General features: G+C 46.6%; 2 protein-coding genes across 2 annotated transcripts; both read left to right on the top strand.

Moving 5' to 3' along the window:
• Positions 1-39,280: 39,280 nt before the first annotated feature.
• Positions 39,281-59,706, top strand: LOC116970234 (probable G-protein coupled receptor 83). Its single transcript, XM_033016920.1, has 2 exons — positions 39,281-39,428; positions 59,181-59,706. Exons 1-2 carry the CDS (start codon positions 39,322-39,324, stop codon positions 59,704-59,706), a joined length of 633 nt encoding a protein of 210 aa, XP_032872811.1. The 5' UTR covers positions 39,281-39,321.
• Positions 59,707-71,029: 11,323 nt separating this feature from the next.
• On the top strand, positions 71,030-71,560 carry LOC116970235 (probable G-protein coupled receptor 83; the record flags this gene model as incomplete). The annotated part of the gene is made up of 1 exon (XM_033016921.1): positions 71,030-71,560. A coding segment is annotated over exon 1 (531 nt), but the record flags the coding sequence as incomplete, so codon positions are not given.
• Positions 71,561-71,589: the final 29 nt, after the last annotated feature.

Here is a 71,589-nt window from a genome sequence, read left to right as displayed (position 1 = left end):
AAATGAGATTTAAAAATCATGTTTTATTGTGAATTATTATGAATATTATTTGCACACTTAGGCTATTTAAAAATGTTAATCATTTATTAAGAATAGATAGATGTTTAGATCTAGTAATTGAAGTTTGGAATTAGCTACAATTGGGTAACTAACTAATTATATGCTTTAATTTCAGGTCATCCAAGTAAGATTATTTTATATTTGTTTCAAAATGGTTCAATCTATGATAACTGAAAATTTCATTCAGTTCCCTTAATTTTTAAGAAGGTTATGGGCTTTTGATTGCACACGATCACAGCTTTTTGTTATCTCCATAGAAAATCAATAGGGAACAAGATGCTCATTTCCGAGTATGAAAATGGCCATAACTTTTTAAATACTTGAGATATGAAAGTGAATTAGGTGTCAAATTAAACTTATTTTTATGCTTTATCTGATGGGATAAATTGCAGACTTGATTTTTTAAATCTCAAAATTTTGTAACATTGCTACAACATGAGCCGCCTTTCCGAGATGCCCACGTGCCGTTGTGTGACGTGGAGAGGCGCGTGTTGTACAGGCCGCTCCTGCACACTCTCCACTTCCTCGCCCTCGTCTTCCGTCCAGACACACCCTGGCGGTCCGTGTTACCACCTGACGAGGGGAACGGTCCCCAGTGGAGGTCTCTCTACAAGAAAGTCCTCCCCCTTTACATTGGGGGCCTGGGGTGGAGAGTGTAGCACAAAGCCGTGGCCTGCAACAGGTACTTGAGCCGGTTCACGGACTCGTCCACCATGTGTCATTTCTGCGGTGAGGAAGAGACCGTGTTCCACGTCTACATGGAGTGTGAGAGGTTGCAGCCCCTGTTCCAGTATCTGAAGGGGCTGCTCCTCATGTTTTGGCTCCACTTTAGTCCAACGGTATTAATTTATGGTGACCCGGTACAGAGGGGGGAGGGTCGGGAGGGAGGAGGGTGTCTCCCTGTCGGTCTGCTCCTGGGCCTGGCCAAGATGGTCCAGGCAGCGGGCAGTCAATGGCCGCATAGCGGGCGGCTACCTGCCCCTTTTCCGGGGTTACGTCCGTGCCCGCGTGTCCCTGGAGAGGGAACACGCGGTGCCAATGGGACTGTGGAGGCCTTCTGTGAACGCTGGTCACCGCAGGAGGTTGAATATATTATAGATAAGGATGGCGGGATTTTAATTTGAACTTTTGTCTTGTTTTGTAAACTGCCGATACAGGCAGCTTTTGATATGTACGATATACTACTTTGTATGTTGATTTTGTTGTTTGGAATAAAAGTATTGTATTTAAAAAAGGACAGGGACAGGCGGGTTAGACACAGAGTGAAGCTCGTAAGCTCAGATGCAGAGTGGCACTTTCAAGTCGTGTCCCTCAACCGCAGACCCTGGGGACGTCTCCTGGTTTTTCTGTCCCAAACCCAGTTGTAGTGGACAGTGAGAGAGTGCAGGAGACTGGCCATTCACTGGCCAGCTCACTGCTGGCAGAGACAATAGACAATAGACAATAGGAGCAGGAGTAGGCCATTCGGCCCTTCGAGCCAGCACCGCCATTCAATGTGATCATGGTTGATCATCCACAATCAGTACCCCTGTTTCGTGCCATATCCCCTGACTCCACTATCTTTAAGAGCCCTATCTAGCTCTCTCTTGAAAGTATCCAGAGAACCGGCCTCCACCTCTAAGGCAGAGAATTCCACAGACTCACAACTCTCTGTGTGAAAAGGAGTTTCCTCATCTCTGTTCCAAATGTCTTACCCCTTATTCTTAAACTGTGGCTCCTGGTTTTGGACTTCTCTAACATCGGGAACATGTTTCCTGCCTCTAGCGTGTCCAATCCCTTAATAATCTTATACGTTTCAATAAGAAACCCTCTCATCCTTCTAAATACCAGAATGTACAAGCCCAGCCATTCCCTTCTTCAGCATATGACAATCCCGCCATCCCGGCAATTAACCTTGTGAACCTACGCTGCACTCCCTCAATATCAAGAATGTCGTTCCACAAATTTTGAGACCAAAACTGCACACAATACTCCAGGTGTGGTCTCACTAGGGCCTTGTACAACTGCAGAAGGACCTATTTGCTCCTATACTCAACTCCTCTGCAGTCAAAATGCACCCCTGTTCTCTACACCCTCAATTCAAGAAACTTCTAAACCGCTTTCCTCCGCTTGTCCCTTCCTTCCAGAGAGAACATCATCAGGCGTCAATGTGTCCCCACCTTTCTGAAGCCTTCAGAAGTCTTCAGGAAGAACTTGGACCTGTCAGCCTTCGTGCTGCTCTACTTCCCGCTGTTGGTGGTGATCACCGTAGCAACCGCCGCGGTGAGCAAGAAGCTCTGGTTGAGGAAAACCATCGGTGCCGTCACAGTGACCCAGGCCGCCACTTAATGCCGCCGGAAAAAGAGGTCCATCAAGATGATCGTGTTGCTGGTGGTGACCTTTGCCCTCTGTTGGTTCCCCCTCAACGTCTACACTGTCCTGCTCACCGGCCAATGTGTCCAATTCAACAACACCCTCTACTTTGCCTTCCACTGGGTGGCCGTGAGCAGCACCTGTTGTAACCCCTTCATCTACTGTTGGATGGACAATAGGTTCCGTTCGGACCTCATGACCCTTCTGGCCAAGTGTGGGTGGAGAAGGAGGAGAGGAGGCAAGTCCAGTGGAGACGGGAGGCAGTCAGGGTGAGATGGGCGGACAAGCCTGGCCCGTCCACGGAGAATAGGTGTTTCTACCTTGGTGGGCGCAGGGGTAACAATGGGGAGGTGAGTACATTTTAGACTTTACAGATTCCCCGTTGAAACTTGGTGTCATGTTCAGCCCAAGTATTATGGGCCAAGGCATCTGTACATGTGCTGTATTGTTCTATGTTTAGTTTAGTTTAGTTCAGTACAGTTTAATAGAAAGATTAAACGCGAACTTACCCGTTGAAGTTTGATCTTTATTTTATGAGAAGTTGAAGTGAGGGATTACGTGAAGAGCCCGCCAGCCGCATGCTCGTCAATCTTCAGAGCAGCTGTATGAAACCATAAACTAGTTGCCGAACCTAAGCTATAGAAAGATTAACGACCTTAGAACTACCGATGATCTTTATGAGAAGTAGGGTTGGGAGTGAAGGGCACGTATTCCCTCACCGAGTGGGAGGAATTCAATTTAGGTCAATTTAGTTCAGTTATACCAGTTCCATGTTAGCCTACCTTTCCACCCACTCCCTGCGCTCTAGGGGGCAATTTACAAACCCGAACGTCTTTGATATGTGGGAGGAAACCGGAGCAGCCGGAGGAAACCCACGTGGTCACAGGGAAAACTCCACACGCACACGCACACACACACACACATAGGCACGAGCGCACATACATACACTCACATTCGCACACACAGACACACACACACACACACGCACACACGCACACACACACACACACACACATAGGCACGAGCGCACATACATACACTCACATTCGCACACACAGACACACACACACACGCACACACACACGCACACACGCACACACACACACACACACACACATAGGCACGAGCACACATACATACACTCACATTCGCGCACACAGACACACACACATTCAAACACACACACACACTCACGGCAAACGAGGTCAGAATCGAACCCGGATCGCTGGCGCGGTGAAGCAGCAGTTCCACCAATTGCATCGCAGAGCCACCACATAATGTGGCAACATATACTTCTTGGAGTAGAGAGATACAGCATGCAACAGGCCCTTCAGCCCATCTCGGCATTTTTCTCATCTCTCCACATTCCCATCAACTCTGAATTCTACCACTCAACACACATTGGGGGGAAATTTGCCTTTGATAAGGTCCCACATAGGAGATTAGTGGGCAAAATTAGAGCGCATGGTATTGAGGGTAGGGTGCTGACGGATAGAAAATTGGTTGGCAGATAGGAAACAAAGGGCAGAAATGAACGGGTCCCTTTCACAATGCCAGGCAGTGACTAGTGGGGTACCGCAAGGCTCGGTGCTGAGATCGCAGCTATTTACAATATATAAGGCAGGAACGGGGTACTGATTGTGGATGATCAGCCATGATCACATTGAATGGCGGTGCTGGTTCAAAGGGCCGAATGGCCTAATCCTGCACCTATTGTCTATAATTTACAGAGGGCTAATTAACATACAAACTCGCACATCTTTGGGATATTAGTTTAGTTTAGAAATAGGCTGTGGAAGCAGGCTCTTCACCCCACCGAGTCCGCACCAACCAGTGATCTCTGCACATTAACACTACTTTATACACACACACACTAGGGACAATTTTACATTTATTACTGAGGCAATTAACCTACAAACTTGTATGTCTTTGGTGTGAGGGTAGAATCTGCAACACCCAGTAGAATCCACGCGGTCACAGAGAGAACGTGCAAGTTACCATTGGACACGTGTCTCCGCCATGATGAGGCAGCAGCTCTACCCGCTGTGCCACAGTGTTGCCTTGAATCGTTCCATTCTGTTAGCCCTGATATATGTTTATAAAGCCCTGACCAATATTTTAATTATTCCCTCTCCTCTGGTTTATGCCATGCACAGCTGAGTACCCCTGGAACATTGACAACATCTTACATTCAATATGTTCCTGAATGTTGATATACTCTGATGTACACAAAGTTCATGTTATTGAAGCAGAATTAGGCTATTCGACCCCATCGTCTACTCAAGGCTGATCGATCTTTCCCTCTCAACCCCATTCTTCTGCCTTTCCCCGTAATCCCAGACAACCGTACTAATCATGAATCCATCTATCTCTGCCTTCAAAATATCCATTGGCCTTCACATCCTTCTGTGGCAAAGAACACCACCATCTGACCTTTGTCTCTTGCATCTCTGGTCAAAATCCTTCCCTCAATTGAGGGAATTGAGGAGAACCCTCAATTCATGAAACCTCTAACCTACTTTCTCCATATGTCCCTTCCTTCCAGAGAGAAGATCATCAGAAGTCTTTCCTTCCCCGCTTTTCCGAAGCCTTCCGAAGTCTTCAGGAGGAAATTGCACCTGTAAACCTTCGTGCTGCTCTACCTCCTGCTGTTGGTGGTGATCATTGTAGCCTCCGCCGCGGTGAGCAAGGAGCAATGGCGGTGAGCAAAAACCATTGGTGCCATCACAGTGGCCCAGGCTGCAGTTCAACGCCGCTGGAAGTAGAGGTCCATCAAGATGATCGTGCTGCTGCTGGTGGTGACCTTTGCCCTCTGTTGGTTCCCCCTCAACGTCTACACCATCCTGCTCTCGGGCCAACGTGTCCAATTCAACAACACCCTCTACTTTGCCTTCCACTGGGTGGCCGTGAGCAGCACCTGTTGGAACCCCTTCATCTACCTCATGACCCTTCTGGCCAAGTGTGGGGGGAGAAGGAGGAGAGGAGGCAAGATCCTGCCGCTCACCGTGGCCAGCGGAGACGGGAGGCAGTTGGGGTGAGATTGGAGGACAAGCCTGGCCCGTCCACGGAGAATAGGAGTGTCTACCTTGGTGGGCGCAGGGGTAACAATGGGGAGGTGAATGCACTTTAGACTTAACAGATACAGCGTGGAAACTTGGTATCATGTTCAGCCCAGGTATTATGGGCCAAGACATCTGTATCTGTGCTGTATTGTTCTATGTTTAGTTTAGTTCACTTCAGTTTAGTTTAATTCAGTTCAGTTTAGTACAGTTTAGTTCAGTTTTGTTTAGTTTAGAGATATCAACGATCACAAGCGACCTCCTAAAATTCTTAAAGGATTGGACAGGCTAGATGTAGGAAAAATGTTCCCCATGTTGAGGGAGCACAGAACCAGGGGTCACTGTTTAAGAATATGGGGTAGGCCATTTAGGACTGAGATGAGGTAAAACATTTTCACCCAGAGAGTTGTGAATCTGTGAAATTCTCTGCCACAGAAGACAGTGAATGCCAATTCACTGGATGTTTTTGAAGAGTGAGTTAGATTTAGCTGTTAGGGCTTAAAGAATCAAGGGATATTGAGAAAAGCAGGAGGGTGGGACTGATTTAAATGATCAGGCATGATCATATTGAATGGCGGTGTTGGCTCGAAGGGCTGAATGGCCTATTCCTGCACCTATTATCTATTTCTATGTTTCTACCCCATACAAACTGGTTCTACGTTATCCTACTTTCTCACCCACTCCCTGCGCTCTATGGGGCAATTTACACAGGGCCCATTAACCTGCAAACCCGCACGTCTTTGGGATGTGGGAGGAAACCGGAGCACCCGGACAGAACCCACGTGGTCACAGGGAAAACTACACACGCACACACACACACATAAACACACACACACACACACACACACATGCACACACGCGCACGCACACATATACAAACACACTCACACATACACGCACGCACACACACACGCACACACACATGCTCGCACACACGCACACACTCACACACACGCACACGCACACACGCAGCACTTGAGGTTAGGATCGAACCCGGAACTCGATATGGCAGTATATACTTCTCTGAGTAGAGAGATACAGAATGCAAACAGACCCTTCAGCCCATCTTGTCATTCTTTTTAATCTCCCCACATTCCTATCACCTCCCCGCCAAATTCTAAAACTCACCACACACTAGGGTGCAATTTACAGAGGGCCCATTAACCTGCAAACCCGCACGTCTTTGGGATGTGGGAGGAAACCGGAGCACCCGGACAGAACCCACGTGGTCACAGGGAAAACTACACACGCACACACACACACATAAACACACACACACACACATGCACACACGCGCACGCACACATATACAAACACACTCACACATACCAGTCTGAAGAAGGGTTTCGGCCCGAAACGTCGCCTATTTCCTTCGCTCCATAGATGCTGCTGCACCCGCTGAGTTTCCCCAGCAATTTTGTGTACCTGCAATTTACAGAGGGCTGATTAACATACAAACCCGCACTTCTGGGATATTAGTTTAGTTTAGCCGCACAAATGAAGTCTAGCCGCACCGATCAGCGATCCCCACACACACACACTGTTAATTCTGGCTAAATTGGAGAGGCCAAGACACTAAAATTGAGTAAAGGCTTCCGGGCTGCTAGGCCATTTGGTCAATTTAAATGTGCCTTCTGCAGAAATAGGACAAGCTGCAGAATGGTGCCAGTTTGTCTAGAGCCTAGATAAGAGCTGCAGGAAGAGAATGGAAACATCTGCAGATCCTGACAATTAGGTGCAAATTGCATGGAATGGATTGGATGAATGCAAACGAGACATACACATTGTATATAATGTTGCAAAGCTTTACATTGCTAGTTGTTGATTGGATTAAGTATTGAGCCTTGTCTGGGTTTCTTGAATATCAAGGCACATGTTGCGATGTTTGTTTCCTCAATGGAAGCACCGTTTGAATACATTGTATTAGTCACTATTATTGGGTTAGTGAAATGTCTATCATATACTGTGTTAATTGATATCTGTTATTGGACTGTATAGAGACCACCCCTATGTGGTTCGGCCCCTCAAGGTTCGGGGACCTACAAGAGACCGCTCACACGAGGTCCTGTTTCAATCTTCTGGGAGAACGCTTAGGACTGAGTGACCTTCTGGAGTGTCTCTGCTTGAGCGAGGCTAAAGAGGGCTTGATCAGGCAGATACGAGGATCGAACCGGCATTGGTTAGGTATATTAGTGCAACTGTAATTGTGTTTTGTCAAAATAAAGTTTAGATGCACAAGTGCTGGACTCAGTGATTTTTGACTGAAACTAGACTGGGGGGAAGCTTAGAACGACCTATTTACATTGAGGGCTCGTCCGGGTTCTCAACAGACCCCCAAACACAAGTTTGCGATCAAGGCTGTTGAGCTGTTTCGATCGCGAGTGCAGAAATCGGGCCCACTGTGCAGTTCTCGCATTGATTTTCGGCACTTCACTAGTTGGGGCGGATCGATCATTCGCGGGCTTGGGAAAGGGTCCAATTGAGATCATAGGAACAGAGTCTAGCAAGCATGGGGTGTGGTTAGCACACCTTTGGGTTAGGGGCCCATAAAACAAGGTGAGGCATGGCCCAAAACTTGGTCTTAGTTGGCAGACTGCAGCTGCTTTAACGAGATCCTGACGCGCTTCGAGGGTGAGGGGTGGCCCATTGTCCAGATTTGGTATCCAATTGGTGGGCAACATAAGTTGTGTTCTGAAAATCGGCATCGACTGCCAGCACGGAGAGGCTAGGCGCTGAATTCCTGGTTCTAAGCAGAGAGGGGTGTCTGCGTGAAGGTATCTGAGTCCCTCCCTGGAGTGATGGACGAGGAACCTCGTAAAGGCAGTGGGCTCGGTGCCTGGAGTATAGATTGGCTGGGAATACTCTAGTCCATTCGAGATTTCATTGGGCAAATTAGTTTGAATTCGAGAGCCCGCGTATGTGGAGGGATACACACCAAAACTAGTTGGTCCGAGAACGACTCTAGATTTGCAGAATCAAATTTCCAAATACAGAATTTCACATTGAAGTTCTGCCCGTACGGCAGAATTCGAATTCTGTTTAAATAGAACTTCAGACTTTGTGCATGTTTGAGATCGATTCCGAATAGCGGCTGATAACAGTGAATAGTAACTATTCACTGGTCGATTGTTGATTAGTACCTGATAGCGAAGAGTAACCAAGAGACGGGAACCTGGTTTACTTGGTGAAAAGTACCCGGATGCGAAAGGTTCTGTAGAACTTAGAGAGGAGGGATAGGGGTCCCCCTATAGAAGTCCAGTCTTATCAGGAGGAAAGTAACATTTAGGAAAAGTAGTCATTTAAGAAGTAGTACCCCTCAGCAAAGAGTAGTCTAGGAAGGGGAATATCTGCGGTATCTGAGGGAGAGGTTTACTGATTGATAACAGCATGATGCGGCATTGAGTTTGAATGTTTGTAAACTGTGTGCTAGCATGTTAAATTATTATTGTAAATTGTAACAATCCAGCATCGTCTATTTTAGCATCTTTATCAGATCAGAATTGTATAAATACTTTGTGTATGTAAAAAGATTTAGAGTGTATTAAGATTTAGAAAGTTAAGATTTAGAGTGTGTTAAGTTTGCGGACTGTTATTGTATTGTTTGTGTGAGTGCTTAAGGATTTTTGGGTGTTAGATAATTTTAAGTAAAAGTGTGTTTGAATTAAATATTTGTAATTGTTTAGATTGTATGGTATGGCAACTGCTCTGTCTCCGACCGGAAAGCACTGCAGAGGGTGGTGAAAACTGTCCAACGCATCACCGGTTCCTCTCTCCCCTCCATTGAGTCTGTCCAAAGCAAGCGATGTCTGCAAAGGGCGCTCAGCATCGCCAAGGACTGCTCTCACCCCAGCCACAGTCTGTTTACCCTCCTCCCATCTGGGAGGCGCTACAGGTCTCTCCGTTGCCGGACCAGCAGGTTCAGGAACAGCTTCTTCCCTGCGGCTGTTACACTACTTAACTCTGTTTGTAAAGATATATATTTTACTGCTCATTATTCTATGTTCGCTGTTCTGGGTGAGATGCTAACTGCATTTCGTTGTCTCTGTACTGTACACTGCACAATGACAATAAAGATTGAATTTGAATCTGAATCTGATTGAGCCATTTTTCGAAGCAGAGGGGTGTGGATGATTTCCAGTCTGTTAGGATCATTTTCTTGGCTGCCACCATACCAAGCATCGGTGCTTGTTGTTCTTCAGAAGTGAAATACAAAGCAGTCTCTGAGCGTCCAAAAAGTGCCAGGTCTGGATCAGGTGGGAATATCTTTTCCATAGACCCCAGAGAACCACTTAAATATTTCAGACCAGTATCTTTGTATATGAGGACAGAGCCAGAAAATGTGTGTTAAAGAAGCATCTGCACCTTTGCATCTGTCACATAATGGAGAAATAGCTGGGTAGATTCAATGTAATTTGGTCTTTGAGTAATGGAGTCTATGGATGACTTTAAACTGGATCAGTTTATACCTGACATTGATCGAACAAGTTTGGATTCTGGTCAAACCTTCATTCCAAATGTCGTCAGACACCTGGAAATTCAGCTCAGTAGACCAGGCTTCTTTCAGATGGGTAGTGGATACAGAGGTGGTGAATAGACGCACAAAGTGAGATATTAGATGTTTGGAGTCCGGAGGAAGCTGCAGGAGCTCATAGAGTGGGCAACTGTGAGGCATGGTTTGAAAATTTGGAATTTGTACGTTGTGCCTAATTTGGAGATAGCGAAAAAAATGAGTTAAAATTTGATTTCAGCTGATTAAACGAAGCAAACTATATATAAATCTCTGAGGGTCGCAAGGCCCTTGTCCCTCCAGACAGCAAACACCCCATCTGTCTGTGATGGCAAAAAGGAGTGGTTGTGACATATGGGGGTGTAAATAGAGACATTTGACAATGTACTGAAACTTCTTATCTGATTTAAAATTCAAATAGAATTTTTTTAAATAAAATTCTCACCAACCAACTTGTGTGGGGGTTCTGTTTTGGAAAAAAGCAAAGTACAGAGGGAGGAATGTTTAACTACTGTGCTTTCAATGTTTAGCCATGAGGGGGCATTATTATTATTATTCAAAGTTTCATCTGGGAATCCCCATTGCCAGTAAATCAGAGCTCTAGCATTGGCTGCCCAACAGTAGTGCCTAAATGTAGGAAGGCCCATGCCTCCATCATTGTTTGGCTTTTGAAGATGTGCCTTTGATATACGGTGGGCTTTATAGCCCCAAATGAATGAACGGATAATGGAGTCCACTTTTTTAAAGAATGATGAAGTAAGAAAAATTGGAAGATTTTGGAATAAATATAAAAATCTAGGAAGACACCATTTTGATAGCATTAATACGCCCCACTATAGACAAGGGTAAAATCCTCCACTTCTCTATGTTCAGTTTTAACTTTGTAATCATATCAGCATAGTTGAGTTTGAATATAAGTTTGTGGTTTAGGGGTATTTTGAGTCCAAGATATGTAAAATGGTCATATACTATCTTAAATGGTAGAGCCTCAAGGACATCTGAATCTATACTGTGTGATAAAGGCATAACCTTGCTCTTACTCCAGTTGACTGTGTATCCAGAAAGCTTGCCAAATGATTTAATAAAATCTAACAAGGGAGGAACAGAGGCTTCTGGATAAGGGAGATATAGTAATGTGTCATCGGCATAAAGCCCCACACGACTTTCCACGTTCCCCACCTTAATACCCCTGATGTTTGGGTGACTCCTGATACCTATTGCGAGTGGCTCCAGAGCAATATCAAAGAGTAAGGGGGACAGAGGATCTCGCTGTCTGACCCCACGTTGTAAGTCAAAAGGTCCGGATTTATCATTATTAGTGAGGATGGATGATGTCGGACAAAGATACACCATTTTGACCCACGCAATAAAGGGATCCCCTAACCCAAATCTTTTAAGTACCTCTAACATATCGGGCCACTCTATCTGGTCGAACGCTTTTTCGGCGTATAAGGATAAGATGGCCGCTCTGGAATCCCCCCTCTTGGTGGAGCTATGTAGATTATTCAGGAGTCGACGCACATTACAAAACGAAAATCCCTGTTTGGTCAGGGTATATAATTGATGAAATATGCTTCCCCAGACTATTAGCTATTATTTTTGTGATAGCCTTTTGATCAAGGTTGAGGAGAGCAAAAGGCCTATAATAATAATATAATAATGGATGGGATTTATATAGCGCCTTTCTAATACTCAAGGCACTTTACATCGCATTATTCATTCACTCCTCAGTCATACTCGGTGGTGGTGAGCTACTTCTGTAGCCACAGCTGCCCTGGGGCAGACTGATGGAAGCATGGCTGCCATTCTGCGCCTACGGCCCCTCCGACCACCACCAATCACTCACACACATTCACACACAGGCAAAGGTGGGTGAAGTGTCTTGCCCAAGGACACAACGACAGTATGCACTCCAAGCGGGATTCGAACCGGCTACCTTCCGGTCGCCAGCCGAACACTTAGCCCATTGTGCCATCTGTCGTCCTATAGCTGGCAGGTTCAGTTTTATACTTGTCTTTTTTTAACAGGATACATATATTTGCCTCATACAGGGACTTTGGAAACCTGTTATTATTAATCGAATCATTGATCATCCTAATTAGGAGTGGGGTAGCGACTTATGAAATGCCTTGTAGAATTCACAACCAAATCCATCCAGGCCAGCCGCATTACTGGAGGGAAAAGATTTAATAGCCTCAACTAGCTCGCTTTCGAAGAAATTTGAATCCAGTTCTAGCCTGGCTGATTCATCTAGTTTTGGCAAATTGAGGGAGTTAAAGAAACCTGCAAAATCTGCATTATCGGCCCGGGTTTTAGCAGTATATAATTCTGAATAAAATACTTTGAAGCGATTGTTTATTTCTTTAGGATTGGTAAGCAAATCACCTGCTTTAGATTTGATTTTATGGATTGCACGACTCGCCTGTTCCCCTTTTAAGTGTCTGGCCAGTAGCCTCTCTGGTTTATCGCCCATCTCAAAGTGTCTGCCTGAGCTTGAGTAGAAGCTCAGACAGAGACATCGGACTATCCTTGATCAGTCTTTGCTGGCTTTACCTTGCACTAAACATTATTCCCTCATCTTGTATCTATACATTGTAAATGGTTTGTTTGTAATCATGTCTTGTCTTTCTGCTGACTGATTAGCATGCAACAAAGGCTTTCTACTGTACCTTGATGCACGTGACAATAAAGCAAACTGAACTGAACTGCTTCAGGCAACCCAGAAGTAGTAAACAGACCCTTCGGCTCACAGAGTCAGTGCCAGCTGTCAAACACTCACAACCTCCCGCTTTGTATTATTATAGAACATTTCCCACCTTGGAAAAAAGATTTGTAAAAAAGTTACCCAATCTATGCCTCTCACGGTTTAATATATTTCTATCAGGCTTCCACTCAGCCTCACGTGTTCCAGAGAAAACAATCCAAGTCTGTCCAACGTCCCTTTACAGCTAATTCACTTTAATCCGGTTATCATTCTGGTAAACCTCTTCTGCATCCTCACCAAAGCCTCCACATCCTCCCTGTAATGGGGTGACCAGAACTGCACACAATACTCAATAAGCAGATTATCCAAAGTTGTATAAAGATGCAACATCACGATCTGATTCTACGTAGAGTCATACAGCATGGTGGCACAGCGGTAGAGTTGCTGCCTCACAGCGCCAGGGACCCGGGATTTGATCCTGACTACGGGTGCTGTCTGTACGGAGTTTGTACGTTCTGCCCGTGACCATGTGGGGTTTCCCACTGGTGCTCCGGTTTTCTCCCACACTGCAAAGACGTACAAGTTTATAGATTCATTGGCTTCGGTAAAAATTGTAAATTGTCCCGAGTGCGTAGGATGGTGCTAGTGTATGGGGTGATCGCTGGTCGGCGTAGAGTCGGTGGGCCGAAGAGCCCGTTTCGGCACTGTATCTCTAAACCACATTAAATTAACTACAGCGTGGAAGCAGGCCCTTCGGCCTAATTTACACCGACCAACATGTCCCATCTACACTAGTCCCACCTGCCTGCGTTTGTCCCATATCCCTCTAAACCTGTCCTAACCATGTAACTGTCTAAATGTTACTTAAACCTTGTAATAGATCCTGCCTCAACTATCTCCTCAGGCAGCTCGTTCCATACACCCACTTCCATTAGTGTAAAAAAAGGTTACCCTTCAAGTTCCTATTAAATCTTTCCCCCCTCACCTTAAACCTATTCCCCTCTCACCTTAAACCTATACATATACTCAATGCTGCTGATGAAGAGTCCTGCTTCATCTCAGCACAGTGCATCTCTCCACAGACGCTGCCTGACCTGCCGAGGGTTTCTGTTATTATTTGCCCACACCTTCTGTGATAAAAAGGCCTTGTGGAGCAGTGGGTTGATGTCTACAGCACTCTAGCTTCTGGGCCCAAAACATAGGTCTCGGAGTCAAATAGCGTGGATACAGGCCATTCAGCCCAACAGGTTCATGCTAACCATCCATATTAATCTCATTTTCCATAATTAGGCACAGGCAAGTGAAGTCACATTTATTTATATAGTACATTTAAAAAACAACTCTGGTTGGCTACAGTGCTTTACATTTGTTATAAGAATAGTATAAACAAACAAACTACATACATATATACATATAGCCCTCGCTCAGTGGACGTCAGGAAAGGCTTGGGCGTATACATACGTTTTTTAGTCTTGACTTAAAGGAGTCGATGGAGGGGGCAGTTCTGATGGGAAGGGGGATGCTGTTCCACAACCGCAAAGGCCTGGTCGCCCCTAAGCTTATGCCTAGACCGCGGGATATTCAGTAACCCCAAGTCGGCCGATCTGAGGGACCTGGAGGTGGAGTGGTGGGTGAGAAGACTTTTAATGTAGGAGGGGGCAAGCCCATTGAGGGCTTTGTAAACATAGAGGAGGGTCTTGAAATGTATACGGAACCGCACAGGGAGCCAATGGAGAGAGGCCAGGATCGGGGTGATGTGGTCCCTTTTTCGGGTGCCCGTCTGGCTGCGGCGTTTTGGACCAGTTGCAGGTGGGACAGGGAAGATTGGCTGATGCCAGTGTAAAGAGAGTTGCAGTAATCTAGGCGGGAGGAGATAAATGTGTGGATGATCTTTTCGAGTTCATCAAAGAGGTCATCATAAACTGCCTTTCCTCTCAAAAGCCCTCTGAAAAGGTAATTTTAAGTCAACTTATGCCTTACCTTCACCAAAACACTATCTTGGAAACTTTCCAATCAGGTTTCAGGGCTCCCCACAGCACAGAGTCTGCCTTGTTGAAGGTACATAATGACCTACTTCTCACCGTTGACTCCGGCGACTGTGCAATCCTGCTCCTTCTTGACCTCAGCGCAGCATTTGACACTGTCGACCACACCATCCTAATTGACCATCTCCGGTACGGGGTTGGTATTGATGGCACTTCCCTGAGCTGGTTCATCTCCTACCTCAAAGGTGGAGTTTCTCGACTAACATAGGCAACTCTTTCTCCTCCCCAGCTAATCTCTGCTGTGGGGTTCCACAAGGTTCCATCCTTGCCCCCATTCTCTTCTCCCTGTATATGCTCCCCTTAGGCCGTCATTGAAAGGCACGGCATTTCCTTCCATTGCTACGCAGACGATACACAACTCTATCTACCCCTGGTTGTGGGAAATTTGCAGTTGTGGGAATTTAAATTCACCAAGTCTACTCTGCCATTCAATCATGTCTGATTGTATTATCTGAATGGTGGCCGATTAGGAAAGGGGAAGATGCAGCGAGACCTGGGTGTCATGGTACACCAGTCATTAAAAGTAGGCATGCAGGTGCAGCAGGCAGTAAAGAAAGTGAATGGTATGTTAGCATTCATAGCAAAAGGATTTGAGTATAGGAGCAGGGAGGTACTACTGCAGTTGTACAGGGTCTTGGTGAGACCACACCTGGAATATTGCGTACAGTTTTGTTCTCCTAATCTGAGGAAAGACATTCTTGCCATAGAGGGAGTACAGAGATGGTTCACCAGACTGATTCCTGGGATGTCAGGACTTTCATATGAAGAAAGATTGGATAGACTCGGTTTGTACTCGCTAGAATTTAGAAGATTGAGGGGGGATCTTATAGAAACGTAGAAAATTCTTAAGGGGTTGGACAGGCTAGATGCAGGAAGATTGTTCCCGATGTTGGGGAAGTCCAGAACAAGGGGTCACAGGATAAGAGGGAAATCTTTTAGGACCGAGATGAGGAAAACATTTTTCACACAGAGAGTGGTGAATCTCTGGAATTCTCTGCCAGAGAAGGTAGTTGAGGCCAGTTCATTGGCTATATTTAAGAGGGAGTTAGATGTGGCCCTTGTGGCTAAAGGGATCAGGGGATATGGAGAGAAGGCAGGTACAGGATACTGAGTTGGATGATCAGCCATGATCATATTGAATGGCGATGCAGGCTCGAAGGGCCGAATGGCCTACTCCTGCACCTATTTTCTATGTTTCTATGTTTCTATGATCTGTCCTTACCTCTAAACCCCTTTCTTCTGCCTTCTCCCCCTAACCCCTGACACCCGTACTAATCAAGAATATAACTATCTCTGTCTTAAAAATACCCATGGGATCTGGGGGTCTTTGTTCACCAGTCACTGAAAGTAAGCATGCAGGTACAGCAGGCAGTGAAGAAAGCGAATGGCATGTTGGCCTTTATAACGAGGAGTTGAGTGTAGGAGCAAAGAGGTCCTTCTGCAGTTGTACAGAGCCCTAGTGAGATGACACCTTGGGTATTGTGTGCAGTTTTGGTCCGCAAATTTGAGGAAGGACATTCTTGCTATTGAGGGAGTGCAGCGTAGGTTCACAAGGTTAATTCCCAGGATGGCGAGACACTCATATGCTGAGAGGATTGGGCGGCTGGGATGGTACACTCTGGAATTTAGAAGGATGAGAGGAGATCTTATTGAAACATATAAGATTATTAAGGGGTTGGACACACTAGAGGAGGAAACATGTTCCGATGTTGGGGGAATCCAGAACCAGGGGCCACAGTTTAAGAATAAGGGGTGGGCCATTTACAACGGAGATGAGAAAACACTTTTTCACACAGAGAGTTGTGAGTCTGTGGAATTCTCTGCCTACGAGGGCGGTGGAGGCCGGTTCTCTGAATACTTTCACGAGAGATCTAGATAGGGCTCTTAAAGATAGTGGAGTCAAGGGGAGAAGTCATGAATGGGATACTGATTGTGGATGATCAGCCGTGATCATATTGAATGGCAGTGCTGGCTCGAAGGGCCAAATGGCCTCCCCCTACACCTATTGTCTATTGTCTATAATCAAGAATATACCTATCTCTCTCTTAAAAATATCCATTGGCTTCCACAGTCTTCTGTGGCAAATAATTCCACAGATTCACCACCTCACCGTTCTCCACACCCTCAACTCATGAAACCTCTAACCTAGTTTTTCCGCTTGTCCCTTCCTTACAGAGAGAAGATCATCAGGATTCTTTGTGTCCCTGCTTTTCCAAATCGTTCAGAAGTCTTCAGGAGGTGCATGGGCAAGTCAACCTTCACGCTGTTCTACGTCCTGCCGTTGGTGGTGATCACCGTAGCCTCCTCCGCGGTGAGCAAGAAGCTATTGGTGAGGGAAACCATTGGTGCCGTCACAGAAGCTGAGGCCGCCATTTAACGCCGCGGGAAGAAGAGGACCATCAAGATGATCTTCATCATCATGGCCTTTACCCTCTGTTGGTTCCCCCTCAACGTCTACACCGTCCTGCTCACCGGCCAACGTGTCCAATTCAACAACACCCTCTACTTTGCCTTCCACTGGGTGGCCGTGAGCAACACCTTCATCTGGTAGTTGGAATCCCTTCATCTACTGTTGGATGGACAACAGGTTCCACTCCGAACTCATGACTCTTCTGGCCACGTGTGGGGGGAGAAGGAGGAGAGGCGGCAAGATCCTGGCGCTCACCGCTGCCAGCGGAGATGGGAGACAGCCGGGGGTGAAATTGGAGGAGAAGCCTGGCCCATCTATGGAGAATATGAGTTCCAACCTTGGTGGGCGCAGGGGTAACAATGGGGAGGTGAGTACACTTTAAACTTTACAGATTCCCCGTTGAAACTTGGTATCATGTTCAGCCCAGGTATTATGGGCCAAGGCATCTGTACCTGTGCTGCATTGTTCTATGTTTAGTTTAGTTTAGTTTAGTTTAGTTTAGTTTAGTTTAGTTTAGTTTAGTTTAGTTTAGTTTAGTTTAGTTTAGTTTAGTTTAGTTTAGTTTAGTTTAGTTTAGTTTAGTTTAGTTTAGTTTAGTTTAGTTTAGAGATATCAAAGAATCAAATACACAGGACAAGATGTTAAGAAGTCCCTTGTGCCAATAGGTGGGGAGCATTTCACGACATTCGTTGATTGTTGAGAGTGGTAGACGCTCAACATCTGTGGGGGGGGGGGGGCGGGGGGGGGGGGGGGGTGGGGGGAGTGGATACGTATATCTTGGCCTGGGTAACCTTCAGGACAGTTGGGCACAGGACACATCATCAGTAGTGTACCCTTGCATCACTGGGTGTTTCGGCCTTTTATCACTATACACCCTCCACAAGGGCGGCCCGCTGCAGGATGATCAGCCCTCAGCGCGTGTCCCGTGTCAAACCGTCCCAAAGATTCACCCTGAAATACTTGGGGCCCAGCATGGGTCTTTCCGCTTGAGCCAAATCCACCGGCTGCTTCTTTCAGCCGCCTCTGAGAGTGATCTTATGGTCTTCCGCTGAGCCTGACCGTGGATTCCAAGCTCCTTCAGCAGTCTGATGGTAGATGACGCAACAAATCCTCTGCATCCCACTTCAACTGGATAGACTTTGGTGTTCCAGCCACGCTGCGTTGCCTCTGCTGCAAGCTCTGCGTAACGCAGCTTCTTACGCTCATAGGCCTCCTCAACAGAGTTCTCCCATGGAACTGTGAGCTCTAAGATGTAAGCAGTCTTCTGTGAAGGGGACCAGAACACCAAGTCTGGCCTGAGGTTGGTGGAAGCAATTTCAGGTGGAAAAACTAGTTGTCGGCCGATGTCCGCCAGCATCCTCCAGTCGCGGGCCCTGCATAGGTTTCCTTCTTCTGATCTGGTGGAAGGATGTTTAGATGTTTTCTGTCCTTCTCGGACAAAGGTTGTTGCCCTTAGGCGGAGGTGGTTGCTTGCTCTCGGAGGCAAGGAGTTGGTCGCACACCGCCTGTTCTCAAGGGCTGATGCCAGGCTTTTTAGTACCTGATTATGCCGCCACGTGTATCTCCCTTGCGTGAGGCTGGTCTTGCAGCCTACCATGATGTGTTTGAGGGTCGCTGGAGTTGGGCAGAGGGCACAGGTTGGATCCTCGCCGTACCACTGATGGAGGTTCTTTGGTGATGGAAGCACGTCATAAGTCGCTCTGATGATGAAGCTGATCTTGCTTGCTTCCATTTCCCATAGTTCTTTCCAGCTGATCTTCCTCCGCTCCACACCTTCCCACTGCATCCATTGCCCCTGTTTGGCAAGAGAGACCGCCTTTGCACTTCTTGCGGCCTCCTCTTGTCGCCGCACCTCCTCGACCACCAATGTCCTCCGCTCTGATGTTGTGGCCTTTCGCCAAGTTGGTTTACTTGTCGTAAGGCCAAAGCCTCCTCTTCCCTGCTGGACTTGCCCCACGATGTCTTTGTATCTCAGGGCTGATGAAGCTTGCTGTACTGCATCAGATGGCGTCCACTTCCGGCCAGTTACTAGGGGCGGCGCAACAGCACTGATGGTCTTGTCTCTAGAGTCCCTCAGTGTCATCTGAAGTCTTACTTTAGAACACTTGTATTCCTCTGTTAGACTAGTGAGAGGTAGTTCCAGGACCCCTTTGCCATATAGGCCGATGTTAGTTAGACATCGTGGGACCCCGAGCCATTTCTTCGCATATGAAGTTATCACAATCGACCACTTAAAATTCTTAAAGGATTGGACAGGCTAGATGTAGGAAAAATGTTCCCCATGTTAAGGGAATCCAGATCCAGAGGTCACAGTTTAAGAATATGGGGTGGGCCATTTAGGACTGAGATGAGGAAAAACATTTTCAACCAGAGAGTTGTGAATCTGTGGAATTCTCTGCCACAGAAGGCAGTGGTGGCTGTTTTCAAGAGAGAGTTAGCTTTAGATCTTTCGAGCTAAAGGAATCAAGGTATATGGGGGAAAAGCAGGAACAGGGTACCGATGATCAGCCATGATCATATTGAATGGCGGTGCTGGCTCGAAGGGCCAAATGGCTGACTCCTGCACCTATTTTTCTTTGTTGCTAATCCAGTGGTATTAGTGTTGATTTCTCTTACATCAAGTAACCCCGGCCTTCCCTCTCTCATCCCCATCTCTCCCCCACCCAAGTGGCACCAGCTTCTCGTTTTCACCCAACAAACAGCTAACAATGGCCTGTTTCCTTTAGCGTAACTTTTTTGCATATTTTTCATTTATTGTTCTATAACTCTCTACATTATCGCCTATATCTCTTTCCTGTGACTTTCAGTCTGAAGAAAGGTCTCGACCCGAAACGTCACCCATTACTTCTCTCCAGAAATACTGCCTGTCCCGCTGAGATACTCCAGCTTTTTAAGTCTGTCTTGGGTTTAAAACAGCATCTGCAGTTCTTTCTTACACAACACTCTCTGGATACCTATTTTACTTCGGAGTCACGTGAGTGATTCCGTGAAGAACCCGCTCAGCACGCATGCGCGGCATTAGGTCCAGCAGAGCAACAGTGGCGCAGCGGGAGTCAGGCGCTCCCGCTATGGAGGTGAAAGAACGGACCGTCAGGTAAGCTGACGTTGGGGGTTTCTTTCACAGGGAGCCTTCTGCTGTCCGGCAGAGAAGAAAGGCTCTAGAACAAACCTGTCCCCCGCTCGACTCCACGGAGGAGCGTTCCATCTTGGGGGGGGGGCAGCATCAAGGCGGTAGGTCCGCTTACCCAGCGCTCCGCTATCCCGACACCGTGCAGAGCCCAGCCCCGCTAGCGCCTGAGCAGCGGGCTGGAAGTACCGCCACGGGAGAGGCGTCCGGCCGGTGGCTCCGACTTATTGGACGAGTCGTCTTTCCACCCGCACAGGGGGAAAGACAGCCGCCTGAACAGACCTGCCCCCGCTCGACTCCACGGAGGAGCGTTCCATCTCGCGGGGGCAGCAACAAGGCGGTAGGACCGCTTACTGGGCGGTCCGCTATACCCCGACACCGCACCGAGCCCAGACCGCTAGCGCCTGAGCAGCTATTCACCGTGGTCAACATTCAACCCAGAGGCTATTTTTCCCCTCCCCGTTAAAGAAACAAGAGGGACAAGCTGAACTGGTGAGAATAATTACAAAGGGTATCATGGGAAAACCTGAACCCTTGCAATTCGTATCAAATATATTCACTAAACCCAAAAAAGATGGTGGATGTCGCATCATCATTGACTTAACTTCACTAAATATGTTTGTTAAGTATATACATTTCAAAATGGAACCGGTTGTTACTGCCAAACAACTACATTCCAAAGGATACTTCATGGCAAGCATTCACCTTAAAGATGTTTACTATTTAGTACCATTGGAAGTGCTTCCAGTGGAAGTGGTGGCGGCAGGTTCGTTGGTATCATTTAAAAATAAATTGGATAGGCATATGGATGAGAAGGGAATGGAGGGTTATGGTATGAGTGCAGGCAGGTGGGACTAAGGGAAAAAAGTTGTTCGGCACGGACTTGTAGGGCCGAGATGGCCTGTTTCCGGGCTGTAATTGTTATATGTTATATATGTTATATGTTATTCACAAGGATCATCGCAGATACCTGAAATTTACCTGGATGGGGCAGCTATAGCAGTTTAAAGCGTTACCCAATGGGTTCACATCAGCCCAAGAGTGTCACCAAGACACTAAAACCAGCTCTGGCATTATTCAGAAGACAAAAACATATTGTCATGGCATATCTTGATGATATCCTAAATAGTAGGTAAGACCATGAATTTGACTATGTTAGCTGTTCAGCTACCAAACAGTTATTCGAAACCCTGGGGTTGTCTTACATCCAGATAATTCTAAGTTTAAGCCATCCACTATCATGGACTACTTGGGCTTCACAATTAACCCTGGAGATTCGGTGGCTGCAACCCGCGGGTCCCTGGAGGGAGACCGCTTTTCAGGGCTCCCGCAACGGCGACTTCTCCCGCCCGAGTTGCGGGGTTGAAGAGCTCCTGGAGCGGGGCCTTGCAGCACCGCCCCGCGCGGCTTGGAATGGCTGCGGGTCTCTGCGAGCGCACGCCGGGGGCTCTAACACCAAGAACCCGGTGTACGGCCTTGCATCACCCGGCGTGGCTTAAATGGCCACGGGACAATCGCCATCGCCCGCCGGGGGCTTTGACTTTGACTCTGACATCGGGGGGGGGGGGGGGGGGAGTGCAGTGGAGAGAAAAGTTTTTTTGGCCTTCCATCACAGCAATGTGATGGATGTTTATGTAAAATATGTTGTGTCTTGGGTCTATTTGTTTGTAATGTATGGCTGCAGAAACGGCATTTCGTTTGGACCTCAAGGGGTCCAAATGACAATAAATTGAATTGTATTGTAATTGTATTGTATTGTAGCATTTCCGGCTACATAATTCGGACCGTTGTACCAAAAACGACATACAGGTCATTATGATCGTTTCATGAAGTTACCCACTGAAGCAATATCAGAACTACAGTGGTGGGCAAAAAACCTTTGACATAGTTTCAGCCTATTATCATCACTAACCCTACGTCAGTTATCCAAACAGATGCCAGTGCTCAAGGCTGGGGAGCAACTAACTCCATATCCAGCTCAAGTAGTAGATGGACTAACCCAGAGCCATCGTTACCACTTACACTGGGCATTAATTATCTAGAGATGTTGGGTGACTTTTATGGTTCAATAGCATATGCATGAATATGCATCACTTGCATGTACGGTTATAAATAGACAATACTACGGTGGTGGCCTACATTAACCATATGGGCGGCATAAAATCGGTATCATGCGACAAGTTGGTCAACACAATTTGGCAATGGTGTGTCCAAAGACATATTTGGCTATCAGTAACTTACCTGCCAGGTAAGCTAAATGCAGTGGCAGGCACCAGGTCACGTAAATTTAATGACAACATTGAATGGATGTTAAAACCCCCCAAAAAAATTCACAAAAGTTATCAAGCAATATGGCACACCAGATGTCGATTTATTTGTATCAAGGCTAAATCACCAGGTACCTATGTGTGTCGCTTGGGAACCAGACCCTGAGGCAGCAGCGGTAGATGCGTTCGCGCTGGATTGGGGAAATTCTTCTTCTATGCATTTCCTCCCTTCTGCCTCATCAGTCGGGGACTACGCACAGTACAAATGGACTCTGCTTCAGGTATTTTGATAGTACCCGTCTAGCCTACACAGCCATGGTTCCCAATACTCCATGACATGGTTGTTGAAACTCCGATGGTATTCTCCAGTGACCCAGAGTTATTAACACCCAGTGTCGGGCACAAGCCACACGTGCCATGAAAAGATCAAACTCCTGGGTTGCAGATTCTGCACAAAGCACTTCTGGGACTAGGATTATCATAACAAACCGTCGACACCATGTCAGCATCCCTCCGAACATCCACTAAAAAACAGCACTTGTCCAGCATCAAAAAATGGGAGAAGTACTGCTTGGATACAGGGGCCACCTACTCAACCGCTACAGTTACCAACGTACTGGAATTCCTGGCGAACCTTCACCACGATGAAGGACTCAGCTACAGAGCAATCAACACAGCTAGAATTGCCCTGCCTGTCTATTTAAAACCAGCTCCAGGACAACAGGCCATGGGGTCCCACCAGCTGGTGGTCAAACTAATGAAGGGTATTGACAACTCTAACCCCCTAGACCAAGGTACACCCATATATGGGATGTCAGCGTGGTCCTGACATACCTCAGGGGATGGCCACCAGCCAGATCCCTCAACCTGGAACAATCTATGCTCAAAACACTCATGTTGATGGCACTTATAGCTGCACAGAGGGTCCAGTCACTACACCTATTGTGACTGGACACCATGCTCACAGCTCCAGACCAGATCTATGTCGTTATCCAGGGAATGATCAAACAGAGCAGACCAGGAACACCTAATCCAGTCGTGGAATTCCGGGATTACCCGCCAGAAACACGGTTATGTGCCATGACCCTATTATCCTACATAGACACAACCAAAATATTCGAGGGAGATGAAAAGCCTTGTGGGTCAGTCATAAAAAACCTTATGGTCGGGTGATGAGCCATTTCGGGATGGCTCAAGCAGGTGCTAAAATCTGCTGGGATAAAAACTCACATGTACAAATTTCATTCCACCAGGGCAGCATCCATGTCGATGGCTAAAAAAATGGACGTGCCTATAAAGCACATCCTGGCTACAGCAGGATGGTGGGGGGAAAGACCGGTCAGAAATTTTATAATAAGCCGTTGGCAAAACCTGTTTTATTTGCAGGAAAGATTTTACAGACTGCAAATATTTAATTTAAGCCCAGGGGAGCAATTTAATTTCTTTGTTGTTATTGTTAAAAAAATACCATTGTGTTTTTCTACAAACAGATTCATTGGTTGTTTACGATAATACACTTCCTCCCTCAAAGACTTCGGCAGTGAGTGAAGTAATAACTGTTACACGGTTTGAAATCACAGAGCTTTGAAATCTTCACGTAGTCACTCACGTGACTCCGAAGTAAAATAGTAAGATTAAACGAGAATTTACCAGTTTGAAGTTTGATCTGTATTTTATGAAGAGTTATGATGAGGGACTACGTGCCCTCCGCTCCCACCCTCAATAATATGGGTCAAATTCATAAACCGAAGTCTCCTTTTCTTTACTATGTTTACTTCAATAACTGTGTCTATCTGTGATTCCACACCGCTGCTTTGAAGTATGCCGCGCATGCGTGCTGAGCGGGTTCTTCACGTAATCCCTCATCGTAACTCCTCATAAAATACAGATCAAACTTCAAACTGGTAAGTTCTCGTTTAATCTTACTATTATTCTATATATAAACCAGGCTGTAATATATAGTCATACAATGATAGAGTATGGAAACAAGCCATTCGGCCCAACTTGCCCACACGGCCGACGTGTCCCAGCTACACTTGTCCCACATGTTTGACCAAGGATCCTTCCAAACCTGTCCTATGCATGTACCTGTCTAACTGTATCTTAAATGTTGGGATTGTTCCTGCCTCAACTACCTCCTCTACAGCTTGTTCCATGCATCCACCAACCTTTGTGTGTAAAAGTTACCCCACAGATTCCTAATAAATCTTTTCCCCTTCACCTTAAACGTTGTCCTCTGGTCCTTGTTCCACTTACTCTGGCCAAGAGACTCTGTGCCTCTGTGTAACTGGGACATTCCCCTGACCACTGCATTGTGGACCTGGATCCTCACCATTTATGGTCACCCCCCAGCCGATGATGTAGCAGGTGCCCAGGAGCGATGGTCCGTCTCCGCGCCCGGGGGCAGCAACACGGGCTCCAGGTTGGTGGCGAACCCGATGAGCGGCTTGACCTGGAGTAAGGTCACGTCGTCCACGAAGGTGGTGGTGTTGAAGCCCGGGTGGCCCCGTATCTCGATGGGCTGAAGGGCCTGTTTCCACACTGTGTCTCTGTCTCGTGTCCGCAGATAAACGACTGTTAATGCTGCAGGATGTGGAGGTGAAGCTAATTGACTGGCAACGTTGCCGGCAATCACTGGGTAAATGCTGTGTGCCAGCTTCAAGGGGGGGAGAGATGCCTGCCAGGTAATGAGGGGTTGGAGGAGAGGGAGTCAGAGTGGAGGGAGTGGTGTAGGGGAGAGCGGAGAGCCCCTTGTCCACCCTACACCAAATGACCTTTGTGTGGTGTGTTTAGTTGAGTTGTGTTGTTTATTTAAGTTTAGATTAGCTTTGCTTAGCTTAGTTTAGTTTAGTTCAGTTTAGTTTAGTTTAGCTTAGTTTAGTTTAGTTTAGTTTAGTTTAGTTTAGTTTAGTTTAGTTTAGTTTAGTTTAGTTTAGTTTAGTTTAGGTTAGTTCAACTCTCGACCCGAAACTTCACTCATTCCTTCTCTCCAGATATGCTGCCTGTCCCATTGAGTTACTCCAGCATTTTGTGTCTATCTTCAGTTTAATTTAGTTTGGTATAGCATTCAGGTCAGTTCAGTTCAGTTCAGTTTAATTTAGTTCAGTTTAGTTCAGTTCAGTTTAGTTTAGTTTGTGAGCTTTCCTCAGAACGGTTACCTTCAGCTGGAGAATTCTCAACAACATGATTAATAAATAAACTTAGTAATGGTGATGAGTCTGATGTTAACTCCCTCTGTACTGGGAGGGTACACATTCCCAGGGCAGGGACAGGAGAGGAGCTGTTCTGCTGGCGTGGAGAATTTGATGAACTTTTGGAATGTTTTGTTTGGTGGGGAGGAACAAAAGCAGTCAGACTTTGCAGTTCGAAGCTTTGTCGGACTGCGGAGACTTTCTTTGTTCAAAGATTCCTCTAATTAGTGAGGATTTGTCCGTGTATCTGGAAAGCCGTAGGAGCGGCCGTGGCTGAACTGGTGGGAGATGAGACTGGAGCGGTGTTTGTGGTCGGTAACATCGGAAAGCTCCCTCCTACACTGACTTGACCGGTTCAAGTGTGTGGGTAAGAACGGCAACAGTGCCTTGGAATCAATGGATACGGGGGAAAAGCAGGAACTGGGCACTAATTTAAGATGATCAGACATGATTATAATACAATACAATTATTAGCCAAGTATATTTTACAACATACAAGAATTTCATTTGCCAAGTCAGTCATTCAAATAAAAAGCAACGGAACGTACAAAATACATTTTAACATAAACATCCCATACAGTCACTCCTCCACATTCCTCACTGTGATGGAAGTTCAATCTCTGCCCTACTTTGTTATATTGAATGGCGTTGCAGGGTCGAAGGGCCGAATGGCTTACTCCAGCACCTATTTTTTTATCTTTCTATATTCATTGTCCTTAGAATGCAGCACTCAGAAGCCACCTGCCAGTAATGGCAACACTTTCACTGTCATTATCTTTGTACCATGATTTACACGGAACTGAAAAGCTGCAGTCCAATGTCAGTTATTAACACCTTAGATATCCTTACCTTAGTACTCTGTTGCCTAGGGGACTAAGAAGCTGTGACCTTTGTAATATGTTTCATTAAAGTACAGATTCTTTTATTAACACTTCAATATACCTGACTTTTAGGCTTCCTCAGTTGGCATCTTTTTTGTGTATAAATGCACTGCTGTGTCGACTTAACATTGGCATCGTGATCACAGCCTTTGACTGAGACACTTCTACCCTTGTGCAAGTTAAATAAACCGACTGTTGAATGTTAATGATTTGAGTCCTTGAGGATGCATCACAGCTTGGTTTGGGAACACCTCCATCCAAGACATCAAGAAATTACAGCGAATTGTGGACGCAGCCCAGACCATCACTCAAACCAACCTCCCTTCAATTGTCTACATTTATATCTCACGCTGCCTCGGCAAGGCCAGCAGCATAATCAAGGACGAGTCACACCCTGGCCACTCCCTCTTCTCCCCTCCCCATCAGGCAAAAGGTATAGAAGTGTGAAAACACACAGAACCTCCAGAATCAGGGACAGTTTCTACCCAGCTGTTATCAGACAACTGAATCATCCTGAAGATGGCGGATGTGCAGGAGTGGGCGCCGTCTGTGTATGGCAGCCTGCCCGCAGTCTGTCTCGTCACCTTTTTTTATTTTAAGTCCTGTTAAAAAAAAATGTTTGTTAGTTAGTTGGAGGTCTTTTAAGTGGTGGGTTGGGGGGGGGGGGTGGGGGGGGGGGGAGGGGGAACTTTATTTCTTAGTCCCCTACCTGGTCGGAGAGGCAGCATCCCTCCAAGCTACTTCTTCGCCCTGTCCTCGCGGCCTGCCATCGAGAGTGGAGCGGCGTTTCCTGTCGGGACCGGCCGGGACTTCAGCTTCGGCGGTGGTGCAGCGCTTGGATACCAACAGAGAGCGGGCGATGCCTTACCGGATCGCCGTGCGGTAAGCTCCGGAGCGCTGTGGCCGCCGACTCCCAACATCGCGGAGCTGGGCTGTGGGCGTCCGGCCACGGGCGGCGCTGGATTTGGAGCGCCGCGGAGCCAGGGATCGAGTTCGCCGGGGTCGGAGCTCCAACCGGCGCGGCCTGAGGTCTACGAGTGCCCCGGTCTTCGGTCTCCGGGGAGGAGGCAGCCGCTCCAGACTTTCCAAGCCGCTTGAGGAATTGTTTCACCCGACGCCGGTGTTCCATCTTTCTCGGCAAGAGGGCCCTGAAAATCATCGGACTGGCTGCAAGGCCACAAATGAGCTCCGACCTCGGGTGTTTCAGAGGAAGAGGACTTAACTTTCTGGTGCCTTTCCCCACAGTGGAAAGTTTCTGCTGTGGGGACACGTTTGTGTTGAACTCTATAATGTGTTGTGTCCATCTTCTTTATTTTTTTTTAACCTTTTTCTATGGTTTGTATGGAAACTTATTATCTATTTTATGTAAAGCACTTTGGTGTCAATGCGAGTTGACTTAAAACGTGCTATCTAAATAAAACTTACTTACTTACTTACTCACTACTATCCTACCACAACCAGAGTGCCGTGCTGAACAACAATCTACTTTTTTGATGACCCTTGGACATCCTTCATCGGACTTTGCTGGCTTTACCTTGCACGAAACGTTACTCCCTTATCATGTATCTATACATTGTAAATGGATCAATTATAATCATGTATTGTCTTTCTGCTGACTGGTTAGCATGCAATAAAAAGCTTTTCACTGTATTTTGGTACACGTAACAATAAACTAAACTAAACTAAAGAGGGACCCAGCATGGGGGTTCCATCGAGAACAAAGAGAGACCATTGGGGACCTTATTCAACACTTTGTAACTCTGTCAGCGCCCTATTGGTGGCGACTCTTTGCATACTTTGTGTATTGTCTGTAAAACAAAGAATTTCACTGTGACATGTCACGTGTGATAATAAAGTTACATTCAATCATTCATTCACTCAAACACTCACACACTCGCACACTAACACACTCGCACACTCGCACACTCACACATTCACTCACACACTCGCACACTCACACACTCACTCACACACTCGCACACTCACACACTAACACACTCACTCGCACACTCACACACTCACTCACTCGCACACTCACACACTCACACACTCACTCGCACACTCACACACTCACACACTCGCTCACTCGCACACTCACACACTCACTCGCACACTCACACACTCACACAATCACTCGCACACTCACACACTAACACACTCACTCGCACACTCACACACTCATATTGTCTTCTTCCAGATAAGTTACTGGACTGGAAGCTAGTGTTCCAGAGTTTCAAATCTCAACCTAGCAGATGGAGAAGTTCAAGTAATTAAATAAATTGTCATTTAAAAAAAATGCCAGACTGAATAGTAATGATCAGACTGAACGTGATTTTTTTCAGATTGAGTGAAGATGGTTTCCAACCCGAAACATCACCCATCCCTTTTCTCCAGACAGGCTGCCTGACCCGCTGAGTTACTCTAGCACTTTGTATCTATCTTTGGTATAAAGCAGCACATGCAGTTCTTTGTTTCTACTGAACGTAACTATCCACCTGCTCACTAATATCCTTGAGAGAAGGAGATTGTCCTGAACCTATTTTGAATCCAGAAATGACACTGTAATTGCCTGTTTTTCCCTCAATATCCACACCCACAAACAAATACCTAAATGTATTTTAAAAATTGATCAGTAGATTATAAACTTATATCAGAAATAACAGAACGGAGAGATCCTGGGCGGCACTGCGGTGCAGCGGGTAGAGACCACGCCAGAGACCCAGGTTCAAGCATAAATTGTACATTCTCTCCGTGTCCAAATGGGTTTGCTCCGGGTGCTCCAGTTTCTTCCCACATTTCAAAGATGTACAGGTTTGTAGGTTAATTAGCTTGGTATAAATGTAACAATGGCTCTCATGTGTGTGTAGGGTAATGTTAATGTGCGGGCATCGCTGGTTGGTGCAGACTAGATAAGTGAAGAGGAAAAGATTAGTGTAGACAAATGTAGATCATTTACAGTCAGAAAAAGGTGAATTTATAATGGAAACAAAGAAATGTTAGACCAGTACTTTGGGTTTGGTTTGGTTTGGTAAGTACTTTGGTTCTGTCTTCACTAAGAAAGACACAAACAATCTCCCAGAAATACTAGGGGACCGAGGATGTAGTGGGAGGGAAGAACTGAAGGGAATCCACGTTAGTCAGGAAATGGTGTTAGGTAAACTGTTGGGATTGAAGTCAGATAAAACCCCTGGGCCTGATGGTTTGCATCCCAGAGTACTCATGGAGGGAGAGAGAAAGCGGGGAATTATAGAACAGTTAGCCTTACATCGGTTGTGGGGAAGTTGCTTGAGTCGATTCTTAAAGATGTAATAGCAGCGCATTTGTAAAGCCCTCCACCGCCTGGCGCCTTGACTCATGGATGGCCAGCTTGGTCAGGACCAGGAGCAACCCAACCAGGACATCTTCAGCCCTACCCTCTCCCCTACGCACAGGGTATCCAAAGATGAGGATGGTGGGTGAAACATGCAGCCAGAAGGCAAGGAGCAACCCCTTTAGGTATTCAAACAGTGGCTGCTGCCTCACACACTCCATGTACACGTGGTACACAAACTCTTCCAGCCCACAAAAGTAGCAGGCGGCCGGCGAGTCTGTGTACCACGGGAGAAACAGGTTGCAGGGAACACCTCGGTGCAATACCCTCCACCCCAGGTCCAAAATGTAGAGGGGGAGAATCCCTGCATAGAGGGACCAATGCATAACAAGCTTGGAGGGGATGATGGTATTGAACACCGCACAGTAATCTACCAACAACATCCTGACATTTGTGTTTTTATTGTCCAAATGGTCAAGTGCAGAGTGGAGAACCAGTGAGATTGCATCCTCCGTTGACCTGTTGTGGTGGTAGACAAACTGTAATGGGTCAAGTTTCTTGTTGAGGTGGGAGTTGATATGCGCCATTACCAACCTCCCAAAGCACTTCATCACCACGGGTGCCACTGGTTGATTGTCGTTGAAGCACGTTACCTTACTCTCTATACCAGAGGTCTCATTGCAGTCCTGAGTGAGTTCAGCGCTCTTGGCCATGGTGTTTGTCAGGTGAGATTTGGGGGTGGAGATTGGAGAGTCAAAGTGTCAAACAGCACGGAAACAGACCCTTCGGTCCCATATCTATGTCCACCAAGATGTCGAAAGCAGCTAGTCCCATCTGCCCGCATCTGGCCCAAATCCTTCTAAGCTTCTCCTATCCATGAACCTGGTCAAATGTATTTTAAATACTATAATTGTAACCATCCCTACAGTTACCTCTGGCAGCTTCTTCATTCATTCATTCACTCATTCATTCATTCATTCATTCATTCATTCATTCATTCATTCATTCATTCATTCATTCATTCATTCATTCATTCATTTATTAATTCATTCATTCATTCATCATTCATTCATTCATTCATTCATTCATTCATTCATTCATTCATTCATTCAATCATTCATTCATTCATTCATTCATTCATTCATTCATTCATTCATTCACTCATTCATTCATTCATTCATTCATTCATTCATACATTCATTCATTCATACATTCATTCATTCATTCATTCACTCATTCACTCACTCATTCATTCATTCATTCATTCATTCATTCATTCATTCATTCATTCATTCATTCATTAACTCATTCATTCATTCATTCATTCATTCATTCATTCATTGTCCCCATTTACCGCAGAAGTTTATGACACAAATTCTTCGTAATTTGACAAGACAGCCAAGAGGGCAAACACTGGCAGTTCAGATCTGCTGCCTGTATCGCATGAGAGAACAAGAATGAGACCAACTTGTTTTTTGCAGATCATCAACCCCTGACTGATGTTATCAATGCCGATGGTGACTCAAGGAGACTCAACCAGGTGGTGGTTTACAAAGGTCCATGCCCATTGTTCCTCATGGCATACCACCAGCCTCAACAGATCACCTAGTCATAGAGTCTCACAGCGTAGAAGCAGGCCCTTCAGCTCAACTGGCCCACGCTGGCCAACATGTCCCATCTACACTAGTCCCACATGCCTGCATTTGGCCCATACCCCTCTAAACCTGTCCTAACCATCAAATAACCTAACAGAACTGTCATATGAAGAAAGATTTAAAAGACTAGGCTTGTATTCACTGGAGTTTAGAAGGATGAGGGGGTATCTTATCATATTGTTTACAGTGTACTATGTTTACAGATTCTGTTGTGCTGCTGAATGTAAGAATTTAATTGTTCTATCTGGGACAAGCTAGATGCAGGAAATTGTTCTACATGACAATAAAACACTCTTGTTAGATGCAAGGGGATCTTATAGAAACATATAAATGAATAAAAGGACTGAACAAGCTAGATACAGGAAAAATGTTCCCAATGTTGGGCGAGTCCAGAACCAGGGGCCACAGTCTTAGAACAAAGGGGAGGCCATTTAAGACTGAGGTGAGAAACAACTTTTTCACCCAGAGAGTTGTGAATTTGTGGAATTCCCTGCCACAGAGAGCAGTGGAGGCCAAATCACTGGGTGGATTTAAGAGAGCGTTAGATAGATCTCTAGGGGCTAGTGGAATCAAGGGATATGGGGAGAAGGCAGGCACGGGTTATCGATTGGGGCTGATCAGCCATGATCACAATGAATGGCGGTGCTGGCTCGAAGGGCCAAATGGCCTCCTCCTGCACCTATTTTCTATGTTTCTAGAACACTCATCCAGCAATCCTCGAGCCCACCAGCTCATCCCGTAGTCAATTCATCAGCTTTTCCATAAGAACTTCCAAAAAAATGACAATCAGACAATCTCGATTACCCTCAGCCCATCAAGCAGCCCCTTAATTCACCCAGAAGTCTGAACTATTGAATGCTCATTGCATCTCTTTCCATGTCGGCAAGTTAATATCCAGCTGCATGAACCATGTGAAAAGGGAATAAATAGATGCATGTGGTGCAGTGATTTGTGCAGCACTATAGGCCTGGAGACCAAGAGGAGTTCACCATTGAACGGAGTTTGAACGGGGGGCTTGAGGCCCCCGACCGAGGAAGAACAAAAGGAAGGGACTTGAACTTTATTTCGCCTTCCATCACAGTAAGGAATGTGTAGGAGTCACTGTGGTGAATGTCCGTATTAAAATGTGTTTTTGAGTGCTGTTGCTTTTAATTGTATGACTGACCTGGCCAATGAAATTCCTCGTATGTTGCAAAACATGGCAAATAAAATCTGATTATGATTCTGAAAAGCCTTTCCCTTCCATACTCTTTCCTCTCTGATCTTTTTGCAGTTGACTGCCTTTCTGTACTTGTTGCAAGAGATTGTCGTGGCATCCAGCATCCTCGGAGAATGTAGAATTAAAGGCAGGCAATGCCAGTTTTAAAGATGGTTATTTGCCTCAAGATTGGATTATTGTATCTCCAGAACCTCCCCAGAGGCTCTGGGAGACACAAGGTTCAAGAGGGAACACAAAAAGCCTAATTAGGAAGAATATTAAGAGTAAGATTTTCAATTAAAATACTGTAATTGATGGAACCTTGCCTTTAAATTGGTTCTTGGATGAAACCCTGATGTATCTCACATTGTCTCTTTAAATTTACTCTCCTTTTCACACTTGCATTAAAACACACAGCCACCGCCATTCACAGTGATACTGCCCGGCAGTCTCATAATTACAGTCAACATAGCCACCTTGACAGCCACACAAAATGATGTAAATAAAAATTGTTTTCCTTGTTTAAGAAGTTCAATTTACAATTATTTGAAATTGTGGGGGTTGGTACAAAATACTGCTGACCCACAAATGTGTTGCTATGAGACATTTACATTTAAAAAATCCATGTCTCAAAAAAAGCAAGAAGGTGTCCATGTTATTTGACCAACTTATCAGATGAATTTAAATATGTAGGTATGTATGCATTAGTTTTGCTCCTAATTCCCTTTTCCAAATCATTAATATATATGGTAAACAGTTGCGGCCCCAACACCAAGCCTTGCGGCAAAAAAATCCAGAAGATTAGTCAAACATAATTTCCCTTTCATAAATCCATGTTGACTTGGACTAATTCTTTTACTGCTATCCAAATGCCCCATTATTACATCTTTAATAATTGACTCCAGCATCTTTCACACCACCAAAGTCGGGCTAATGGTCTGTAATTCCCCGTTTTCTCTCACGCTCCTTTCTTGAAAAGTGGGATAGCATTAGCTATCCTCCAATCCAGAGGAACTGATCGTAAATCTATTGATCGTTGGAAAATGATCATATGTATAAATATATATGTATGTGTATATATGTATGTATGTGTATATATGTATGTATGTGTATTTATGCATGTATATGTATATGTATGTATATATGTATGTATATATATGTTTATATATGTGTGTATGTATGCATATAAATGTATCCATATGTATGTGTGCATTTGTATGTGTATACGTGTGTATGTATGTATGTGTGTATATATATATGTATGTGTATAAATATATATATCTGCATATATTTATTATTACTATATAATTATATATATAATTGCCTTTATGGTTTATGCACATCATCTTACAAGACAAATGAATTAATAGTGATTATTTAAATCAAAGTTGCTTCTGATCCATGAGAATAAACTTTATTATCTCTAACTTGCCTCACACACAGACACACATTCATATAAATATATAAAATATAGATACGTTAAATTTAATTTTGTGCAGTGTGTGTTAAAGGGAAACTACGCAAAGGAGGGGCTGTTCCCGCTACAAGATACTCGAGGATCTTTGCTTTGGATCATAGATTATAGAGGAGCTCCATAATCTTTGCTTTGGATCACATCGGGTGGCATACCGGAAGTCGCGTGTCGCTTAAAGAAATGGCGGCCGTGACGTTCCGTCACGTACTACACGTCAGTCCATTGGATTTCGGAGGAGTGGTCTATCTTGCTCCTCTATGATCTTTGGTCCTCACCACTCTCTCCACCTCTTTTCTCCCTTCCACCCATTCATACATTCATGTCATAGGAGCAGTAGTAGGCCATTCAGCTCACCGAGTCCACTCCACCATGCTATCAAGGCTGATCTATCTTTCCCGCTCATCCCCATTCTCCTGCTTTCTCCCCATAACCTCTGCCACCCTTACTAATCAAATATCAAATATCTGTCAATCTCCGCCTGTAAAATATCCATTGACTTGGCCACCAAAGCCTTCTGTGGCAATTAATTCCACAGATTCACCACCCTCTTACCAAGGAGATTCCTCCTCATCTGCTTTCTAAAGGTCCATCCTTTTATTCTGAGGTTATGCTCTCTGGTTCGAGACTCTCCCACACGTGTGGACATCCTATCCACAACCACTCTATCCAGGCTTTTCACTATTTGGCAAGTTTCAATGAGGTTCCCCCTCATCTGTCGAAACTCTAAAGCATTCTGTCTCCCTCCCCTCTCCCTCCCTCTCCCTTCTATTCCCTCCCTCCCTCTCCATCCCTCCCCCGTAGTGAGAATATAACCCGGGTCTCGTGCGTTGCTAGGCTTCAACTCTACTTGATGGGCCGAATAGCCTAATTGTGCTTCTATTACTCATGAACTTTTCCAGAGATATTGCCTGACCCGCTGAGCTACTCCAGCACCGTCCTTCCTTACACCTCTTTCCCCCTAACTCTATCTCTCCCCCATCCTTCCTTCTACACATCACATTGTAGCACCTTACTATCCACCCTCACCCAGACCTGCCCTCCCTCCCCATTCCCTGCCTTCTCTCCAGCTCCCCTCCCCTCCCAGTCTCTTAGTTTGTCAAGATCACTTTAAGTTGCCGATATCTCTCTTAATCACTGACACTCCGCCCTTCTCACAGGGCACCTGAGACACTGCGACTGGAGCCGTGATGACTCAAATTCACCCTGGCCACTCCCTCTTCTCTCTTCCCATCCAAAACTGCAAGAAATTGCAGCAAATTGTGGACGCAGCCCATACCATCAGACAAATCAACTATTAACTCAATGTTTTACCTCGCGCTGCCTCAGCAAGGCTAGCAGTATCATCAGGGACCATTCTTACCCTGGCCATTCCCTCTTCTCCCATCTCCCATCGCGAAAAAGGTATAGAAGCGTGAAAACGCACACCTCCAGATTCAGGCACAGTTCCTTCCCAGCTGTTTTTTATTTTATCTATTTATTTATTTATTTATTTATTTATTTATTAAAAGCATTGTACATACATCTTAATCATGATATGCAACATAATACATTTTGTGTACAACTTCTCTCTTTTTTAAACTTTAAGCTGTAATAGAAAAAGGGAAAAGAGAAAGAAGAGAAGGGAGGATAGTAGTGAAGTGTAGTTCGCAGTAGTTGGCGTTAAATGAATCATGTTGTTTAAGTAGACTGTGTGCTTGAAAACGTGAGGAAAAAAAAGGAAAGAGAAAAGAACAGATAACAGGCCACAGGAGAAGAGGGCCTTAAGAAGAGAAAGGAAATAAGTAAAAAATCCAAAGAAGGCAGAGCTGAACAAAAAGAAAGGGAATGTGCCTAATTCATAACGATTCACACCCATCACCTAGTTGTGAAACAATAACTTTCTAGGGTTATGCTGTCCCATATTATACTTGTAACAAATTAATAAAAGGTGACCATATTCTTAAGAATTATTCTTGTTTTCCTGCTAGAACGAGTCTCATTTCCTCGCGATGTAATATTTCCAACATATTTGTGATCCACATTTTAAACGTTGGGATAGGAGCGTTTTTCCAGAATTTAAGTATAAGTTTTTTTGCCGAAAATAATATTATAAAAATATGATGTTAAATTAACCAATTCCACCTGTCTATTCATGCCTTGCTCTAGAAAGTCCATCTTCAAATTTTGATAATCTTGTGTTTTTTCAAATAATCTCGGGTTTGTAATTATCTAAAATATTGGTTATTTTCCAAATTGTATTGAAGCTGTAAGTCTTGGAATGGTAAAATGTTTCCTTCTTCATACAAATCTTCCCAAGTCTTAATTCCTAATCGTTCCCAGAGGGTAAACGTTTTGTCAATAGTCGATGGCTTAAACGCCGGGTTGTTAGCTATCAGTGAGAGAAGCGAAAGATTTCTTCATTTAAGAGAGGATTTTATTTGTCTCCAAATTCGTATTGTGCTGTGAATCATCGGGTTTTTCTTATACATTGTGTTCTTCGGTTTTATTGGGGAGAAAAGGATCGCTGTTAAAAGGAGTACAATCCTCCTTCTCCATTATTGTCCATTCTGCCTGTTGTGTTGAACTGTCCAACCAGTACATTATATTTTTAATGTTCACTGCCCAATGGTAGTACATAAAAGTGGGAAGTGTGAGTCCACCGTATTCTTTAGGTTTACATAAATGTCTTCTTTGAATTCTATGGGATTTATAGTCCCATATGAAATTTGTGATGTATGAGTCAATTTGTAAAAACAAGTTTTTAGGTATGTATGTAGGTATTGATTGGAATAAATACAGTATTTGTGGAAGAAAAATCATTTTAATGGCATTTATTCTGCCTATTAAGGACATCGGTAATGTTTTCCAAAATTGGATCGACGTTTGTAATTTAGTAAATAAGGGCAGGTAATTTCCCAGTTGTTGTCAGGTAACTGTACCATCCTATCACAACCAGAGAGCAATGCTGAACTACTATCTACCTCTTTGGTGACCATCAGACTATCCTTGATCAGTCTTTGCTGGCTTTACCTTACGCTAAACGTTATTCCCTTAGCATGTATTGATACACTGTAAATGGCTTGTTTGTAATCATGTCTTGTCTTTCTGCTGACTGGTTAGCATGCAACAAAGGCTTTCCACTGTACCTCGGAACACATGATAATAAACTGAACTGAACTGAATTGCTTCAGGCAGTAAACAAATCCTTCGGCTCACTGAGTCCGTGTCAAATATCAAACACTCACAATCTCCCGCTTCTTTGACAATAGACAGTAGGTGCAGGAGTAGGCCATTCGGCCCTTCGAGCCATCACCGCCATTCACTGTGATCATGGTTGATCATCTACAATCAGTAATCCATTCATGCCTTCTCCCCATATCCCTTGACTCCGCTTTAAGAGCTCTCTTGAAAGCATCCAGAGAATTGGCCTCTTCTGCCTTCTGAGGCAGAGAATTCCACAGATTCACAACTCTCTGGGTGAATTTTTTTTCCCTCAAATCTGTTCTAAATAGCCAACCCCTTATTCTTAAACTGTGGCCACTGGTTCTGGACTCCCCCAACATCGGAAACATGTTTCCTGCCTCTAGCGTGTCCAATAATAATCTTATGTTTCAATAAGATCCCCTGTCATCCTACTAAATTCCAGAGTATGCAAGCCCAGCTGCTCCATTTATTCAACATATGACTGTCCAGCCTTCCCGGGAATTAACTTTGTGAACCTCTATATTATTATAGACAATTTTCTACCCTGGAAAAAAGATTTGGAAGAAAGTCTACCCAATCTATGCCTCTCATGGTTTTATATATTTCCACTCAGCCTCACTTGCTCCGGAGAAAACAATCCTAGTCTGTCCAACGTCCCTTTACAGCTAATTCACTTTAATCCAGGTATCATTCTGGTAAACCTCTTCTGCATCCTCACCAAAGCCTCCACATCCTCCCTGTAATGGGGTGACCAGAACTGCACACAATACTCAATAAGCAGACTATCCAAAGTTGTATAAAGGTGCAACATCACGATCTGATTCTACGTAGAGTCATACAGCACGGTGGCACAGCGGTAGAGTTGCTGCCTCACAGCGCCAGGGACCCGGGATTTGATCCTGACTACGGGTGCTGTCTGTACGGAGTTTGTACGTTCTGCCCGAGACCATGTGGGGTTTCCCACTGGTGCTCCGGTTTTCTCCCACACTGCAAAGACGTACAAGTTTATAGATTAATTGGCTTCGGTAAAAATTATAAATTGTCCCGAGTGCATTGGATGGTGCTAGTGTATGGGGTGATCGCTGGTCGGCGTGGAGTCGGTGGGCTGAAGAGCCCGTTTCGGCACTGTATCTCTAAACCACACTAAATTAACTACAGCGTGGAAGCAGGCCCTTCGGCCTAATTTGCACCGACCAACATGTTCCATCTACACTAGTCCCACCTGCCCGCGTTTGTCCCATTTCCCTCTAAACCTGTCCTATCCATGTAACTGTCTAAATGTTTCTTAAACCTTGCAATAGATCCTGCCTCAACTATCTCCTCAGGCACCTCGTTCCATACACCCACTTCCGTTAGTGTAAAAAAAGCTTCAGGTTCCTATTAAATCTTTCCCCCCTCACCTTAAACCTATTCCCCTCTCACCTTCAACCTATGCACATACTCAATGCTTCTGATGAAGGGTCCTGCTTCATCTCAGCACAGTGCATCTCTCCACAGACGCCGAGTGTTTCTGTTATTATTTACCCACACCTTCTGTGATAAAAGGGTGACACGGTGGCACAGCAGTAGAGTTGCTGCCTTACAGCACATTCAGTGCAGGAGACCCGAGTTCCATCCTGACTACGGGTGCTGTCTGTACGAACGTTGTACATTCACCCTGTGACTGCATGGGTTTTCATCGAGATATTGTCTCTAGTGTGTGTAGGATAGTGTTAATGTGCGGGGATTACTGGTCGGCACAGACTCAGTGGGCCAAAGGGCCTGTTTCCGCGCTGTATCTCTAAAACTAAGACTAAAAATGCTAAACCTGATTTCTATTATTCGCATTTTATTTTGTATTTTAATTTCCAATTCTTGTTGTTTACTTGCAGGTGATTCTAAATCCTTTAAAGCCTCGCATGTCTCTCTCCAAAGGTATTTTATCTATCGTTAACATCTGGGCACTGGCGTCTTGTTTCTCTGTGCCTCACGCTATTTACCAGACGTTGTTTCACTACGTGTACAGGTAAATGTTACTGAAATACCTCCCTTCCCCGTCCCACTGCCCCTATCACTCATCCCAGCCTTGTGGAGTAGTGGGTTAATGTCTACAGCACTCTAGCTTCTGGGCCCAAAACATAGGCCACGGAGTCACATAGCGTGTATACAGGCCATTCAGCCCAACAGGTTCATGCTAACCATCCATATTAATCCTATTTTCAAGAACTAGCAGTGGCACAGTGGCACAACGGTAGAGTTGCTACCTTAGAGCGCCAGAGACTCGGGTTTGATCCTCACTACAGGTGCTGACTGTACAGAGTTTGTATGTTCTCCCCGTGACCTGCGTGGGTTTTCTCCCGGTTAGTAGGTTAATTTGTTACGGTATAATTATGAATTATAAATCAATATAAACTCAAATTACAGTCATCCAGCGTGGAAATAGGCCCTTTGGCCCAACTTGCCCACACCGACCAACATGTCTCATCTAAACTAGACCCACCTGCCTGCGTTTGGCCCTTATCACTCTACACATATCCTATCCATGTACCTGTCCTAATCTTTCATTACCATCATGATAGTACCTATCTCAACTACCTCCTCAATAAGCTCAATCTATACACCTACCATTTTGCCGAAATGCTGCCTTGCAGCGCCTGAGGCCTGGGTGTGATGTTGGCTATGGGTGCTGTCTGTACAGAGTTTGTACATTTGGGAAAGAACTGCAGATGCTGGTAAAATCGAGGATAGACACAAAATGCTGCAGTAACTCAGCGGGTGAGGCAGCATCTATGGAGAGAAGGAATTTGCAGCGCTTCGGATTGAGACCATTCTTCAGACTGAAGCGTCACCAATTCCTTCTCTCCATGGAAACTGCCTCACCTGCTGAGTTACTCCAGCATTTTGTTTCTACCTCAGAGAGTACGTACTCCCTGTGACTGCATGGGCTTTCTCCAGGTGCTCTGGTTCCCTCCAGCATCCCAAAGACGTGTAAATTTGTAGCTTAATTGGCTTCAGTAATTGTAACTTGTCCTTGGTGTGTATGACCAAACTCACAGAACTGGGTCTCTGCGCATCCCTCTGCAATTGGATCCTCGACTTCCTCATTCACAGACCACAATTTGTTCGTATTGGTGGAAATGTGTCAGCCTCGATAACAATCAGCACGGGAGCACCTCAAGGCTGCGTGCTCACTCTATACTGATGACTGCATTCGTCAGTGCGAACTAGATCATCAAGTTCACTGACGACACCACTGTTGTGGGACGTATCACTGATGGGGATGTCAGAGTATAGAAGAGAGATCGAGCAACTGTCCATATGGTGCCAGCACAATAACCTTGCCCTCAACACCAGCAATACCAAGGAACTGATTGGGGACTTTGGAAGGAGTAGGATGGGGATTCACAGCCCCGTTTATATCAACGGGTCGATGGTTGAAAGGGTCAAGAGCTTCAAATTCGTGGGCGTGCACATCTCTGAAGATCTTTCCTGGTCCAAGAACATTAATGCAATTATCAAGAAAGCTCAACAGTGCCTCTACTTCATGAGAAGACTACGGAGAGTCGGTTTGTCAAGGAGGACTCTCTCTAACTTCAAAAGGTGCACAGTAGAGAGCATGCTGACCGGTTGCATCGTGGCTTGGTTCGGCAACTTGAGAGCCCTGGAAAGGAAAAGACTACAAAAAGTAGTAAACACTGCCCAGTCCATCATCGGCTCTGACCTTCCTTCCATCGAGGGGATTTATCACAGTCGCTGCCTCAAAAAGGCTGGCAGTATCATCAAAGATCCACAACATCCTGGCCACACACTCATCTCCCTGCTACCTTCAGGTAGAAGGTACAGGAGCCTGAAGACTGCAACAACCAGGTTCAGGAATAGCTACTTCCCCACAGTCATCAGGGTATTGAACCTGGCACGGACAAAACTTTAATTATTAATAACCAACTGGAAAGGGAAACGGGAGATAAAGATGGTGATACAGGGAGATACAGAATAAATGAATGAAAGATATGCGAAACAGTAACAATGATAAAGGAGACAGGCTACAGACACACCGTCCTCCCCTCTACCGCCTTTGGAATGTGGGTGGAAACCACAGCTCCCGGAGAAAATCCATGTGGTCACGGGGAGATCGTACAAACTCTGCACAAACAGCACCCGTAGTCAGGATCGAACCTAGGTCTCTGTCACTGTGAGGCATCAACTCTACCGCTGCGCCACCGTGCTGCCCTCTACAAAAAGGGGACCAGAACTGCACACAATAGAGTCAGTTCAAATCCCACAAATGCAGTTGTGGGAATTTGAATTCATCAAGTCTACTCTGCCATTCAATCATGTCTGATCTATCTTTAGCTCTAAACCCATTTCTTCTGCCTTCTCCCCATAACCCCTGACACCCGTACTAATCAAGAATATAACTATCTCAGTCTTAAAAATATCCATTGGTTTCCACTGTCTTCTGTGGCAACGAATTCCACAGATTCACCACCTCACCGTTCTCCACACCGTCAACTCATGAAACCTCTAACCCGCTTTCTCCGCTTGTCCCTTCCTTCCAGAGAGAAGATCATCAGGATTCATTGTGTCCCCGCTTTTCCAAAGCCTTCAGAAGTCTTCAGGAGGTGCATGGACCAGTCAACCTTCAACCTTCAGTTGGTTCCCCCTCAACGTCTACACCGTCCTGCTCACAGGCCAACGCGTCCAATTCAACAACACCCTCTACTTTGCCTTCCACTGGGTGGCCGTGAGCAGCAACTGTTGGAACCCCTTCATCTACTGTTGGATGGACAACAGGTTCCGCTCCAACCTACAGTTTAGACTTTACAGATTTACAGAAACTTGGTGTCATGTTCAGCCCAGGTATTATGGGCCAAGGCATCTGTACATGTGCTGTATTGTTCTATGTTTAGTTTAGTTTAGTTTAGTTCAGTTCAGTTTAGTTTAGAGATATCAACGATCACAAGCGACCACCTAAAATTCTTAAAGGATTGGACAGGCTAGATGTAGGAAAAATGTTCCCCATGTTAAGGGAGTCCAGATCCAGGGGTCACAGTTTAAGAATATGGGGTAGGCCATTTAGGACTGAGATGAGGAAAAACATTTTCTCCCAGAGAGTTGTGAATCTGTGGAATTCTCTGCCACAGAAGACAGTGGAGGCCAATTCACTGGATGTTTTTGAAGACAGTTAGATTTAGCTGTTAGGGCTTAAAGAATCAAGGGATATTGGGAAAAGCAGGAACGTGGTACTGATTTTAGATGATTAGGCATGAACATATTGAATGTTCTGGAAGGGCTGAATGGCCTACTCCTGCACCTATTATCTATTTCTATGTTTCCACCCCGTACAAACTGGTTCTATGTTATCCTACTTTCTCACCCACTCCCTGCGCTCTATGGGGCAATTTACAGAGGGCCCATTAACCTGCAAACCCGCACGTCATTGGGATGTGGGAGGAAACCGGAGCACCCGGAGAGAGGGCACGGGCATACGCACACGCACATGCACACACACACGCAACAAACATGCATGTGCATGCACGCACGCGCTCACACACGCACGTTCACACGCATTTGCACACGCACTCACTCAGGCACACGCACTAGCACACGCGCACACACACACACACTCACACACGCACACGCACTCACACACGCACTCACACACGTACACACACATACACACACGCACACGCACACGTACACACACGCACACACATACACATACACACAGGCATGCACACTAACACACGCCCTCACGCACTCACAAACATACTCACACGCACACACACACTCACACACACACGCAAATATATACATGCACAAACACACGCACACTCACATGCACATATATACACACACATGTGCACACTTTCACACATGCGCACACACACGCGCACACAAACGCACCCACACACATGCACACACGCGCGTATACACATGCGCGCGCACACACACACTCACACTCACACATGCACTCACACACGCACTCACACACGAACACACATACACTCTCACGCACACACATACACATACACACACAGGCATGCACACAAACACGCACACACATGCGCGCGCACACACACAGGCACACACACACTCACACACGCATACACTCACACACATACACATACACACATAGGCATGCACACAAACACACACGCACACTCACATACTCACAAGCACACACACTCACACACACAGGCAAATATATCCACGCACAAACACACGCACACTCACATGCATATATATACTCACACACGCATGCACACACGCATGCACACAGATGCACACAGACACACAAGGTCAGGATCGCACCCAGATCTCTGGCGCGGTGAGTCAGTGGCTCAACCAATTGCCACCACATAATATGGCAGTATATACTTCTCTGAGTAGAGAGATACAAAATGCAAACAGGCCCTTCAGCCCATCTTGTCATTCTTTTTAATCTCCCCACATTACCATCAACTCCCCGCTGAATTCTAAAACTCACCACACACTAGGGGGCAATTTACAGGGGGCTAATTAACATACAAACACGCACGTCTTTGGGATATTAGTTTAGTTTAGCCGCACCAATCAGCGACCCCTGCACATTAACACTACCCTACACACACACGAGGGACAATTTTACATTTATATTTTATTTTTACCGAAGCCAATTAATCTACAAACCTGTACGTTTTTGTAGTTGAAGAAACTGGAGCACCTGCAGGAAACCCACGCGGTCACAGAGAGAATGTGCAAGTTACGATTTAACCCGGGTCTCCGGCGTGATGAGGCAGCAGCTCTACCCGCTGCACCACAGTGCCGCCCAGAATCTCTCTGTTCTGTTATGCCTGATATATGTGTTACCACATGTATTTGTTTGTGGGGTGTGGCTGTTGGGGGAAAGACAGGTAATTACTGTTCATCCCTAGATACGCCTGCCTTAGATGTCATTACTAGAGTCACCTTCTGGCAAAACAGGTTCAGGACAATCTCCTTCTCTCAAGGATATTAGTGAGCAGATGGATAGTTACGTTCAGTAGAAACAAAGAACTGCAAGTGCTGCTTTATACCAAAGATAGACACAAAGTGCTAGAGTAACTCAGGCAGCATGTATGGAGAAAAAAGGATGGATGATGTTTCGGGTCGGAACCAATCTCCAGCCTAAATCTGAATAAAAACGTTCAATATCTTCATTATTATTAAGTCTGGCTTTTTAAAAAGATATTTATTTCCTTGAATTTAAGTTTTCCATCTGCACGGGTGAGATTTGAACTCATGTCGTTGATTTTATCATCTACAACTCTGGCGACCAGTCGAATAACTTATCTGGAAGGAGACAATACTGGTGGGTGGGTGGGTGAGTGAGTGAGTGTGTGAGTGGATGAGTGGATGAGCAGAGGAGTAGCCAGGGTGCGACTCATCCTTGATTGTGCTGCTGGCCTTGCCGAGGCAGCATGAGGTATAAATGGAGTCAATAGAAGGGAGGTTGGTTTGTGTGATGGTCTGGGCTGCATCCACAATTTGCTGCAATTTCTTGCGGTCATGGAGGGAGCTCTTCCCAAACCAAGCGATGATGCATCTGTAGAAGTTGGTGAGAGTTGTAGTGGACATGCCAAACCTCCTAAGCTTTCTAAGGAAGGAGCAGCGTTGGTGTGCTTTCTTGGTTGTTGGACCGATCACCGGGCAGGTGTTCAAAGTAAGGAACAGAGGCAGGTGGAACACAAAGTGTTGGAGTCACTCAACAAGTCAGGTAACATCTCTGGATGGCCTGAGTAGGTGATGTTGTGGATCGAGACCCTTCTGTAGAGGTAGGTGTGGATATTCAGCCCCTTGAGTCCTGCACCATGCATTGACCTTGAGGTTATTATTCTCACGACTCTGACTAATGCCATGAGTTGCTGAGTAGAGTTGATGTCACGACCGGTAATAAGACTTAAGGACTCAAATCATTGACCATCAACAGTAGGTTTATTTCACTTGCACAAGGAGAGAAATATCTCAGTCAAAGGCTGTGATCACAGCCGTAATGTCGGGACACAAAAATGCTGGAGAAACTCAGCGGGTGCAGCAGCATCTATGGAGCGAAGGAAATAGGCAACGTTTCGGGCCGAAACCCTTCTTCAGACTGATAGGGGGTGGCGGGGAGAAGGAAGGAAAAAGGAGGAGTAGGAACCAGAGGGCTGAGGGATGGGAGGAGACAGACCGAGGGCTGAGGAAAGGGAGGAGACAGCAAGGGCTAACAAAATTGGGAGAATTCAATGTTCATGCCATTCGGACGCAGGCTCCCCAAGCGGAATATGAGGTGCTGTTCCTCCAATTTCCGGTATTGCCCACTCTGGCCATGCAGGAGACCCAGGACAGAGAGGTCAGACAGGGAATGGGAGGGGGAGTTGAAGTGCTGAGCCACCGGGAGGTCAGGTAGGTTCTTGCGGACCGAGCGGAGGTGTTCGGCGAAATGATCGCCCAGCCTCCGCTTATTCTCACCGATGTAGATCAGCTGACATCTAGAGCAGCGCGGATGCAGTAGATGAGGTTGGAGGAGATACAGGGGAACCTCTGTCGCACCTGGAACGACTGCTTGGGTCCTTAAATGGAGTCGAGGGGGGAGGTAAAGGGACAGGTGTTGCATCACTTGCGGTTGCAACGGAAAGTGCCCGGGGAGGGGGTGGTAGGGGAGGGAAGAGAAGAATTGACACGGGAGTTACGGAGGGAGCGGTCTTTGCGGAAGGCAGACATGGGGGGAGATGGGAAGATGTGGCGAGTGGTGGGGTCACGTTGGAGGTGGCGAAACTGACGGAGGAATACTTGTTCTATGTGACGGCTAGTGGGGTGAAAGGTGAGGACTAGGGGGACTCTGCCCTTGTTGCGAGTGCGGGGATGGGGAGAGAGAGCAGTGTTGCGGGGTATGGAAGAGACCCTGGTGCGAGCCTCATCTATGGTGATAACGCAATTATCAAAAAAACTCATCAGCGCCTCTACTTCCTGAGAAGATTACGGAGAGTCGGATTGTCAAGGAAGACTCTCTCTAACTTCTACAGGTGCACAGTCGAGAGCATGCTGACCGGTTGCATCGTGGCTTGGTTCGGCAATTTGAGCGCCCTGGAGAGGAAAATACTACAAAAAGAAGTAAACACTGCCCAGTCCATCATCGGCTCTGACCTTCCATCCATCGAGCGGATTTATCGCAGTCGCTGCCTCAAAAAGGCTGGCAGTATCATCAAAGACCCACACCATCCTGGCCACACACTCATCTCCCTGCTACCTTCAGGTAGAAGGTACAGGAGCCTGAAGACTGCAACAACCAGGTTCAGGAATAGCTACTTCCCCTCAGCCATCAGGCTATTAAACCTGGCTCGGACAAAACTCTGATTATTAGCAACCACTTTCTGTTATTTGCACTACCAGTTTATTTATTCATGTGTGTATATATTTATATCATGGTATATGGACACATTTATCTGTTTTGTAGTAAATGCCTACTATTTTCTGTGTGCTTAAGCAAAGCAAGAATTTCATTGTCCTATACAGGGACACATGACAATAAACTCACTTAAACTTGAACTTGGTGGAGGAGGGGAACCCCCGTTCCCTGAAGAATTAGGACATTTCAGATGCCCTGGTGTGGCACGCCTCATCCTGGGAGCAGTTGCGGCGTAGACGGAGGAATTGGGAGTAGGGGATGGAGTCCTTACAGGAGGCAGGGTGGGACAAAGTGTAGTCCAGATAGCCATGGGAGTCAGTGGGTTTATATTGGATGTCGGTCAGAAGTCTATCACCTGCGATGGAGATAGTGAGGTCAAGGAATGTTAGGGAAGTGTTGGAAATAGTCATGGTGTATTTGAGTGCCGGATGGAAGTTGGTGGTGAAGTGGATGAAGTCAGTGTGTGGGTGCAGGAGGTGGCACCAAAGCAGTCGTCGATGTGGCGAAGGTAGAGCTCGGGGATGGGGCCCTGGTACGTATTGAACAAGGATTGTTCTACGTGCCCGACAACGAGGCAGGCGTAGCTGGGGCACATGCGTTTGCCCATAGCCATGCCTTGTATTTGGAGGAAATGGGAGGAGTCAAACGTGAAGTTATTGAGGGTAAGGACAAGCTCCGCTAGGCGGAGGAGAGTGTCAGGGCTGGGTATAGGTTGCTCCTCTGGTCGAGGAAGAACCGGAGGGCTTTGAGACCATCCTGGTGGGGGATGGAGGTGTAGAGTGACTGGATGTCCATGGTGAAGATGAGAGGGTGAGGGCCTAGAGAATGGAATGCGCGGAGGCGGCGGAGAGTGTCTGAGGTGTCTTGAACATAGGTAGGAAGGGATTTAACCAAGGGGGATAGGATGGAGTCAAGGTATGTGGAAATGGGTTCGGTGGGGCACGAACAGGCAGAGACAATGTGTCTACCAGGACAGTCAGGTTTGTGGATTTTGGGGAGAAGGTAAAATCGGGCCGTGCGGGGCTGGGGAACTATAAGGTTGGTGCTCTGGGGGTGGGGGGGGCATGGAGCCGGAGTGGATGAATTCAGTGGTGGTGCTAGAGATAGTGGCCTGGTGCTAGCCAGTGAGGTCATGGTCCAGGGGTAAGTAGGAGGAGGTGTCTCAGAGTTGGCGCGTGGCCTCAGCTTTGTAGAGATCGACGCGCCAGACTACCACGGCACCTCCCTTGTCGGCTGGTTTGATCACCCAATCTGAGTTGTTGCGGAGTGAATCGATGGCAGTGTGTTCAGGGGGGGAGAGATTGGAGTGAGATAGGGGAGTGGAGAAGTTGAGGCGGTTGATGTCGCGACGGCAGTTTTGGATAAAGTGTTCCAAAGCCGGGAGGCCACGAGGGGGGTTCCACGAGGAGGGGGTGCGTTGGAGACGGGAAAAGGGGTCATCACTGGGGGGCGAGGACTCCTTCCCATCGAAGTACGCTGTGAGGCGGAGACGACAGTAGAAGAGCTCCAAGTCATGGTGGGCGTGGAACTCATTGAGGTGGGGACGGAGGTGGACAAAAGTAAGACCTCTGCTGAGGACAGACCATTCGGTATTGGAGAGGGGGAGGTCGGGGGGGGATGGTGAACACCCGGCAGGGATGGGTGTTGGGGCCGGAGGAAGGCAGGTGGGTGGACGGGGGAAGAGGTGATGTGTGGTGGGTGGTCAAGGGGTGGAGGGGTGAGAGGGCTGTAGTGTGGGTGGGGAAGAGCAGGCGTCACATAGTTAGAGGGGGATGGGGAAGACTCAGTGGAACAGCCACTGAGGTTAACCAGGCTGGGCCGATTAGCACTAGGACCCAGTGGAGTCAAACCCAGGAGAGTGGGAGTTAGCAGCGTGGAGGCTTCAGGCCCGGTGCAGAGTCCAGGCTCCAGGTAAGGCGAAGGCTGTGGGCTGCTGGAGGGGGGTGGAGTGGCGAGGGTCAACGGACCCGATGGTGGGAGTTCAGTGGCGAGGGTCAACGGACCCGATGGTGGGAGTTCAGTGGCGAGGGTCAATGGACCCGATGGTGGGAGTCCGTGGGTAGTGAAATTGGAAGTCCGCGGGTGATGCGTGGGAGGTTCCGGTAGGCGGATGGTCGGCAGGACGGCGAGGGTCGGCCAACTCGGTGGGGCGGTGAGATGAGTCGGGTACGTTGCGGCGGCCATGTTGGGGTAGCCCCGGTCCGGCGGGCATGTTGAGTAGGTCTGGTGCGGTGGCGATGTTGGGTAGGCCGGGTGCGGCGGCAATATTAGGCTGGCCCAGTGCGGTGGCGATGTTGGGTAGGCCGGGTGCGGCGGCGATATTAGGCAGGCCCAGTGCGGTGGCGATGTTGGGTAGGCCGGGTGCGGCGGCCATATTAGGCGGGCCCAGTGCGGTGGCGATGTTGGGTAGGCCGGGTGCGGGGGCAATATTAGGCTGGCCCAGTGCGGTGGCGATGTTTTGTAGGCCGGGTGCGGCGGCGATATTAGGCGGGCCCAGTGCGGTGTCGATGTTGGGTAGGCCGGGTGCGGCGGCAATATTAGGCGGGCCTAGTGCGACGGCATTGTTCAGTAGGCCCGGTCCGGTGACGATGCAGGATAGGCCCAGTCCGATGGCGGTGTTAGGTGGGCCCGGTGCGGCTGTGAAGTTCGGCGGGCCCAGTGCGACGGTGATTTCGGATGGGCCCGGTGCGGCGATGAGGTCAGGTGGTCCCGGTGGGCGGCGAGGGTCGGAGTAATCAGCGAGGGGGAGAAAGTACGAGTTACCGTTGAACCGGCGAGGCTGGGCATCATCGGTAGGCAGGTGAGGGTCGGCGGCAACATCGACGTGGAGGTCGGTGAAGGCGGCGTCCTGGTGAGTACAGGAGGCGCTCCTCATGGCCAAGATGGTGTCGCGGGACTCGGGCAGGCGATGCAGGCCAGAGTTGGGGCCCGGAGCCTGCGGGTGGTCGAGTCGCGGAGTGTAGGCGTCGGTAGCGACCTGGAGGCGGGATAATTTCAGGTCCTTGGTGGAGTTAAGGTGGGCCAGGAATTTTTGATTGAAGAGGTGGATCTTCCGGCGGATGAAACATAGTTGTGGTCCGTTGCAGGTCTGGGTAAGTGAGGCCCGAAGTTCCGGGAGTGTCAATGCGAGGTCCTGCTGGTGCCGGCGCATCGCGGCCTGGGTGGATCTCAGTGCCCGGTTGGAGAATTGTTGAGTATGAATTGAATTGAATTGAATTGAATCCTTTATTTGTCATTCAGACCTTTCGGTCTGAACGAAATGTCGTTGCCTGTAGCCATACATGTATTAATAAACAACACACAATAAACACAAATTAACATCCACCACAGTGAGTTCACCACGCACCTCCTCAGTGTGATGGAGGCAAAAGTCTTAGGGTTGCTGTATCTTCCCTCCTCTTCTCCCTCTGCGCTGAGGCAATACCCCACCGGGCGATGGTAAGTCAGTCCCGCGGCTCAAGCTCCGCGGCCCGGGGGTGGTCGAAGCTGCCGCCCTCCAGTCCAGCGGACGCAGCTGTTGCCACGGGAGCTCCGGAAAACAGGCTTCAACCTGTGACCCGCGAGCTCCCGACGATGTCATCCACTGGCCCGCGGCCGAGCCCCGGATTCAGGTCGCTGCCGCCAGAACGCCGCCTCAGACGCCGGAGCACCGTCTCCGCCCCGCACCGGGCCGCCCACACGGGAGCGTCTCAGCCCGCCGCACCGGGCCTCCCACACGGGAGCGTCTCAGCCCCCCGCACCGGGTGGATGGCCAGTCAGTACCGATGGTCCGGTTGGGGTCCGAACTGGGAGGTAGGGAACTGGAGCTGGAAGCCATGAGGTATGAGATGGAGGTGCAGGCAGGCCCCGAGGAAGCAGAGGTGGCTGTGGTATCTAGTCTGGGTAAGGATGTGGACGCAGAATTGGAGGGCAGGGGGGATCACAGAGAGGGGGCAGTTAGAGAGGAGGTTGTGAAACTGTCTCCGGAGAGAGGAGGAGAACTTCTTCAAAGTAAACATTCCTTGAGGAGATTTCGCAGTGGAGTAGACAACGTGTTTAAGAAGGAACTGCAGATGCTGGAAAATCGAAGGTACACAAAAATGCTGGAGAAACTCAGCGGGTGCAGCAGCATCTATGGAGCGAAGGAAATAGGCAAAGTTTCAGGCCGAAACCCTTCTTCAGACTGATAGGGGGTGGCGGGGAGAAGCAAGGAAAAAGGAGGAGGAGGAGCCCGAGAGCTGAGGGATGGGAGGGGACAGCCCGAGGGCTGAGGAAAGGGAGGAGACAGCAAGTGCTAACAAAATTGGGAGAATTCAATGTTCATGCCCGCAGGATGCAGACTCCCAAGCGGAATATGAAGTGCTGTTCCTCCAATTTCCGGTGTTGCTCACTCTGGCCATGGAGGAGACCCAGGACAGAGAGGTCGGACGGGGAATGGGAGGGGGAGTTGAAGTGCTGAGCCACCGGGAGATCAGGTAGTACCACACCCTCCCCGGGCACTATCCATTGCAACCGCAAGAGATACAACACCTGTCCCTTTACCTCCCCCCTCAACTCCATTCAAGGACCCAAGCAGTCGTTCCAGGTGCGACAGAGGTTCACCTGTATCTCCTCCAACCTCATTTATTGCATCCGCTGCTCTAGATGTCAACTGATCTACTCTGTCAGACTATCCAAAGTTTTATAAAGATGCAACATCACGATCTGATTCTACGTAGAGTCATAGAGTTGAACAGCACTGTGGCGCAGTGGTACTGTAGCTGCTGACTCACAGCTCCAGAGACCCAGGATCAATCCTGACCTTGGGTGGTGTCTGTATGTGGTTTGTACATCCTGCCTGTGACTGCGTGGGTTTCACCGAGTGCTCTTGTCCAAAAGACATTCAGGTTTGTAAAGTAATTTAGTTTATTGTCACGTGTACCGAGATACAGGATAAATGGATATGATTAGAGCAAGATAAAGTCCAGTAAAGCCTGATTAAACATAGCTTAGTTTAGTTTGGAGATACAGCGTGGAAACATGCCCATCTGCCCACCAAGTCCACACCGACCAGGCAAACCCCGCACATTAACCCCCTACACACACTAGAAGTCATTTACCTTTATACCAAGCCAATTAACCTACAAAGTGTACGTCTTTGGATGGAGCGTGGGAGAAAACAATCCAAGTCTGTCCAACGTCCATTTACAACTAATTCACTTTAATCCAGGTATCATTCTGGTCAACCTGCATCCTCTCCAAAGCCTCCACATCCTGCATATAAGTGGGTGACCAGAACTGCACACAATACGCAATAAGCAGACTAACCAACATTTTATAAAGGTGCAACATCACGACCTAATTCATACAGCATGGTGGCTCAGCGGTAGAGTAGCTGCCTCACAGCGCCAGAGATCCGGGGTTTCATCCTGACTACTGGTGCTGCCTGTACGGAGTTTGTAAGTTCTGCCTATGACCACGTGGGTTTTCCCCTGGTGCTCCGGTTTCCTCCCACACTCCAAAGATGTACAAGTTTGTAGATTAATTGGCTTTGGTACAAATAGTAAATTGTCTCTAGTGTGTAGGATGGTGCTAGTGTATGTGGTTATCGCTGGTCGGCGTGGAGTCGGTGGGCTGAACAGCCCATTTCGGCGCTATATCTCTAAACCACACTAAATTAACTACAGCGTGGAAGCAGACCCTTCAGCCTACAGTGTGGAAGCAGGCCCTTCGGCCTAATTTGCACCGACCAACATGTCCTATCTACACTAGTCCCACCTGCCTGCATTTGTCCCATATCCCTCTAAACCTGTCCTATCCATGTACCTGTCTAAATGTTTCATAAACCTTGCAATAGTTTCTGCCTCAACTATCTCCTCAGGCACCTCGTTCCATACTCTCACCACCCTTAGTGTAGAAAAGGTTACCCTTCAGGTTCCTATTAAATCTTTCCCCCCTCACCTTAAACCTATTCCCCTCTCACCTTAAACCTATACACATACTCAATGCTTCTGATGAAGGGTCCTGCTTCATCTCAGCACAGTGCATCTCTCCACAGACGCTGCCTGACCTGCCGAGGGTTTCTGTTATTATTTACCCACACCTTCTGTGATAAAAGGGTGACACGGTGGCACAGCAGTAGAGTTGTTGCCTTACAGCACATTCAGTGCCGGAGACCCGAGTTCCATCCTGACTACGGGTGCTGTCTGTACGAAGTTTGTACATTCACCCTGTGACTGGGTGGTTTTCACCGAGATCTTCGGTTTCCTCTCACACTCCAAAGACGTACAGGTTTGTGTTAATTGGTTTTCTATTAATATAAAATTGTCCCTAGTGTGTGTAGGATAGTGTTAATGTGCGGGGATTGCTGATTGGTGCACTCAGTGGGCCAAAGAGCCTGTTTCCACGCTGTATCTCTAAAATTAAGTTTGCATTTTATTTTGTATTTTAATTTCCAATTCTTGTGGTATACTTGCAGGTGATTCTAAATCCTTTAAAGCCTCGCATGTCTCTCTCCAAAGGTATTTTATCTATCGTTAACATCTGGGCACTGGCGTCTTGTTTCTCTGCCTCACGCTATTTACCAGATGTTGTTTCACTCCGTGTACAGGTAAATGTTACTGAAATACCTCCCTTCCCCATCCCACTGCCCCTATCACTCATCCCAGCCTTGTGGAGTAGTGGGTTGATGTCTACAGCACTCTAGCTTCTGGGCCCAAAACATAGGTCACGGAGTCATATAGCGTGTATACAGGCCATTCAGCCCAACAGGTTCATGCTAACCATCCATATTAATCCCATTTACAAGATGTAGGGGTGGCACAGTGGCACAACGGTAGAGTTGCTACCTTACAGCGCCAGAGATTCAGGCTCGATCATGACTACAGGTGCTGTCTGTACGGAGTTTGTATGTTCTCCCCGTGACCTGCGTGGGTTTTTCTGGGCTAGTAGGTTAACTTGTTTCGGTAAAATTGTAAATTGTAAACCAAACTAAACTCAAATTACAGTCATCCAGCGTGGAAATAGGCCCTTCGGCCCAACTTTCCAACATCGACCAACATGCCCCATCTAAACTAGTCCTACCTGCCTTCGTTTCACCCATAGCCTTCTACACCTATCCTATACATGTACCTGTCCAGATGTTCCAAAACCATAGTGATGGTTGATTCTATCTACTATCTACCACAAATACCTCCTCAATCAGCTCGATTTATACATCTACCCTCCTTGGGCCGAATTGCTGCCTTGCAGCTCCTGAGGCCTGGGTGCGATCCTGACTACGGGTGCTTTCTGTACAGAGTTTGTACGTTTAAGAAAGAACTGCAGATTCTGAGAAAATCGAGGATAGACACAAGATGCTGGAGTAACTCAGCGGGTGAGGCAGCATCTATGGAGAGAAGGAATTGGTGACGTTTCGGGTCAAGACCCTTCTTCAGACTGAAGCATCATCAATTCCTTCTCTCCATAGATGCTGCCTCACCCGCTGAGTTGCTCCAGCATTTTGTGTCTACCCCAGAGTTTGTACGTACTCCCTGTGACTGCATGGGCTTTCTCCAGGTGCTCTGGTTCCTTCCTGTATAAAGACTGGGCTTCAGCCCCATCCTACCGTTTTAGGCTATGATTACTGCAGTTTTTCTCTTGGAAAACTAGCTAAAAAAAACATGGAGTATGTGATTTAATATATCAGTAATCCACAAATATAACTTTCTATAACTCTCCCCGACAATAGCTCACAATACCACAAATATATATATATATTTTTTCACTTAAATTTTTATTGATTTTTAAGAGATATTTTCTAAACAGTGCAACACCATCACCATGAATAAAACAAAGTAAGAAAAACAGCAATCAAAATAAAAAATAAGTAGATCGGGGAAAAAAAAAAAAAGAAGTAAATAAATAAAAAAACTGGAATAAGACCGTGTGGTTCACTTACCAAATTAAAAAAAGAAAAACCATTACATTGATTAGTTATCTGGAGATAATTCAACATTCATACAAACATACCATCTAGTTCTATATAACGCAATCTTCCCATATCTAGCTCGGCATTTATCTAATTGGTGTCATGGCTCAAATAAACGGTCCATTTTTCCCAGACCTTCTCAAATGAATTCTCCTTGACTCTCAAGGAATATGTCAATTTCTCCCTATTAAAGATGTCTCGCACAATTTCTAACCACTGTTCCTCTTTTGGACTTTTTTCATGAAGCCACTGCCTGGTAATGGCCTTCTAACTTGCTGCAAGCAAAACTTTAATCAAATATGTATCTTCTATTTTTACACTATCTTTAATACGCCCCAGATACATCACAGGGCAGGTATTTGGGATTTTATAACCCAAGATATTATTTACAGCTGCATTAACATTTTCCCAGTATGGCCTTATCTTTACACAGTTCCAGAAAATATGCGAGTGGTCTGCCTCCGTACTCCCACACAGCCTCCAACAGTGTTGTTGGACAGCAAGTTGTCTGCTTTTTATTTTGGGTGTTATAAAAAAGCGAGATAGATTCTTCCAGCAAAATTCTCTCCATACTAGTGAGCTTCTGGATGAACATTGTGTTTCACACATTTGATACCATTCTTCTTCTGTTAATTGAATCTTTAATTCTGCTTCACATTTTGTTTTTATGTAGAGCGTTGATTCTCCCCCGCTTTCCACCAGAGCTTGGTAGAAAGCAGAGATGACCCGAGACCCCTTCTGTTCGTATGTATCCACAATCACCTTGATCATATTATTTGAAGTTTCATCTAGTTCTGGCCTTATCTCTTTTATAAAGTAGTCTCTTAATTGCAAGTATCTAAAAAAATCTTTGTTTTCGAGACCATACTTTGACTTTAAATCTTGGAAGCTCATAAACTCGCTATTTTCTGAAACTGAATACATTGCCGTTATGCCTTTTTGTGCCCATTCTTTGAATTTTTAATCATACACCCCTGGCTTAAACTTTGAGTCATATGCCAACCACTTCAATGCGTGAACCCCTCTTTTTAATTTGTATTTTTCCACTATAACAATCCATATTTCTAGCGTAAATGCTACTATTGGATCCATAGCATGTCTCAAAGCCCCTCTTAGATATTTGTCTCCCACCAAAATCTGGGTCTGGTAACCCTGTATCTCCCTTTCCATTTCTTTCCATTGAGATTCATAATCAGATCTACACCAACAAGCCAGATGTCTGAGTTGAGCTGCATAAAAGTATTTCCTCAGATTTGGTAAAGCCATTCCACCCTTGCTTTTCGGCAGTTGAAGTGTTGTTAGTTTTATTCTTGGTTTTTTGCTATTCCAAATGAATCTAGAGATCATTTTATCCCAGGCTATGAATTTATCTCGGGGAACATTAATTGGGAGAGATTGGAATAAATATAGTAGTTTAGGTAGGATATTCATTTTTACCGTTTGTATTCTGGCACTGAAGTCTAGAGGAAGGGTCGACCACCTCTCAACATCCTTTTTGATGTTTTCTTCAATTTTGTTATAATTAGTTTCAAACAAATTGGAAAGTGTTTTGGTTATAGTTACACTAAGATATTGCATCATTTTAGAGTTCCATTTCAGATTATATGCATCTCTGATTTGTTGGGATGGAGAATAATTGAATGAAAGAATTTGTGTTTTTGTTATATTCAATTTATACCCTGAGTAGTATCCATATGTTTCAAATAGGTTCATTAGATTTGGGAGACATATATCTGGTCGTTCAAGAAAAATAATGATATCATCAGCGAAAAGACCAATTATATGTTCTTTCCCCCCTATTTTGACCCACTGCAGGTCTTCTCTCTGCCTTATTGCTTGTGCTAAGGGTTCAATATACAAAACGAAGAGAGTATGAGAAAGACAGCATCCTTGCCTTGTGCCCCTCTCTAACTGGATCCTTTTTGATATGTTTCCATTTACCTTAATCCTAGCTGTAGGCTCCTGATATATTGTTTTAATACACCGAATTGCACCTTCATTGAAACCAAATCTCCTCAGTACTTCATATAAGAATACCCAACTAACACTATCAAAGGCTTTTTCTGCATCTAAACTGTCCAGGACCATATTTGTATCCTTTTTTTTAGCATTATCCACAATGTGGAGGGTTCTTCTAATATTATCCTGTGTTTGACGCCCCCGAATAAATCCAGTTTGGTCTTCATTAATCAGATCTGGTACAAAAGTCTCGAGTCTTTTGCAAATGATTGAGGTAAATAGTTTGTAGTCTACATTTAAAATTGAGATTGGCCTAAATGTTTACATTGCTCTTTGTCTTTGCCTTCCTTGGGTAACATGGTAATAATTGCTTCCTTCCATGATGGGGGAGCCCTGCCCTCTTTAAGGGTCCAGTTAAAGCAAGACAGGAGCTGAGGTGTTAGCTCTTTCTTAAAGGCCTTGTACCATTCTGGTGGAGAGAAGGAATTGGTGACGTTTTGGGTCAAGACCCTTCTTCAGACTGAAGCGTCATCAATTCCTTCTCTCCATAGATGCTGCCTCACCCGCTGAGTTGCTCCAGCATTTTGTGTCTACCCCAGAGTGTGTACGTACTCCCTGTGACTGCATGGGCTTTCTCCAGGTGCTCTGGTTGCTTCCTGTATAAAGATTGGGCTTCAGCCCCATCCTACCGTTTTGGGCTATGATTACTGCAGTTTCTCTCTTGGAAAACTAGCTAAAAAAAACATGGAGTATGTGATTTAATATATCAGTAATCAACAAATATAACTCTCCCCGACAATAGCTCACAATACCACCAAATATTAACTTGCCATTTATAAATTTATGATTCCACTAGCTCGTCTGATCTTCACTAAAAGTTTATATTACAGTAAATTTGGGAAATATCCTGCTACTTTGAAATGAGAAAACCAAAGGTAGAGAGAAACAAATTTCGAGCTCCACTGCCATTCAAACCAATAAGAGCTTACTAACCACTTTAATGGCAATGCCTTTTTGAAGGCATCTGGGAGTTCTGGGACCCCAGCTATTTACGATATATATTAATGATTTGGACGAGGGAATTGAATGCAACATCTCCAAGTTTGCGGATGACACGAAGCTGGGGGGCAGTGTTAGCTGTGAGGAGGATGCTAGGAGGCTGCAAGGTGACTTGGATAGGCTGGGTGAGTGGGCAAATGCATGGCAGATGCAGTATAATGTGGATAAATGTGAGGTTATCCACTTTGGTGGCAAAAACAGGAAAGTAGATTATTATCTGAATGGTGGCCGATTAGGAAAGGGGGAGATGCAACGAGACCTGGGTGTCATGGTACACCAGTCATTAAAAGTAGGCATGCAGGTGCAGCAGGCAGTGAAGAAGGCGAATGGTATGTTAGCATTCATAGCAAAAGGATTTGAGTATAGGAGCAGGGAGGTTCTTCTGCAGTTGTACAGGGTCTTGGTGAGACCACACCTGGAGTATTGCGTACAGTTTTGGTCTCCTAATCTGAGGAAAGACATTCTTGCCATAGAGGGAGTACAGAGAAGGTTCACCAGACTGATTCCTGGGATGTCAGGACTTTCATATGAAGAAAGACTGGATAGACTCGGCTTGTACTCGCTAGAATTTAGAAGATTGAGGGGGGATCTTATAGAAACGTACACAATTCTTAAGGGGTTGGACAGGCTAGATGCAGGAAGATTGTTCCCGATGTTGGGGAAGTCCAGAACAAGGGGTCACAGTTTAAGGATATTGGGGAAATCTTTTAGGACCGAGATGAGGAAAACTTTTTTCACACAGAGAGTGGTGAATCTGTGGAATTCTCTCCCGCAGAAGGTAGTTGAGGCCAGTTCATTGGCTATATTTAAGATGGAGTTAGATGTGGCCCTTGTGGCTAAAGGGATCAGGGGGTATGGAGAGAAGGCAGGTACAGGATACTGAGTAGGATGATCAGCCATGATCATATTGAATGGAGGTGCAGGCTCGAAGGGCCGAATGGCCTACTCCTGCACCTATTTTCTATGTTTCTATGAAGTATAGAAAAAAGTATACAAATATCTGAATAAATTGTCATTCACCCCTCTAGTTTAATTCACCACAAAATAATTGTGTTTGCCCTTGGGTGAACCATTCACCGGTTTAAGAAGCACTGGTCGACAGAAAGGTGATCAGAACTGCACACAATGAAGTCAGTTCGAATCCCACAAATGCAGTTGTGGGAATGTTAATTAATCAAGGCTACTCTGCCATTCAATCATGTCTGATCTGTCTTTACCTCTCAACCTAATTCTTCTGCCTTCTCCCCATAACCCCTGACACCCGTACTAATCAAGAATATACCTATCTCTGTCTTAAAAATATCAATTGGCCTCAACAGCCTTCTGTGGCAAATAATTCCACAGATTCACCACCCTCACCGTTCTCCACACCCTCAACTCATGAAACCTCTAACCCGCTTTCACCGCTTGTCCCTTCCTTCCAGAGAGAAGATCATCAGGATTCATTGCGTCCCCGCTTTTCCAAAGTCTTCAGAAGTCTTCAGAAGATACTTCAACCTGTCAACCTTCACGCTGTTCTACGTCCTGCCGTTGGTGGTGATCACCGTAGCCTCCTCCGCGGTGAGCAAGAAGCTATTGGTGAGGGAAACCATTGGTGCCGTCACAGAAGCTGAGGCCGCCGTTCAACGCTGCAGGAAGAAGAGGACCATCAAGATGATCTTCATCATCATGGCCTTTACCCTCTGTTGGTTCCCCCTCAACGTCTACACCGTCCTGCTCATCGGCCAACGTGTCCAATTCAACAACACCCTCTACTTTGCCTTCCACTGCGTGGCCGTGAGCAGCACCTGTTGGAACCCCTTCATCTACTGTTGGATGGACAACAGGTTCCGCTCCAACCTCATGACCCTTCTGGCCAAGTGTGGGTGGAGAAGGAGGAGAGGAGGCAAGATCCTGGTGCTCACCGCGGCCAGCGGAGACGGGAGGCAGGATCTTGAAATTGGAGTTTGAGCCCGGCCCATCTATGGAGAATATGAGTTTCTACCTTGGTGGGCGCAGGGGTAACAATGGGGAGGTGAGTACAGTTTAGACTTTACAGATTCCCCGTTGAAACTTGGTATCAGGTTCAGCCCAGGTATTATGGGCCAAGGCATCTGTACCTGTGCTGTATTGTTCTATGTTTAGTTTAGTTCACTTCAGTTAAGTTCCGTTTAGTTCAGTTTAGTTTAGTTTAGTTCAGTTCAGTTTAGTTCAGTTTTGTTTACTTTAGAGATATCAACGATCACAATCGACCACCTAAAATTCTTAAAGGATTGGACAGGCTAGATGCAGGAAAAATGTTCCCCATGTTGACAAGTCCAGATCCAGCGGTTGCAGTTAAAGAAAACGGGGAATTACAGACCATTTAGTCTAACATCGGTAGTGGGGAAACTGCTAGTCAGTTATTAAAGATGGGATAGCAACACATTTGGAAAGTGGTGAAATCATTGGACGAAGTCAGCATGGATTTATGAAAGGTAAATCATGTCTGATGAATCTTATAGAATTTTTCGAGGATGTAACTAGTAGAGTGGATAAGGGAGAACCAGTGGATGTGTTATATCTGGACTTTCAGAAGGCTTTCGACATGGTCCCACATAAGAGATTAGTATACAAACTTAAAGCACACGGTATTGGGGGTTCGGTATTGATGTGGATAGAGAACTGGTTGGCAAACAGGAAGCAAAGAGTAGGAGTAAACGGGTCCTTTTCACAATGGCAGGCAGTGACTAGTAGGGTACCGCAAGGCTCAGTGCTGGGAACCCAGCTATTTACAATACTCGCTAGAATTTAGAAGATTGAGGGAGGATCTTATAGAAACTTACAAAATTCTTAAGGGGATGGACAGGCTAGATGCAGGAAGATTGTTCCCGATGTTGGGGAAGTCCAGAACATGGGGTCACAGTTTAAGGATGAGGGGGTAATCTTTTAGGACCAAGACGGGGAAAACATTTTTCACACAGAGTGGTGAATCTCTGGAATTCTCTGCCACAGAAGGTAATTGAGGCCAGTTCATTGGCTATATTTAAGAGGGAGTTAAATTTGGCCCTTGTGGCTAAAGGGATCAGGGGGTATGGAGAGAAGGCAGGTACAGGATACTGAGTTGGATGATCAGCCATGATCATATTGAATGGCGGTGCAGGCTCGAAGGGCCGAATGGCATACTCCTGCACCTATTTTCTATGTTTCTATGTTTCTAATATATATTAATGATTTGGACAAGGGAATTGAATGCAACATCTCCAAGTTTGCGGATGACACGAAGCTGGGGGGCAGTGTTAGCTGTGAGGAGGATGTTAGGAGGCTGCAAGGTGACTTGGATAGGGTGGGTGAGTGGGCAAATGCATGGCAGATGCAGTATATTGTGGATAAATGTGAGGTTATCCACTTTGGTGGCAAAAACAGGAAAGTAGACTATTATCTGAATGGTGGCCGATTTGGAAAAGGGGAGATCCAACGAGACCTGGGTGTCATGGTACACCAGTCATTGAAAGTAGGCATGCAGGTGCAGCAGGCAGTGAAGAAAGCGAATGGTATGTTAGCATTCATAGCAAAAGGATTTGAGTATAGGAGCAGGGAGGTTCTACTGCTGTTGTACAGGGCCTTGGTGAGACCTCACCTGGAGTATTACATACAGTTTTGGTCTCCTAATCTGAGGAAAGACATTCTTGCCATAGAGGGATTACAGAGAAGGTTCAGCAGACTGATTCCTGGGATGTCAGGACTCTCATATGAAGAAAGACTGGATAGACTCAGCTTGTACTTGCTAGAATTTAGTAGACTGAGGGGGGATCTTATAGAAACTTACAAAATTCTTAAGGGGTTGGACAGGCTAGATGCAAGAAGATTGTTCCCAATGTTGGGGAAGTCCAGAACAAGAGGTCACAGTTTAAGGATAAGGGGGAAATCTTTTAGGACCGAGATGAGAAAAACATTTTTCACACAGAGAGTGGTGAATCTCTGGAATTCTCTGCCACAGAAGGTAGTTGAGGCCAGTTCATTGGCTATATTTAAGAGGGAGTTAGATGTGGCCCTTGTGGCTAAAGGGATCAGGGGGTATGGAGAGAAGGCAGGTACAGGATACTGAGTTGGATGATCAGTAATGATCATATTGAATGGCGGAGCAGGCTCGAAGGGCCGAATGGCCTACTCCTGCACCTATTTTCTATGTTTCTATATTTCTCTGTCTCTCTGAGCTCTGAATAACACTGAACACATGTCTACTCAACTATGAGTGCCCCTAATGTGGTTTGAAAATGAAAACATGGTTGGTTTGAAGTAAAAATGCACTGCCTGCAAATGGTTGCTTGGGAGGATGGGGTTGAAGTGAAAAGGCATTGCCTGCAAATGGTTGTTTGGGGGGTTTGGGTTGAAGTGAAAAGGCACTGCCTGCAAATGGTTGTTTGCCTAAACTTGACAACTTCCTGTTTGCACTATATTGATTTTAGATTAAATGCTACCACTTACGGCTGTGATTTTTGGCCATCTTACTCAGTCCCCCTCCGCTCATGAGGTGCAGAGGAATCTTCCCATCAATGAAAAACAAAAGTGTTATTAGTGTTTAATAAATGTTGTGAATCTCAATCACGCATGAAGGCCACACCTTTTCCGGTGGGAGGAGGAGGTATTATAAAACCCGGAAGTGTGGGTGTGGCTCAGTCTCTGCATGATGGGGGAGGGAGAGGTCACGACTCTGTCTGAGCTGTGAATCAACTGAACACACTGAATGTCTACTGAACTGTGAGTGTGGTGTTTTGTGTGGTTTTATGGTGGTTTTTATGGTGGTTTCACCCTGCTTGAAATAGTATGAAACTGCATTTGAATGCGGTGGCCTTGCACCCTGCATGAGATGGTATGAAACTGCATTTGAATGTGGTGTCGTTGCACCCTGCTCGAAGTGGTATGAAACTGCACTTGAATTTGGTGGCCTTGCACCCTGCCTGAAGTGGTTGGAAACTGCACTTGAATTCGGTGGCCTTGCACCCTGCTTGCAGTGGTAGGAAACTGAACCTGAATATGGTGGCCTTGCACCCTGCTTGAAGTGGTAGGAAACTGAACCTGAATTTGGTGGCCTTGCACCCTGCTTGAAGTGGTATGAAACTGCACTTGAATTTTGTGGCCTTGCACCCTGCTTGAAATGGTAGGAAAATGGATTTGAATTTGGTGGCCTTGCACTCTGTTTGAAATGGAATTTCAAGGAATAGCCGTGAGTCAACTGCCAGCCCACTAGCCGCGAGTGAGCTGCCAGCACATCAGGCTTGAGGGACTGAGCTGCTACCCCAAGAATCCATTTGGCCCACAATATCCATACTAGCCCTCTGGAGACCAGTAGTCCCTGCAGTCAACAACACCCATACTAGCGCTCCAGAAAGCCCCCCCCCCCCACTGGCCACCAATATTGGAATTGGTGGAGAGGTGGAATATTGCGTCCCGTGTGAATATGAGACCCAACGGGTCCCACTTAGTCTAGTCATATATTAAAACTCTGATCTTGTACATGTGTATATGTGTGTGTGTGGATATGTCTTCACAAAAACACTTTGTGGTAACAATAACATTTTACATATACAGGTCGACATTTTTCCCATCGAGGCCGAGCACCTAAACTGACCATTTTATGCTTTATTTCTCGACTTATTACTGATTAAAGTTTAAAAACGTCAAAAGACTTTGAATTTAAAACGACCAGTTTGCACTGATGACGTCACAATAGTTCGGCTCGCAGCCCATCTCACACACAGAATCTTCCACACGCTTTGAGTGAAGTCACCCCCATGACCCCTCCCCCCCTCGGGTTATTCACACCCCCCCCACAGGTTATTTACACTCACCCCCCTGGTTTATTTACACTCACCCCCCCTGCTTATCTACACTCACTCCTCCCTGCTTATTTACATTCCCCCAAGTTTATTTACACCCCCCTGCTTATTTACACTCCCCCTGGTTTATCTACACTCCCACCCACCCGGGTTATTCACACCCCCCCCCCACCAGGTTATTCACACTGTCCTCCAATGGTTATTCACACCCCGCACCCTCCCCCCTGCCAACTGCCTCTCTACCCCTTCACCATCCCTGTCTACCTCCTCCCTCTCCCTATCTTCCTCTCTCTACCACCTTCCTCTCTTCCATCCCCATCCCTCACTAACCCTTCCCTCTCTACCCCCTCCCTCTCTACCTCCTCCCCCTACTTCTCTAACCCCCTCAACCCCTCCTCTACCTTCCTCTCTACCCCCTTCTCTGCCCCGTCCCTCTTTGCCTCCTCTCCCTCTATGCCCCCTCACCCTCTCCCTCTCTACCCCCCTCCCTCTATGCCCCCTCACCCTCTCCCTCTCTACCCCCTCCCTCTATGCCTCCTCACCCTCACCCTCTCTACCCCCCTCCCTCTATGCCCCCCTCACCCTCTCTACCCCCCTCCCTCTATGCCCCCCCACCCTCTCCATCTCTACCCCCCTCCCCCTATGCCCCACTCACCCTCTCCCTCTCTACCCCCCTCCCTCTATGCCCCCCTCTCCCTCTCTACCCCCTCCCTCTATGCCCCCCTCACCCTCTCCCTCTATACTTCTCTAACCCCCTCGACCCCCCATGGAACTGGAATTCCATATAGAAACTCCTCAGACCCCCTGTCCCAGACCTTTGGATGAGATCCCAGGCTGTGACCTACTCTACAGGGATCTGTTATTCTATATATATACCCCCCGGAGCCCTGTATGTGATCCCAGGCACTAAATGAGAGTCATACAGCCAAAAGAGTGATAGAATGATACAGCATGTAAACAGGCCCTTCGGCCCAACTTGACCACATCGACCAACATGTCCCAGCTACTGCCCGTGTTTGGGCCATATGCCACCAACCCCATCCTATCCATGTACTTGTCAAACTGTTTCTTAAACGTTGTGATAGTCCCTACTCTGGGCAGGAATGTGTGCCTCTGTGACACTGGGACATTCCCCTGACGGCTACACTATGGACCTGGATAATCACCGTTTTTGGTCACCCACCAGCCGATGATGTAGCAGGTATCCAGGAGTGATCGTCCGTCTCTGCCAGAGGCGTCAACACGGTCTCCAGGTTGGCGCTGAACCTGATGCGTGACTTGATCTGGAATCAATAGACAATAGACAATAGGTGCAGGAGTAGGCCATTCGGCCCTTCGAGCCAGCACCGCCATTCAATGTGATCATGGCTGATCATCCACAATCAGTACCCCGTTCCTGCCTTCACCCCATATCCCCTGACTCCACTATCTTTAAGAGCCCTACCTAGCTCTCTCTTGAAAGTATCCAGAGAACCGGCCTCCAGAACGAGGCAGAGAATTCCACCGACTCACAACTGAAAAAGTGTTTCCTCATCTCCGTTCTAAATGGCTTACCCCTTATTCTTAAACTGCGGACCCTGGTTCCGGACTCTCCCAACAACGGGAGCACGTTTCCTTCCTCTAATGCGTCCAAACCCTTAATAACCTTATATGTTTCAATACGAACACCTCTCATCCTTCTAAATTCCAGATTATACAAGCCCAACCGCTCCATTCTCTCAGCATATGCCAGTCCCGCCATCTCGGGAATGAACCTTGTGAACCTACACTGCACTCCCTCAATAACAAGTCCTGGAAGGTGGTTGTGTTGAAGCCCGGGTGGCCCAGTATCTTGGACACTCTGTCTTTGTGCTTGAGGTTGTTGGTCCCCATCTCCAACGAGAGGCTGTTTGTGCTGTTCGGGTGGGGGGGGGAGAAAACACAGACACACACTCGCACGCACACGCAAACAAATGCCTGCACACTCGCGCACACACTCGTGCACACTCACACAAGCACGTGTGCACATTTGCAATAAATTACACACACGCGCACACACACACACACACGGGCACACATGCACTCAAACGCAAACACATGCACATACAATCACACGCTTATGCACACACGCACATGTCCGTGCACACACTCACACACTCGCACTCAATCACATACACACATATGCACGCACACTCAAATGAGCGTACACACACATGCACACTCGCACTCACTCAGACACATATGCGTGCACACACTCACGCATGCACGCACACACTCTCACACACACACACACACACACACACACACGCACACGCGCACACACAGAGCCCTGGGAGGGTGGCACGGTGGCACAGCGAATGAGTTGCTGCCTCAGTGCCAGAGAGGCGGGTTTGATCCTGACTCTGGGTGCTGTCTGTATGCGCTTGGGCAGCTTACAACACAGTGGTAGAATTTTCATTCCTCTAACTTAAAGTAAACCTTTCATCCCCATCTCTCCATCCATCCCCCACACAAGTCGTACCAGTGAAATCATGAATTGCCTTTCTGTTGACAGGTTAGCACGTAACAAAGGCTTTTCCCTGTACCACAGTACACATGAAAAATGAACTAAACTGTAACTGAAGTCATCTTGTTGAGTCTCGTTGTTGGTAACTCATTTTCACTTAGGGCACAGCTGACAATGGCCTGTTGATCTGTGGTTTCTGCCGTCACAGAGGGACCTCTCCCCGTCATGGAAGCACAAACCCTGTTGGCAGCTCCAGTCTACAGGCCGTTCGGCCCTCTGTCCACCTGCCAGCCCCTCCAACTCCCAGACTGAGACAAGGGGGTTGTTGGTTAGAGACCCACTCCAACCTTCTCGCGTCTGAGCTGTCACCTCTCCCTCCCTCACCTCTCTCTCTCTCACCTCTACCTCCCTCCTCTCCCACACCTCTCTCACTCCCTCTCACCTCTCCCTCTCTGCCCCCTTATCTCCATCTACAACCTGCCTCTGCCAGTGTTGTGAGCAGAGCCTGTGTCGCCCTCCCCTGGTCTGCCGCGGTACTGTTGCTGAGACCGGTCGCTAGTTTCTACACACAGTTTGCTGAAATTATGAGACCAATGGGCAGCAGGAAAAGGAGATTTCAGCCCCTATACAAATACACCCCTTTAAATCTCCCTCCTTCTCTTTCTCTCTCTCCCTCACTGTCTCCTCCCGCAACTCGCTCTGCCTTACTCACATTCTCTCATTCCCTCTCTTCCCTTCTCTCTCTCTCCACTTCCATTTCTTCACCCTCCCCTCCCTATCTCTCTCACCTGCTGACCCCCACAACCTCCCCATCTGAGAGGGAGTGGGATGTTCAAAGAAAAACATTACTTAGTTTAGTTTATTTTAGAGATATTGCGTGGAAACAGGCCCTTCGGCCCACTGAGCCGAGTCTGTGCTGCCCAGCGATCACCCCACACATTAACACATCCTACACACAGTAGTGACATTTTACAATCATTACCAAAGCCAATTAACTTACAAACCGGCACGTCTTTGGGGTGTGGGAGGAAACCGGAGAACCTGGAGAAAACCCATGCGGTCTCAGGGAGAACGTGTAAACTCCGTACAGACAGCACCCGTAGTCAGGATAGAACCTGGGACTCTGCCGCTGTGAGGCATCACCGTGGTGAACTATACTCAGCATTCTGTATCCTCCCCTTTGCTTTATCTATTGTTCTTGAGTTTGACTTGAACATGGCCCAATACAGCAGCCGAAACAAAGTCTTAATACAGGCACATGGAACGTAACGACACGGCACGGTGGCGCAGTGGTAGAGCTACTGCCTTACTGTGCCACAGACACGGGTTCAATCCAAACATTCTCTAGTGTGCAGTCTATAAACTAAATATTTATGTCTCAAAAATGTATAAATATTGCCAAATGCGGCATAATTGAATCTCTTTGCGTGTGTGTGTATTATGTACAGCATTACTGTGTGTATTTGTGTTTGTGTGTATGTGTGTGTGTGTGTCTGTGTGTGTGTGTATGTGTGTGTGTGTTAGTATATGTGTGTGTGTGTGTATGTGTGTGTGTGTGTGTGTGTGTGTGTGTTAGTATATGTGTGTGTGTGTGTATGTGTGTGTGTGTGTGTATGTGTGTGTGTGTGTGTGTGTGTGTGTATGTGTGTGTGTGTGTGTGTGTGTGTGTGTGTGTGTGTGTGTGTGTGTGTGTGTGTGTGTGTGTGTGTGTGTGTGTGTGTGTGTGTGTGTGTGTTCCTCCGTTAATTGACTTTTGTAAAATTTTAAAAATTGTCCCCAGTGTGCAGGATATTGCTAGTGTACGGGGTGATGTACAGTTCTACCAGTGTATAGGACATTGCTAGTGTACGGGGTGATGTACAGTTGCTACTACCAGTGTATAGGATATTGCTAGTGTGCGGGGTGATGTACAGTTGCTACTACCAGTGTATAGGATATTGCTAGTGTACGGGGTGATGTACAGTTGCTACTACCAGTGTGTAGGATATTGCTAGTGTACGGGGTGATGTACAGTTGGCATGGACATTGAGGGTTGAAGGCCCTGTGTCCACACTGTATCTATAAAGTCTAAAGTCTACTCCCACAGCCTCTGTTCAGTGAACGTTTGTAACTTTCTCGGCACCAGAAACGTGGCGACACTTGTGCACTGCCCAGGTGAGGTCTGCTGTATGATTCAGTTCAGTCCGTTCAGTTCAGTTTACTTTATTGTCATGTCACGTGTACAGTGAAGATATTTAGTTTTTACCAGGATGTATGTAAAACAAAGCATTTCACTGTACCACGGTACAAGTGTGTGCATGTGTGTGTGTGTGTGTGTGTGTGTGTGTGTGTGTGTGTGTGTGTGTGTGTGTGTGTGTGTGCGTGTGTGTGATCGTGGCGATTTAGAAGCATAGAGTCTCTTGGCCAGAGAAGGTAAATCGAGGACCAGAGGACACAGATTTAAGGGGAAAAGATTCAATAGAAATCTGAGGAGTAACTTTTTCACACTAAGGGTGGTGGGTGTATGGAACAAGCTGCCAGAGGGGGTAAAAGAGGCAGAGACTATCCCAACATTTAAGAAACAGTTAGACAGGTGATAACAGCTGGGAAGAAACTGTCTCTGAATCTGGCATTTCATGATGTTCAAGTTCAATTCTCCCTGCTTGCCCCCCCCCCCCTCCCCTCCCCTTCCCCCCGAATAACAGCAGGGAAATGGCTTCTGTGTTCAACTTGTTGAGAGCACATTAACACTGGTCTCTGGGCTTCATCTTCATCTTCCGGTTATTACGACAGGCAGGGACAGTAATGCGTGCAATCACGAACCAGCCACTTTTCTCCATCAGGTCAAACTGCCTCTCCTTGCAATGACACATTTCTTGAGTATTGCTTGATTAAATGATGCAGAAATGAAACAGACCTTCAGTTCACTGAGTCCACGCCGACCATTGATCACCCGTTCACACCAGTTCTGTGTTATCCCACTTTCTCATTCACTCCCCACACACTAGGGGGCAATTTACAGAGGGATAATTAACCTATAAAGCCGCACATCTTTGGGATGCGGAATGAAACCGGAGCACCTGGAGCAAACCCACACGGTCACAGAGAGAACGTGCAAGTTATGATTGGACCCGGGTCTCTGGCGTGGTGAGGCAGCAGCTCTACCCGCTGCTCCACAGTCCCGCCCAGGATCTCTACGTTCTGTTAGTCCTGATACATGTTTATAAACCTCTGGCCATTATTTAAAACACATTCATTTGTTTGTGGCTGGTGGATGTTGAGGAAAAGACAGGCAATTACTGTTCATCCCTGGATACACCTGCATTAAATGTCATTTCTGGAGTCACCTACTAGCAAAACAGGTTCAGGACAATCTCCTTCCCTCAAGGACATTAGTCAGTAGATGGATAGTTACGTTCAGTAGAAACAAAGAACTGCAAATGTTGCTTTATACCAAAGACTCAGCAGGTCAGGCAGCATGTCTGGAGATAATATATGAGTGACATATCCAGTCAGAACCAATCTTCAGACTCATATGAAAACAATTACATTCAATCTCATCGTTTGTATTAAGACTGGCATTTAAAAAAAATACAATTATTTCATTACTTGAATTTCAGTTCTCATCTGCTGGGGTGAGATTGGACCTCATACCATTGATTCAATCCTCTAGAACTCCGGCTACAAGTCCAGTTACTTATCTAGAAGGCGACAATATCAGGTAGGTGAGTGTGAGTGAGTGAGTGAGTGAGTGAGTGAGTGAGTGAGTGAGTGAGTGAGTGAGTGAGTGAGTGAGTGAGTGAGTGAGTGAGTGAGTGAGTGAGTGAGTGAGTGAGTGAGTGAGTGAGTGAGTGAGTGAGTGTGAGTGAGTGAGTGAGTGAGTGAGTGTGAGTGAGTGAGTGAGTGAGTGAGTGAGTGAGTGAGTGAGTGAGTGAGTGAGTGAGTGAGTGAGTGAGTGAGTGAGTGAGTGAGTGAGTGAATAAGTCAACAGAGGAGTGGCCAGGGTGCGACTCTCCGTGATAATGCTGCTGGCCTTACCGAGGCAGCGTGAGGTATAAATGGAGTCAATAGAAGGGAGATTCGTTTGTGTTATGATCTGGGATACGTCCATAATTCGCTACAATTTCTTGTGGTCTTGGATGGAGCTGTTCCCAAACCAAGCTGTGATGCATCTTGATAAAATGCTGCATCTGTAGATGTTGGTGTGGTTGTAGGGGACATGCCAAACATCATAAACCTTTGAAGGAAGTAGAGGTGTTGGTGTGCTTTGTTGGTCGTTGCTTCAATATGGGTGGTCCAGGAGAAGTTGTTGGCGATACTGACCCCTCTTTTTACTCTTGGCGATGCGTCCTAGAATGACTGATCACAGGGCAGGTGTTCAAAGTAAGGAACATAGGCAGGATGAACACAAAGTGCTGGAGTAACTCAGCGAGTCAGGCAACCTTTGGAGGGCCTGGGTAGGTGATGTTGTGGGTTGAGACCCGGGTCTCTGGTGTGGTGAGGTAGCAGCTCTATCCGCTGCCTCACAGTGGAGGTAGGTTTGGATATTCAGCCCCTTTAACCCTGCACCATTCATTAACATTGAGGCCATTATTCCCATTACTCTGAGTAGCTGAGCAGCTGAGTAATCCTGGCCCATTGACAACATCTTACAGTCAATATCTTCCTGATTATTGACTACCCTCTTACGTGCAGCAAGTTCATTAGTTCTAGGAGCAGAATTAGGCCATTCGACCCATCAAGTCTACTCTGCCATTCAATCATGGCTGATCTATTCTTCCCTCTCAATCCCATTTTCCAGCCTTCTCCCCATAAACCTGACACTGGTACTAATCAAGAATCGATCTATCTCTATATTCAAAATATCCATTGAATTAGACTCCACAGCCTTCTGTGACAAAGAATTCCACAGATTCACCACCCACTGACTATTGTCTCTTGCATCTGTGGTCTAAACCCTTATCGTTCTCCACACTCTCAACTCATGAAACATCTAACCCGCTTTCTCCGCATGTCCCTTTCTTTCCGAGAGAAGATCATCAGGAGTCTTTGCGTTCCTGCTTTTCCGAAGCCTTCAGATGCCTTCAGGAGGAACTTGGACCTGTCAACCTTCGTGCTGCTCTTCCTGCTGCTGTTGGCGGTGATCACCGTAGCCACCGTCGCGGTGAGCAAGAAGCAGTGGCTGAGGAAAACCATTGGTGCCATCACAGTGACCCAGGCCACCACTCAACGCCGCAGGAAGATGAGGACCATCAAGATGATCGTGCTGCTGGTGGTGACCTTTGCCCTCTGTTGGTTCCCCCTCAACGTCTACACCATCCTGCTCTCCGACCAACGTGTCCAATTCAACAACACCCTCTACTTTGCCTTCCACTGGGTGGCCGTGAGCAGCACCTGTTGTAACCCCTTCATCTACTGTTGGATGGACAACAGGTTCCGCTCCAACCTCATGACCCTTCTGGCCAAGTGTGGGTGGAGAAGGAGGAGAGGAGGCAAGATCCTGGTGCTCACCGCGGCCAGCGGAGACGGGAGGCAGTCGGGGGTGAGATTGGAGGACGAGCCTGGCCCGTC

Source organism: Amblyraja radiata, unplaced genomic scaffold (assembly GCF_010909765.2).
Source record: "Amblyraja radiata isolate CabotCenter1 unplaced genomic scaffold, sAmbRad1.1.pri scaffold_666_ctg1, whole genome shotgun sequence".
Lineage (NCBI taxonomy): Eukaryota > Metazoa > Chordata > Chondrichthyes > Rajiformes > Rajidae > Amblyraja > Amblyraja radiata.
This window is presented reverse-complemented; position numbering and strand designations above follow the sequence as displayed.

What these genes read in the sequence shown, in the direction of transcription:
- LOC116970234 (XM_033016920.1), top strand. Translation starts at nt 39,322, where the DNA reads ATGTCTCTCTCCAAAGGTATTTTATCTATCGTTAACATCTGGGCACTG. An exon ending in TTGTTTCACTACGTGTACAG is followed by an intron (nt 39,429 to 59,180) that starts GTAAATGTTACT and finishes CCTTCCTTCCAG; the next exon opens with AGAGAAGATCATCAGGATTC.